Source organism: Myotis nattereri (assembly GCF_964212035.1).
Source record: "Myotis nattereri genome assembly, chromosome: 9".
NCBI classification, from domain to species: Eukaryota; Metazoa; Chordata; class Mammalia; order Chiroptera; family Vespertilionidae; genus Myotis; species Myotis nattereri.
Window position 1 is genome coordinate 23,385,756 of NC_138084.1, and position 72,089 is coordinate 23,457,844.

The following is a 72,089-nucleotide window of genomic DNA, read 5'->3' on the forward strand; positions in this document are numbered from 1 at the left end:
AGCAAAGACCTGGATACAGGGAGCGGAGTAGCTTTAGGGCCACTGAAGTAATCTATTGCAATCTGCCTTTCTAGACACAATTTTTACATCCTTCTCACATGCAAAATATGCTTAGCCCCATCACAGGAACCACAAAATTTTCACTCGGTTATTCATTAAACTCTACCAGGATCTTGTGATCTAATATATCAGGTTCATTTGTGACTTCTCTTGATCTGGAGACATTATCAAAAAAGATAAGTTATCTATCCTACACAAACCAACATACAAGAGTAAAACAGGTGCAAGATAAGAACAATAAACACTTCTATTTAAGGGAGAGAGAGACAGAGAGGCAGAGAGAGAGAGATAGAGAGAGATGAGATGGCAGCCATTGAAACACTACAATTCTAAAATCACACTCAAAGATGTCCTCCAATTCTCTTACTCTTGGGACAGGGAAAGTTTATCAGGCACTAGTGGACTCTCTGGGAATGACTCCCGTAATTGTTCTCTCACCAGAGCTCTCTCTGTCCATGCTCTGAACTCTGAAGCACCTTTTTTTTTGTAACCACACAGACATTTCATTTCTTTAATATGAACTTTTCTCATTTCCTTCCTTTTGATTCAAACTGGCCTCATCCAGCACCCTGACTCACCCACCTCTCTCTCCCACTCCCTTAATCATTAAGCCCTCAGGACAATATGATTCTGGTCAGCTTCAAGTAATCTTAGGAACATAGTCCCAGGTCTGTTGACCACTGATACAAGTTTCAAACCAGAGATTAACATCTAGGCTTCAGTTGATTTTTAGGTTCAGACCCAGAAAAATCAAATGACCCCAACAACCACACCCTTGCCGAATCAGACAGAATGATGCCATGGCTGACATCAGGAACAGATGCAAGGATCAACTACTCCCTACCCTAGCCCTAATCAATCAATAGAGACCATGATCTTAACTCCATCATGATTAATGACTTTTCCCCTTTATGTAACCCATCTCCCAGAAACCATGGTGGAGCCAGGTCTTTGAGTACAGCCTCACCTATGAATCTGGATTTGATGCCATTTCCTTAAAGAATAAACCTTACTCTCTTGGTTGTTAACTCCTGTTTATATTTAATTGGGCTTTTATGCATACAGATGAACAAACCCCTTTGGTTCAGTAACATTTCCCATCACATCCCCTTGGCTACTTATGGGGAGAGCTGTGAAAATATGATTTTTCTTGTGGCTGAGCAACTTCCTGCCTGTAAAAGCTGGGGTCCAATGATCTTCTTACATTTTGAACAGTCTCAGAATCTTTTAGTCCAGAATAGTAACAAATGTGGTAATTGAGTTCTTTAAAACCTTTAGTGGATTTTTTTTGTAGATAGCTCTACCAGAGTTGCCTAATAGCACTTTATATAATGACGAAAATATACTTTATCTGTACTATGTATACCAGTAAGCACGTGGCTATTGATTAGTTAAAACGTATTTAGTATGACTGTGAACTAAATATATAATTATAATAATTTTAATAGACACGTGTGGCTATTGGTTACCATGTAGGACAAAATGGCTAAGATTTAATTATGTATTTTGGGAACATTAGTTCTGTTGTGGGGTCATAGCCTTAATCCTCCTAAAAGCTTTTTGGTCCAACAAGAAGACTATAAAAGGTAATACTATAAATTTTTTTTTTTAGAGTTCTTATCAAAGATCCTTTCCCACTTTGACTATAGACCTATAGAATCTGTGTCATAACCTTTAGTTGTTCTTTGATTGGGGGCCTTATACATATCAGCTATACCCTGAAGATTTTATCTTCACCCTCAGGATTTACCAGAATTGAAGATTCTTTTGCTGTCTGGAGAAGGTGGAGATAAGAGCTGCTTTTATTTTCCAACCGAGCAGAATATGAACTCTATATTTCTTCTAAAGTTTGCTTATTATTTGCTCAATACTTTCCTAAGTTCATGTCTTACTTTTTGAAAAACACCATATCAAATACAAGTAAAAATCAAACAAACGGCAACAACAACAAAAAAACACCAGAATATACCTTCAACATTTTTCTAAGAGCTCTACTTGCCCAAGAACAAAAAATCATTAAAGTACATTCTTTAACTTCCCAGTTACTATAACCAACGGTTTTACTAATTTGGTAAAAAATGCTATTTTTCCTGTTGGAACTTGCTACAGTTTTAAATAACTGGCACATCAGCAAGATGATCAGTTTATGAGGAACTTGATGAAAATTGGTTAATTTGATTTCAATTGTGAAATGTGGATGTTGCATAAATGGGTAATTGTGTATAAAGGCTTGTTCTTGAACTTCTTTTTAAGAAAATACTCTTAGAACACAGACAATTATTTTATTCTTACCAGTGACCTTAATAAAAGCATTACAATTATGTTCATACAATCACTAGATGACATTAAATTGAGTATGGTTGCCTATAACACAGGATAAAAGAAAGACAATTCAATTGAACATGTGATTACTTAGAAAAATAGTCCATCAGAGAAAGAATAAAAGGCACTAGGGATAATTGTTAGCATTTGTACTGAAGGGCTTGAAGCCATCAGAGGAAGTCTGGTTAGACATAAGTATAGCATAAACGATGGGATTATCAAAGTGGTGACAAGCTGAAAGAGAACCAGTGCTGTTTGGTTGCTTCTTCATTATTATCAATTATTAATTGATTATAATAGATAATTAATGATAATAAGTAATAATATTGATGGCATAAATATAAGAGAGGAACTTCAAATAATAAAGCTGACTTGTAGACTAGCTTAGATTAGAGATGAAGTTAACAGGCAATACCATTACATTGGCATTCATATTTGATGTTGCCGCTTGCTTTCATTTATATTATAGCTGCCTATTCAGCTGGACAAGGAGGTTCTTAAGAGAATGAGCTGTATTATCTATTTTTTCACATATCTAAATATACTTATTTAGAGCCAAAGAATATAAGATACATAGTAAAGAAAGAGATGAGAACAAGATGCATCCTTTTTTTTTTTTAATATTATGAAAAGGAAAATAAAAAGATCAAGACTGCTTACCAAAAGCAGGGCTCTTTTCAGATTCCCATTAGTGTCTGCATGGGATTCAGCCAATGGAATATTTAATATTAATTTTATTTCTTAAGAGAGCTATGGATTTTTTTCATAGGGAAATAGTACAAGTGTGAATATGCTGCCTACATTTGGTACTTTTTTCCTGCAAGAAGGTATCTATTGCCAGTAAATGGCTGTCATGAGCTGCCTTCATTTCTGAGAAACAGGAGAGATGCCCTAGCCCAATGCCTTCATATTCTGGATGCTGCTGATCTAATGTCAAATCCAACGGGGGCCTTATTATTAACTCTCATCACGTTTGGTTTTCATTTATTTATGCTAATTTATTCCATGGCCTGTTGTTCATCTTTTCAAGATAGATTATTTCTAGTGACTGATAAGGGTTGGAAAACAGAGGAAGAAAAAAATCAGTTATCACATATGTCTTAGGCCACACAAAGTGGTGGCTAGGGAGAGCCATTATGTAGCAGTACAACACAGTGAGTGCTTGGCATAAGCACACTTTATGTTTCTTGATTTTACTATTCTCATGCAAGCCCAAAGATCCCTGACAGGTTATCAGTGATAATTTTTCCAAACATGTAAATTCAAATCATGGGCTCTGTGAAACTGGTAAGAAATAAAGAAAGTCATTTACTATGCTACTCACTCAGTGTTGAGCTATAGTATCTGTTTAAAAGGGCAAAAGAATGCATATTAATTCATTTATAAATAGAGGCTACCAAAAGTATTTATCTAACGAATATTTATTAAGAACCTGTGATGGGCTAAAAAGGATAGTTTTCCTAGCATGTACAAAACTGACATGATCTCTGGCATTCTATTATTAATAATAGCTGATATCTACTAAATGCTTACAACATGCCTGACGCCATTCTAAATATTTTGTTTATAAAAATTTATTTTATCTCCATAACTACTCAAGAAACAGGTGGCTCTTATCATCTCTATTTTAAAAATAAGGAAACTGAGGCCCAGAATAAATAATTTGCTCCAAATCACTCATCTACCGATCTAGGTAAAAGATAAAGTCAAAGAGATAATGCAGACCAAATAATGAGATGTAAACAACATTGTGAAGATTTGGGCTTTCATCTATTTCACAAAATGTCACTGCATTTTTAACAGGACATCATCCTAGCTGCTTTGATGAGTGTAGCCTGAACAGAAACAAGGGTGGAAAGAGACTTTTTGAGAAAATAAGTGAGATAATGTAGAATGGATTAAGCATAAAAGCAGTGAAGTTGGTGAATGGATGTCAGACTTGGGGCAAATTTTAAAGGTAGGCTCAAAAGCTTATTGATATTGGATGTGGAGTTTCGGAGGGTTATCAGGAAAAAATGGTCCAAGCAGATGGAGTTACTATTAACTGGATTAGAAGAACTGTGGGGGAAAAAACTAATAGTTTGGTTTTGGTCATGATAAAGTTGCAATGCCTGTTGGACATCTGCATTATGAATTAGCATTTGAATCTATGAGTCTGGAAGGTCAGGAAAGAGGCCTGAAGTATAGATTTAAATTTTGGAATCATCCTCATATGGATCATGAGCCTGGATGACATTAACAATTAAGCATGTTCAGATTTAAAAAAAAAAAAAAAAGGAGCCCAAAGATTGAGCCCAGAAAAGTTCACCTTAACAAAGTAAGGAAGATGCCCTAGTCAGTTTGGCACAGTGGATAGAGCATTGGCCTGCAGACCAAAGAGTCTCAGATATGATTCTGGTCAAGAGCACGTACCTTGGTTACAGGCTCCTCCCTGGCCCTGGCCCTGGCCCTGGACTGGTTGGAGCTCATACAGGAGGCAACCAATTAATGTATTTCTCTCATATCGATGTTTCTCTCTGTCTTTCCCTCTCTCTTCCACTTTCCCTTAAAAAAAAAAAATCAACGCAAAAATATCCTTGGAGGAGGATTAACCAAGAAGAAGAAAGGAAGGAAGGAAGGAAGGAAGGAAGGAAGGAAGGAAGGAAGGAAGGAAGGGAGGGAGGGAGGGAGGAAGGAAGGAAGGGAGGAAGGGAGGGAAGAAGGAAGGAAGGAAGGAAAGGAGGAAGGGAAGAAACCCAGAGCCTAAGCTCATTTTAAATATATGAGTTAGTGTTTATTTTGAAAGAAGTATAAGTAATGAAATTATTTGAAGATATTTAAGGGGATAAAATAAATTTATTTTTAGGGCTATGATATAATTCCCTCAAAAAAGCTGAGCAACTCATTATCAGGAAATACGAAGAATTAAATACCCCAAGAGAATCCAACAAAGAGGTTTCAAGACTTTCTTTCTATAACTCTACCAGTTGTATAACTCAACTCTTTGAGGACCAAACTTCCAAAAATCCTAAACTATGACTGGCTCAGGTTACCCAAAAGTGTCTATCCCTTCTCCAATCAGTAATAGCCAAGGCCATGTTGTAAAATCATGGTTATCAGCAAAATGCTGTCAGTTTCTAGAGAAGAATTATAAATTTGGTAAAAAATTCTTATAAAAGCACTTGAAAATATGTTTTGACATTCAGATATGTTGGTTTAGATATTTAAATATATTAGCAATTTTCAATGGTTATTATAATCATCTTTCCCATTACTAGTCCAAGGATAAACAATTCAGAGTTTGACTTAATGAGATTTCCCTAATGCCTGTCTCTTGACAATTCATAGCAACCCATCAATAACACTATGAAGCTAAATTTTAGTCCCTTAAATACATTATTTTATTAAGGTATGTAACTTATTGGACCCTCTTTCACTTAGATCTTTCATTAAATATATAAATCCCTTAGTTTTCTCAATTCCAAAGACAAAAGATTCTTGACTACCCAGACCCATTACAAATGAATAGGCAATATGAGAAAGAGGGAAATACTAGTGTAGGAAGCTAAAACTTAACTTTATTTCTGGTTCTGTCACTAGCCAACCATAAAACCCTTCTCAAAATATTTAACACTTTATATCTCATTTTTTCATCTCTATGGACAATATTGAATTTTCTCAGAAATGGCAAATTGTTTTATCTCATGCCAACTCCAGGTGATGCTATACTGAGAAGAGCTCTGAGGTCATATATAAGATCTGTTGGAAAGGCAGCATTAACTTGATCAGTTAATGAGCACTGCTGTGCATGTTGGAGGGATAAGACCTGATCTGGCAAGGTATTTTGCTAGGCACTTGCCATGCAGGAACTAGATGGTTTCATCATTTAAAATGCATTTATTGAGTATGTGCCAATGCCTGGCACTGCATCAGGCAAGGAGGAAAATACAGATGGATTAATCAGGTATGGTTCCTTATATGGGTCAAAGTCATTTTTTAGCAAGCATGGTAAGATTTTCTAAAGTTTATTCAAGCTCTAATGCTGTATGAATTTGCAATTTCTCTGCAGGTAAAATAGGTGGATATTGCAGATAAATTCTTTATTCCCTTACTTACTTACATTAACACTATCTCTAATATACACAGGGATAGCTACATAGAGACAGACAGCCTCGTGGCTGGGTGGTGGCTCTGTGGGCAGGAATGACAAGCAAAAATCACACTGCAAAACCAATCAAAGGAAGACAGAATTGCTTCCACAGCCTCATGGGGCAGACCTCAGCTCTGACTGCCCACACTACCAATGCAGTAACCCTAAAATTGCTGCCTTTCTACAATGTGTGTGGCTGCCATCAAACCAGACACTCTAGAATGGATTTTGCATAATTCCTGTTCCTGCACTACTAGTTTCTTATTTAAAGTTTAAAGTGGGCTTTTCTAAGGGTAGGTGGGAAGATCATAAATAGACTCTGCATTAGCTGCAAGGAAAATGGTATCTTCAGTTCCCATAATGGCCTCTGATTACCTGGGAGAATCCCAAATTTCCCTACCCCTTCCTCCTCAATCAATATTTTCCTGCCTGGCACTGTGCTCTCAGATATATATATATATATATATATATATATATATATATATATATATATATATATATTCAATTAAAGTGCTATTGTTTAGACATCAATTTCCTATAAAATTAGCATGAATCAGAATCCCAAATGTGATTTCTTAGATACAAAAAACAATTGAGTTTGTAAGTGTGTAATGCCCAAACTCTGATGTAGAGCAACTTTATCAGGGAAAGGTAGTGCCTTGTAGAATCTCTTGGCAGTCATCCAGCTGGACTTCCAGTAACACCTCTGTATCACCACATGCTAGAGAGCGTTTTCCTTTTTTCAGGCTTCAAAACTAGGAGGTGTCAGGTGTTGTTGAATGAAACCAGCTAGTGCCATTGACATACTTGCTATCTTGTAAATTGGAAACACACAATCACTTTGCCTACCAGAGAAACTTACCTGGTAAGCCATGAGAAGCAGTTTATTCCTTCTCAGTAGCATGATGTAGGTCCCCCTATGCAGTTTTCTTCTATTTGTCTCCTCTAAGTAGCTCAATGCCTGTTTTCTCTGCTTCCTATTTAGTCAGCAGTAATTGCCAGAATAATTTCTAAAGCACTGCATCAAGAGTATCCATCTCCAACACTGAAATTTTCCTGGGGCTCCATGTTCACCGGGTGAATTAGGTAAAACCTCCCAAAGTGGGATGTAAGGCCTCTTATAATCTGGCCTCTGTCATCATCTCAAAAGTACCTCCCTCCATTTCTCCCCATACTTTTCCTCCTGCACATCCTCACCGTTCTTCTCTTACCTGGAATTCCCTCTATGCTTCTGTTTAACTCTCAATCCTTCCACCTCCTGCCTACAAGAATCCTTTAAAAAGAACTTCCTTAGGCTTTCAACTAGAATTACTTTCTTCCTCTTTTACAAAAACATAGACCTATGTACTTTTTTTTCAAGTATTGTTCACATTCAATATTATTCTGTGTTAGTTTCAGGTGTACAACATAGTGGTTAGACAATCATATACTTTACAGAGTGGTCCCCCTGATATTTCAAGTATCCCCCTAACCCCTAAATAGCTATTATAATATTATATTATTTCCTCCCCATTGACCTCTTCCAGGCCACTCCCACACGCCCCTCCCACAGCACTCACCCCTAGTGTCTTTGTCCATTGGTAACACTTATATGCAGGCATACAAGTACTTTGGACGATCTCTTATGTACTTTTAAAAATTGTTCTGATTTACATAGACAAATGTGTGGATTTAGTTAAACTTAGTGAGTTTTGACCCAGGCCACTACCACCCTCATTGAAGCATAGATAGTTTCTACCATACCAGAACATATCCTCATGCCTCTTTCCAGCAAGAATCTCTGTCTCAGAGGTGACCATTGTTACGACTACTATCACAATGGCTTTGCCTACTATAAAACATCTTATAAATGAAATCCTACAGTATGTACTCTGTTGTGCCTGTTGTTGTTGGTTTTTTCCCACTCAGAATGACATTTTGAGATTCTTTTATGTGATTACTGGGTGCAACAATAGTTTGTTTCTTTTTATTGCTGAGTCCTATCCCATTGTGTGAATATAACGCAATATCTTCATTCTTTTTCTAATTCCAATGTTTCATGTATTTACTTGTCCACTACCTCAATCCATCAAAAAAATGAGTCATAACATCACTTATACCTTTCTTCTGAACCATTACAATGATCTTGGAATTGTCTTATTTCCTTTCTGTATTGCATTCTCTGTAGAAGAAAGGAAATAAGAAAAAAGAACATTTATTTCATTCCTGCTATATTCTCGGTGCTGTGCTAGGGTACTCATTTAATCCTCAGCACACCACAATGAGGTAGACATTATTGTATTTTACAAATAAGAAAACTGAGACTCTAAGGTACTAAGTGATCTGCCTTGGGTTAGACTTTAAGCCAAAGAAGCAGAATTTGGATACTCCTGTCATGCTTTAAACCCTGTGAAAAAATCCTGCTATTGTGCCTAGTTATTCATTGAAATGAGGGATACATTTTGTAAATGTCCTTGAAAAGATCCAGTAAGATGCATTAGAAAAGATAAATAATCAGTAAAGCAAAATTACACAGCAAACCCATGTGAAAAATTGTCTCACTAAACAGCACTACTCAGTTGGATGATGCGCTACAAAGTCATGGCCATCAGTATTCCCAGAACTGAGCAATCTTTGGGTGCTACTATTTATGTTATTGTTATTATAGTTATTTGCCAGATTCCATGTACTGAACCTTCCATGATTTCAAATCCTTCTTCAGCACCATCCTTTTGAGACACTTCTATAGAATACAGCAGAAATAATATGAATTTACATTTTGGAAATTTTGTACACATTTCACTTGCATTCACTTACTAATCTCTGTGAGCCTGCATAAATCACTTAACCTCTCTAAACCTAATAAACGAGAAAAGAAATAAACAAGATTATCTCAGATGAAAATAACATTAGAAGTAAAATTAAGAGGATGATGTGATTCATATTGAAAATGGGCAGGGGAACATCAGAACAGGTGGTCAGGAAAAGCCACATTTGAAAAGTGATGGTTGAGAATTAAATGATGAGCAAGTGTCCAGCTATGTGCAAATCTGGAGAGTGGGTCCTCTAGGCAGAGAGAAAATCAAGTACAGGAGTCATGAGGTGAGAATGAGATTCCATATTCAAGAAAAAGAAACACATGCCAACATGGTTGAAGAAGAGCATAAGAAGGAAGGAAGCTTTGAAAAGGAGTATAGATTTTAATTTTATTGGGATGAGACTTCATTGGAGCCTTTTAAAAGGAAAGTGACCTAATTTAATTTGCATATAAAATCTTTATGATTGCTTAGGTGGCAATGGATTTTTTTTAAATATATATATTTTTTAATATATTTTTTTTATTGATTTTTTACAGAGAGGCAGGGAGAGAGAGTTAGAAACATCAATGAGAGAAACATCAATCAGCTGCCAGCTGCACGCTCACCACTGGGGATGTGCCCGCAAACAAGGTACATGCCCTACACCGGAATCGAACCTGGGACCCTTGAGTCCGCAGGCCAGTGCTCTATCTATTGAGCCAAACCGGTTAGGGCTGGCAATGGATTTTAATGGGGCAAGTGCAAAGTCAGGAAAACCAGTTGGGAGCTTCTTACAGGATCCTAGCGATAAAGATCTATTTTGGATACAGGTGGTAGAGATCAGAAAAGTGGACTGAAGTATTTTAAAAACAGAATTTGTTGACAGATTAGATGTAGGTGTGATACAAAGGAAAAAGCCAATGAGATTCTTTTGTTTGGGGCTTGGATAACTAGGTGTTATCACTTGCTAAAATGGAGAAGACAAGAGGAGAAACCGGTTTATGTGGAGAGGGAAAGGAAGAGTTTGTTTTGACCATTCCCAGTGGAGATACCAAGTAAGTGGTTGGCTATGCATGTTTGTAACCAAGTAGACAAGCCAGAATAGGAAGTTTTTAAATTGGGACGGCAACTGCCCAGCAAATGATGGTTAAAACCACAAGGACAGATTAGATCACCTAGGAAACAGTGCAAAAGGCAAAGTAGAAGAACCTAGTGCTAAGCCAAGGGGGAACCCAATGGTTAAAGGTTGGATAGAAGAGGATATTGCAAAGGAATCAGAGAAGGTGCCGTCAGAAAGGCTCCTGCAAAACCAGAGAGTTGTGATAGCACAGTGATAAGAAAAAACAGTATTTGAAAGAGAATGGTGTGGTCACTATGTCAATGGGTGCCGAGAAACCCTACAGAACAGCTTAAAAATGGCATTGAATTTGGCAGGGTGATTGCTGGCTTTTCAAAAATGAGTCAGCAGGGTGCGGAAAGTGAAGAGGTAGGGAATGACGCCCAGGCAGAGTGCACTGAGAAGAGAATGGGACACGAGGAAGTGGAGATATGAATAATCTATACATTCTGATGTGAAGGAGAACAGAGAAATTGAGTAGGATCTAGCCCTAGCCGCTAGATTAGTGAAAATGTTTTTTTATTTGTTTATTTGCATGTTATTTGAGATAGGAGATAAATCCTATTGGTTGCTACTATTTATATTGTGATTATTATGTGAGAGGTTCCCTTCTAAATGCATTTTCTGATTTTACTTTCAATCCTCCCAAAATCCCTATGAGGTAAATAATATTATAATCCTCAGTTTATAAATGAGGGGAGACAGAGAGAGATGAAATAACGTGCTTCACCCAGCACTGAAATCAAGGCAGCCTAACTCAAGAGTTTAGAATTTTATTTACTTATCTTTTAAATTCTTTATTGTTTAAAGTATTACATATGAATCCTCCCCCCCATTAGCCTCTCCCCCCTTGTTCCCACGTCCCCCCGCCAGCACATGCCCTCGCCTCCCCCTATTGACTGTGTCCATGGGTTATGCTTATATGCATGCATACAAGTCCTTTGGTTGATCTCTCACCCACCGGCTCCTGCACACCCTGCCTCTGCTATGAATTGTCCCTCACTCTGCTAGTCTGCCCAACACATGTATTGTTATGCTGATGATATCAGCCAATTGCCAGAATAAGAGAATAACATGTCAGAAACCAAATCTTTAAGACAGCAAGATTGAAGAAACTCAAAAGCAAAATGGTACAGATAACGAAGGGTCTCCTCACATCACAGGCAAGGAGAGGGCATGGATCTGGATACTTTGGTGTGGGAATGTGAAAGCATTACTGGAGGCACATTTCCTTCTCACTAAACTATGAAGTGAGGTCTTCTAGATTTTTCCTACTAAACCATTAAGAAAAAGGAGTGCTTGTGTTTTGATCCTAGAGAAAAAATAGAAAACAAGGAGAACCCCAAAGAGAACCCCAAGGAAGCAGAGAAGGGTCGTTTTGGCAGGGTTGAGTGCCCCTTTGAGACTGATGATCATGAATTTAGAGTGAACTTGCTGCTTGTGTGTTGTTCTCCAGAGCTATATCTGCTTGGGGAAACACAAAAATGGTTGGGTTTATCTGGGTGAGGCTTAATCAGGCATGTAAGATAGAGAAAGACAAGAATACATAAGTTAGTAGTGTTAAGTGCCCCAGGGGCAGATGCTCATATGAAGTTTTGGGTCAAAGATGCTTATTCCAAATCAGCCCTTGTGAAAGCAAGAGAAAGGATTGAGGATTCAGCAGAGAGAGTGTTAATCTGAAATGTAGAAACAAGAAGAAATTTGGTCAACCTGGTAAGGAGCTCTGATACTGATATTTGCTACCAGGGCCCTAGCTACCTTTGATATACTTACTTGCCTTGCTCGGTCAATAGATAAGAACTGCCCCAGCATGGTGAGATTCCAGGTGAGGTGATTCTGCAGTTGGTGCCAAATCTGAAGGAGCTGAGAGCATGATCTGCCTAGTGATAGCACTCCCTACCCCGGTCAGCACGTCCTTCCAAAACAGGGGATCTGGACAGCTCATCTCTGCGTCTATTAGGGAGCACATGAGTGAAAGAAAGGGTAGCTACAATAATAAAGAATTCAAGGCCGATAAGGAGAGAAGCAGAGCTATGAGAGAGCGATTCCTTTTTCATATTATACAGAGCGTGGTGTGGAAGGAATGGTGTCAAAGGTATCAAATAGGTCTGAACAGTCCCAACTGAGACGTATTAAGCCCATCCTCAACATTAGTTTGAAAATAATCTCCAATTTCAATCTACAACCCTGAGGCAGTCTTAGACACTCAGACACACTTTTGCATATTACCACCTTCCGCACACACACGTTTGGTTTGTTATCCAAACCCCCACAGAAATACTCTGAAAATGGGATGTTCCCTTTATCATGAGAGGTGAGAGCTACTTAAGTTTAAGGAAGATATCACTTGCCTGGATGACTTAAATGTGATCTTGGAACTAATTAAAGGGACAAATGAGTTAGCCTCCTAAACAATCTCACGTTCTGGTGATATTTATGACTGCACTTGATGTTTGTGATTGTACACAAGTCTAAGGAAGTAGAATAAAGCATTAGTTTGAAGATGATTTAATTGTCAATTTGGACTCACACTTAGAGGGCAGAGTAAATCAGAATATAATATCAAGAAAGCCTTTCACTTCCCTGCCACAGAATAGTGGGTGATAGAATATCCATAATATCATGTCCTCGTCCTTACAAGGATTTCGGTCCCCTTGAAAGAGACTCCTGGTTAGAGACCTCATCTAATTTCTGCCAACTCTTCCCTCCACCTCACTACAAACATTGTGACTGTGTCCTCTAGTAACAAGAGGTATAATATGCTCCGGTACCCTCTTTATTTTCGGGAAATTACATGGCTGGAAGCAATAGCTTTGGTTGCTAACAAAAGACTGTTTCATCTTTGCAAGAGCTTTGCACTCAAGCAAAAAAGAATTATTGTAATGACAAATTTAACAGCCTGGGCTATTAGCAGCTAAGTTGAAACCAAGTCTTTACCCTAGTTACTATGTTTAGGCTTGAAAATGAAAATATCATTTCAAGATGGGATAGAAATGCTCACCAGGCTTCTCACACAGGAAAGAAACAGTTGCTGAAAAGAGTTGGAATTGGTTATAAATACAATGCAATTATTCTATTGAAAACATTGGCTAGAGGAGTATTTTCTAAAGATAGAAACCAAATAAGCTGGAACTACTTCAGTGAGATTTCTCCTCCCCTCCCCCCGCACCCATGCAGACTCCAACAACCCCCAACACACACACATACAACCAAATGGAAGAAATTTAATATTCTTAATCAATCAATTCCTGACAAGTATTTATCACTGAACACCTGCTCACTACTCAGAGATAGGAAGCATGCTAAATTAGGAGCTGGGATACTCCTGCTAGTAGCCACATTTGCGACCTTGAAGAAGCCCCACTTGAACTTCTTTTCTCACCTATATATTACAGTCCCTTTTGATCTAAAATTTTATAATACTCCCATTCGAATTAAAAAAAAAAGTCATCTCTGGTATTTCTGCATGTGAGTCTAATAGCTATATACACTTTGCAGAATGAGCAACGGGTCTATTCAGCCAAGGTGGGAAGAAAGTCAGGGAGACAGAGAACCAACAATTTGGGGTGTTTGCTTTGTGCCAGACATGACCCTCGGCGCTTTACAAACCTAGGTCTCCTCATCCTCTCTAAAACCCCCATGAGATTATATTCACTATCAGATGGACCAAAAAGAAAGGTCAGATTGTCAGAACACTAACCATGGACCCTACGAGAGCCCTGGAATCCCAGGCAGGGTCACGTTGATAGTATGATTCCAAGCCTCGCCTTATGTTCTTTGTCACACACACCAAACTTCCCCCTACTTGTAGAGTAAATTAAGCCATGAGAACTCCACAGGAGAAATTCATTTTTTTTCCGTTTTTGTCTTTCAAGATATCTCCTTTCATAATGAGACATTTCAAAATTGAAAATGTAGCATCTATTTGAGTCAGCCTGAGCTGGAATTACAACTCTCTGATAATTCCTTTAGGAAATCTGAGCCCCAGTGTCCTATCTGTATAGTGAAGAGAACAACACTGTCTTACATTTCTGTGAGAATTTAATGAGCTCACGTGTGTTAAGTACTCTCTTCTCTACCTCTTTTCTATGGCCAACACAGTAATTCTCTAACATAAATTAATTGCCAGCGCACAATATGGGAATATGATGTGAGGACAAATTCCCAGTCCCTGTGGACATAAAACAGAGGTTATGGAGAAAGCAGTCATGTAACATGAGCACTAACTTGTTACCATATCCCAACCTATGTGAGAAGTAATGCCCACCCACTAGTGAAGTGGCCTGCCTCTCCCAGCCTCCTTGTAGTTAGACTGAGGTAGTTAACTTGTCCTAACTTGTAGATCTTCTAGTTAGGTCCATTCCAACCGATAGGCCAGAAACAGAAGTGACTTGGTCACTTTGGACCAGGGCATTTAGAAGTAGGTGTGCGTGTTCCACATTTTCTCTTTCCCTATCAAGGCAGCCAGCTGTGAATAAGGCACCGACATAAGCCAGCAAGCAGAGCCTCTTTCAACCTCGGTCACTGAGTGACTGACTCTGAGGAGGAATGTTCCTTACCAGCGACATCAGCAATACAAGGTACCATGACCTGCTCTACCCTGACAATACCCTGATCCAACAACGGAAGCCTGTACAGGATGAAGAGGGGCAGAGATGAGGTTTTTCTGTCTGGATCGTCTAATCCCACCAGGAGAGTCTTCCTAGAAGGCGCTCTTGTTTCTGTTTTGGAAGATAAATAGTATGTTCACCAGGGAGCCCTGGGAGCCCTGGGAATGAAAGAAATAGGACTGTCTTTCATTCTAAACAGAGACAACAGCACAAGAAAAGGCACGCACTGTGAGTCTGCATGACACGGAGAATTGCAAGTAACAGTTATGTCTGAAGTATGGCTAAGTCTGTAGCTTAGTATTGTGAGGGGAGCCCCAGTGAGAAATTCCATCTCACAGATGTGTGTGTATTTCCAATCCCCTTGAGAGTAGAGGAGAAAGGAAGAGAAAACGCTGATAGGGATGAAGTCCCAATGAAGACATTCTACATCTATGTGATAGTTTTGCCTCAGGTTGGCCCTGATTAAAAACAGGAGAAAGTTCAATTTCATCACTGGTGTTTATCGGTGCTGATCCCAGGTAAACTTGCAACACCCATTCATCCCCACTCCAAGCGCTTTTCAAGCTAAAGCTGCCAATTATCCACGATGGCTTCCTAGTATGAAATGTCCATATTCCACTTGGGGCTCCCTTATCCCATAAAACTCATTTAATGCACGAGCTTAATTACGTAGAGATAGATCAAGGGCCTTAGAGGCGAAAGGCTAACGAGGGTATTAAATTCTGAACCACTTAACAGCTGCCCCATCGCTTGGCAGAACTGTATTTTAAAATAGTGTTGGAAATATATTTAAACTGAAATAAATAAAACATATTTTCCTGTAAATGATGCCAAGTCCTGCCAATTAAACTCAGATCTATTTATAAAAAAAAATCTTTAGCTCTCAACAAATCCTGGCTGCTTTTTCCCACTAAAAGCAATTCTGAGCATTCATGCTCGCACTTTTTCCCTGTATCATTATGCCGTGTTCCTCTTGTTAATATTTAAAGCTTCTGAAACTGTTTTTCCCATATGCTTTTGAACTAGAATGAAAAACTGAAGTTCTCCATTTTTATGAAGCCTTGTTTAAAAAAAAATAATCTCATGTGCTGCTTATTAAGGGAAGATATCACTAATATCCACAGGCATAAAGGCTTTTAACTAAATAACAAAAAAAGACTTGGTAGAAAGTCATTCATCTTTATCATATTGTACTAGTCCCCATGAAACTTGATGAATAATGATCAAACAATGATCATAATTTTTGAATATGATATGACAGGTGCTTTTCTAAGCACTTTACATATACATATTATTTTATTGTATTCTCACAACTACTGTACAACTATTTTTCACATAAAGACACTGAGTTTCAGTGATTAAAGACACTTGCCCAAGATTTCAGTATTTTAGGTACCTGAGCAAGAATTTATACCCACATCTGTCTGACATCAGTTGAAATCACTACACTATTCAACCTTTAAATTTTATAGGTGGTTTAACCAGATATGATATTTGAAAACACAAAACATATACAGTGTATTAGATTAGCTGTTGTAGATTCAATGAAAAATGACTACTCTATTATTTGAATCATAAGGCCCCATTTATGGGGTGAAATCATTAAGTAATAAAATCAGAACTATCTTCTCTGAGTAAGGAGACAGATACATTCATACGGGAGATTTTAAGGAGATTGAATGATGAGAGAGTGGGGATGCCAGCTGGAATTTAACGTATTGGGGCTCAGAAATGGCTGGGCATCTTTGGGAACTTGTTGGGAAAGCCCTAACCAAAGTTAATTTTCAGGAGCTGCTTCCTGAAAAGCAAGGCACAAAAAGGTGAGCCCAATAAAAATAACCCAGTTATCAAAGGAGGGAAGCAAATCTGACTATAACATAACTGCTTCTTAGATTTGTCTCCAAGCACAGCCCTCTCCTTAGACTCACTGCTCAGGCCTATTGAGAATGTGGTTGTGAAGTGGAAGACGGGATGTAGGTTCTGTGTAAAATATGACAGTCTTGTTTTACCTAAAATAAGTCCTGCCTCTTTTGAATCAACTCCCCACTGCAGCCCACAACTGTGATAAAGACACTTATCCCACTCACCTCCAGTTTTTAATACGTTATTCTCAGAATGAAGACATCAGCCCTTACTAAGGCATGCTCTGGCTTTTATAGATGTCTCATCCCCAGGTTGCACCATTCTCTTCCTGACTTTCTATACTGTAGTCATGTGAGATTTCTTCAGATCCTGAGACGCCCTAGGTTCCAGCTGCTGCAATCTTTGGACAGTTCCTTCTGCTGCTATCATCTACCATTTATTCCCACTCTACCCATCCCCACTTCACCTCATTTGCTTTTACTGATCCTTTAAATATCACAGTAGCCTCTTCCTTCCCTTTAGAGTTCTTTCCACAATTATACTTGTGTGTGTCATTATTGCAGTGGCTCTCAACCTTCTGGCCCTTTAAATACAGTTCCTCGTGTTGTGACCCAACCATAAAATTATTTTCGGCTGAAACTGGTTTGGCTCAGTGGATAGAGTGTAGGCCTGCAGACTGAAAGGTCCCAGGTTCGATTCCGGTCAAGGGCATGTACCTTGGTTGCAGGCACATCCCCAGTAGGGAGTGTGCAGGAGGTAGCTGATCGATGTCTCTCTCTCTCATCGATGTTTCTAACTCTATCTTTCTCCCTTCCTCTCTATAAAAAATCAATAAAATATATTTTTTTTAAAAAATTATTTTCATTGCTACTTCATAAACTGTAATTTTGCTACTGTTATGAATCGTAATGTAAATATCTGATATGCAGGATGGTCTTAGGCGACCCCTGTGAAAGGGTCATTCGACCGCCAAAGGGGTCGCGACCCACAGCTTGAGAACCACTGCATTACTGGAATTTATTTCAGTAGAGTCTGTTTCTTCTACTAACTAAGGTGGCTGTTTTTGCTCACTATTTCATACTCACACCAAGCATCTTGCCTTAATGAGTCAATGTTCCAAATGGACCTTGGTACTCAAGAAGCACTGCTTTAGAAACTTCTAACAAGATATACCACACTAGAATGAGAGATATTCCTCCGTCCTTCACAGGAGAAAACCATGCAGGCCAGTGCTCACTTTTTGTATACCACCAGAGCATGAGATGGTCAAGAGCAGGCTATGCCCTGCAGCCTCACACTGGAGAACTCTGCAGAAGCCAGAAGGTTCCTGGAAGTGTCTGGCAAATGCAGAGACATAGAAATGGGGCCTAGCAAGTGGAATATCAGAGGCACCAAACTGATGACACAGTTATTTTCCTGAACATATCTGAGACACCTTCTGAGAACTCCCACAATGGAACTCTCTAGGTTTTGAAATAAAGTAAAAAGATTGAGGTTCATCTATTTAATATTTCAAGAGGAGTGGGCATGTCACTTGCCCCATGAATCTAGCCCTATTAAAGGAAAAAAAGGCAGTCATTGCTGACTCATGGCCAGATTAGAGCGTAGGTGCTGGTTCTTTGCTCATAAATCACTTTATTTAGGGAAACTAGATGAAAATGTGCTTTAGAATTTCTACATTTAGCATTTGGTCCTATCTCTAGTTTTATTTCTTAATTACTATTCTATATTTGTTAATGTGCTTCATTACTCACTGAGCCTCGATATTTTGAATAATACGTTGCTGCTGATCTAGTTTATTGACATAATCCTAAACCTGTATATCTGTCTATGACTTGAAAACCACATTAGTTAATGTATCAACTTTGCAAGACTCTAAAGGTTTAGGATATCAGGTATATTACCCTAATTTTGCTTCTTAGATTAATGTAGTATGATTTCTCCCCATATTTCTTTTTCAAGCAACAATTTTGAATGTTCTTGGCTAAAGTTTGCTACTAAGGAGCCAGAGTGTGTGCTGGACCCCCAGGATTCCCCTTTGCTGAGATAACACAATGGGAGATGAAGGCCCCAACCCTTCTGTTCCTTTTCTTTGTCCTTTAAATTATTACCAACTTTTGTTGTTCATCTTTCAAAAGTGCTTTTGTGAGCCTTTCACATTGTGCTCATCTCTCCCCATGTCCTTAATCCCAGCAACTTCAGCTGGGCCTAAAAAATCTTGCTGGCTCATGTACCCAGAATGTTAATATAGTTCTAATATTCAGAGACTTGGTGACTCATGACCAATCCATTTACTTTCAGCTCTTGTTCCTTTAGTTGGAAACTGATGAATTAAAAACGCATTACATGTGAATTCTGGAGACAGTGACAACCTTCTGTTAGGTGACATAAAATCCCTCCGTGGTCTTATTTTTAGTGATGTTTCCAACCTTTTCTTCCTCCAGCCCACTTCCTTAATCCCCCAATTTTTGCCAGGACCTTTGCATTTTCTTATCACTCCTCTGAGTTATCTAATTCATCCCCATGAACCATCACTGAAATCTGTATTTTCTGTGTAGCTCTCATGAAAGAAAGCTCTGTAGGTTCCATACTGGGCATCCTCATCTGATGTGCCACAGAAATTCAAGTCAACACCTTTCAAGTTCAATCCATCATTCCCCAAACCACAACCAGCGTCTTTCCCACATTTGTTATTTTAGTGAGCATCACTAAGTCTGCCCAGTTCTCCAAGATTCTTTTTTCCCTCTCCTCAATTGACTTTAACATCCTGCCATTTTAACATTGTATCTTTTTCTTTCTTCCTTATCTCCATTTTTCTCCTGCTCCTTCCTATCTCCAGTCTTTTACCATCCCCCCATGAAAGTTTTATAAGATGCTCAAAAGATTTCTCCCCGAACCTATACATACTTTGTACAGTCCATTCTTCTTGATGCATTTGAAAAATTTTTTTCTAAAGTGAAAAGTATAATTATACCATTTCCTGTTTAAAATTCTTTTATAGCCTCTGAACACACTAAGGGAAAAAAAAAACAACAAACTCAAACACATTAACATAGCACTCAGTGCTCTTCCAGATCTGACCCTTGTCCAATAGCTTCCTCTATGTCCAATCCCCTCCATTCGAGATGGACTCCACCACTTTGAACAAATGTCATTTTTCTGAAAGCCCCATGCTCTCCCTTTGCACACAACATTTTCTTTGGTTCTAAAAAACATTCACTCCTTTTTTTGTCTAAGTCAGTTCTATTCAGTCCTCAAGATCTAGCTGTGCTATTGCTTTTTCCAGAAAGATTTTTCTGTTCCCCCGCACTTCCATCAGATTGGCTTATGTCTGTCTCTCTTCTACCATAGCAGCCAGCATAAGTTACAATATTTTATCACAAAATCATCTGGATATGTGTCTGAATTTAAATTATAGAACATTATCTACCAATGCAAATACTATGACTTAAATTGTCTTTAAGTCAAATCTTTCCCAATGACTTTGATAAAAGGTGTTAGTGCCTTCCTTCTAATTTATAAATTATCTGATGTCAGTTGCTTATTTTTTTAAGATTTTTTAGTTGATTTTTAGAGAGAGAAAGGGAGAGAGAAAACCACCAATGTGAGAGTGAGACATTGGGAATAAAACCGGCAAACTTTTGGTACATGGGACAACTCTCCAACCAACCGACCCACACCAGTCAGGACAAGTCAGTTGCTTATTACTGGAAATGGCTTTTGTCTGTTTTAGCAGTCCAACAACTTCCGGCTTTGTCCAGACTCTGTGTTCTACCCATGCTTTGGTGGTAGGTGGGAAAAATGGCTTCCTGAGTGTCTATGGAAAAAAAAATCTTCCCGGGCAGGGGCGCGCGGGAAATGACTCTGAGATCATCATTTGGTTCAGATCCATTTCATTCATGTGAAAACATGATTAAGCCCTGACCAGTTCGCTCAGTTAGTTAGAGCATCATCCGTACACCAAAACGTTGCAGATTCCATTATAGGTCAGGGCACATACCTAGGCTGTGGGTTTGATCCCCAGTTGGAGCACAACCAATCGATAGTTTATCTCTCTCTCTTTTTCTATCTCTCTCCTTTCTTTTCTAATTTCAATTTAAAAAACCCCACACATATCCTCCAGTGAGGATGAAGAAGAAAAAAATCACTTTTAATACTCCTTTTGGAATGCATGTATTAAAAAATAAGAATATCAGAGTTAGGATACATAGTGTATATAACACATTGCAGTTTAATGGGGATTTTCCCCCCTCTAGTGATACTGTGATCTAACATGATCCTATGGTACATGTGTTAAAGTTGTACAAACTTTTATTTATCATGAGAACAAAAATATTTTCAAGCGCCAATCATGTGATCCTAAGAAGAATTCTATTAGGCAGTGAGAGAATCTAAAATGATATCCTTTTAATGTCCAGCGTGTTTGACACCAACAATCACTAAATAAACCCAAAACAGACTGTGATTTTTAAAAATGGTATCTCAGTAACTTCTCTTTCAAAACATTTTTTTTTTTGGTCTGAGCTGTGAGGAAACCAAGTTCTGAAGGACACTAACATAATCAATTAATGAGCTAATAATTTTCCAAACCACCTATTTTTTTTTCCTGGAGATATTATATAACCAATTGAGAACAAATTCCCTTCCAAAATTATAGGTCACCTTAGATTTTTTTGTAAAAGGAAAGATAAATATTAAATATAATCTTTCATAGTCACAAAACAGAATGTGTACAGTTTTCTGTAGTCCATTGTCAAGACAGTAAAAGTGGGTAAAAATAAAAACGTTATCTACTTCCATTGAGTTTGGGCTTTAGAGTCAAGAAAAATGGATTTGAATCAGTGTTTTGCTACTTATTAGTTTTAAAACTAAAGAGGTTACTTAACTTCTGTGAATTTCATCTATGAAATGAAGATGACAGCTGCATATACAACCTTAAAATGCTTTCTGTCTTCAAGATTATTGGAAACTATGTATATAAAACACACAGCATAGTGCCTGGTATATATCAAATACTCATTAATGAATGCATGGCAGTATTCAGGGACAGAATTCTTTCAGGTGTCAGCTGTGTTGAAATATGACTGCTATTCTTTCTGCTACTGTAACATACCTTTCTAAATTACCACAGTTGCATGAACCATTTCTAAAGTGATTTTTTTTCTAAATACATCTGAACACACAAAAATGACTAAAGGTTTATAATTCCAAAACCATTCTGTATTCCCCTCCTCCAAGGAATTTAGGCATTTATACTGTATTTGCCCAAATAATGAAATTCTCATATCTCAATTTTTAGGCCAATCGTTAAGTAGGGTAGGTTAAAGCTAAATTGAAAAGCAAAGTTTATAATGCCTCCATTGATTTCCTGAGAACCCAGACAGTATAACCTCATTAAGGATGAAAATGAAATGCTTTGATCACATTGGTTCAGAAATGTTCTTTTACTACACACACACACACACACACACACACACACACACACACACGAGAAAAATAAGCATTTAGACAAAAAGGAGAGAAATTAAGGTCTACTAATCTCAATTGTGGCCTTCTATTCCAGCCATAAATTTTCTGTGACTTCTTCAAAAGATCAAGAAAGCTTAGAAACATTCATTATACAGTGGTATATGCATGTATTATCTGCTAAATATGTCAAATGCTAACATTTCACCGTATCTGTTCTCTCTCTCTCTCTCTCTCGTTAGGTTACAGGTAAGGACTCACCTTTTTATATTCTTTTCTTCCCAAGAATAACAATATTTTTGAAATAAATAAGATTATTTCATCCATTTACTCATTCAACAAATATTTAATAAATGCCTACTGTGTACTAGAAATTATTCCAGATATTTGGAATACATCAGTGAACTACAAAGTCAAAGACTGCTGACCTTCCACAGCTCATGTAGAGAAAGATGAGGCAGATTACAACCAACAAACATAATTCACTAATAAGTACATCTTATATTATGTGAGAGAGTGAGCAAGACTGTGAAAAAATGAAACAATGGAGCAGAATAAGAAAGATTGGGAACTGGGAGGGGAATTGTGAATTGAAAGGTGACATTAGAGCAAAGAGCAAAAATTTGAAAGAGTAAGGAAGTGAGCTTAATGGATATTTAGGTATAATACTTTCCTGGCAGAGGAAACAGGCAAAATAGAGACCTTAGAGGAATTTCCCGTTCATGATAACAACACAGGAGGCTCCTGAACTCACCTCCTGACATGGACACACAGAATCTACAGTTACACACAGAGCAATTTTCCCTGAATGAAATCCAGACACTAGCTGAGTGACTCCTACACATGAGGCAAACCCACATCACCCACATCAAAATGGTAAAGAAAGGCTGAGACACTCGCCATAATTCCCACCCCTACCCCCCAGCACTGCACCACACAATTAGGAGGGAACTCCCACCTCCTAGCTTCCCTGTCTGTGCATTCCCTGCAGAAGCAAAGGGTTCGCATCCCACATCAAGCTCCCCATCTTTTAAGACTCCCAGAGGAGGGGCAGGCCCCAGAACACCTAGCTTCGAAAGCCAACAGGGCTTGTGTCCAGGAGACCCAAAGACTGCGTAGCAAACAAAGAAAGAGTTCTTAAGGAGCTCACCAGGACTTGCTGTGGCTACCCCTTCAGAACTCAGAGCAGAAAGGGCAGGCAAAAATGCCCATATCTCTCTTCCCCGGGCCCCAAAGAGGCCTGTTTGCATACTGCCACTAGGGGGTCAGCTTCTAACTTAACAAGGGGCTAACTTGTGTCTAGGGCAGTGATGGCGAACCGATGACACACGTGTCAGAGGTGACACGCGAACTCATGTTTTTGGTTGATTTTTCTTTCTTAAATGGCATTTAAATATATAAAATAAATATCAAAAATATACGTCTTTGTTTTACTATGGTTGCAAGTATCAAAAAATTTCTATATGTGACACGGCACCAGAGTTAACTTAGGGTTTTTCAAAATCCTGACACGCAGAGCTCAAAAGGTTCTCCATCACTGGTCTAGGGGGTGACTGCAATCCTCCCCAGAGAACAAGAAAACCAGTAGACACCATTCCACCTTCTCACTTGAGCCCATTCCAAATTGACAATAACTCCCCAGGAAGGAGCTTGAACACTTGTCTGATGGTTGAGCTTCTGTGGGTGCTGCCCAAAGGATGAGTCCCAAACAAAGGGTCAAAGAAGAAATCAAACCAAATAAAAAAAAAACATATCTTCAGACAAATGGAAATGGAAATAAACATCAAAATGTATGAAATGCAGCACAAGTATTTCTAAGTGCAAAGTTTATAGTGATAAGCACTTATATTAAGAAAAAGAAAGTTTTCAAATAAAAACTCTAACCTTTCCCTACAAGGAACTTGGTAAAAAAGAACTAACTAAACCCAAAGTTAGGAGAATGCATGAAACAACAACCCTACGTTTGCAACAACATAGACAGAACTTGAGGGCATTGTACTAGTTAAATAAGCCAGACATAGACAAATGTTGCATAGTATCACTTATATGTGCAATCTAAAAAAAATTATATCAAATTCAGAAACAGACAATAGAAAGGTGGTTACAAGGGGCTGAGAGGTGAGGGACATAAGGAGAGGCTGGTATAAGGTACAAACTTTTAGCTCTAAAATGAATAAGGTCTGAGAATCTAATGTATAACGTAATACTATAATTGGTAACAAAGTGTAATATAATTGAAATTTGCTAAAAGAGAAGAACTTAAATGTCTTGAAGAACAAACAAAGAAAAAACCCAAAGGCAAATTTTACCTTGCATGTTTTGAGAACTGCGAACTAGGGCTGCAGCAAAGGGCGCAAAGGTTTTCAGTTAGAAAATGAAGTCGGAGAGATGATAGTTTAATCATATGCAAGCCTTTCAAGCCATTGCTAGGACTTACTCTTAGAGAAATGGGGAGCAACTGGAGGGTTCTGAGCGGAAATAGCACCTCATCTGATTTATGTTTTAAAAGGATCATTGTGACGTTAGGAATAGACTGAGAGATAGTGAGGGTGGAAGTGGGAAGACCAATTAGGAGGAAATTGAAATAATTAAGAGATGATAGTGTCTTAGCCAGTGAGGGGAGTAAAAGTTGCTGAATAATGAATACATTTACTAGTAGAAGGCATAGCTAAGAGATTTCCCTATAGAAAGGGGGTTGGATGTGAGGAAAGGAGGAAATAGAATGACTCGCAAGACACAGGCCCGAAAAACTAGAACTTTGTATATGTTCTCATGATTTTCAAATTTTACTTTTTCTAGCAATATGTGTTTTTTTTTAAATAACCTTCATTGTTTTATAGGATTTTAAAAAGGTTTATTAATGGAATTATATTTCTTTTTTTGCTTTACATTATATATTTTTTTATTTTTTGTTGTTGTTGTTGTTGTTGATTTAAGAGAGGAAGGGAGAGGGAGAGATAGAAACATCCATGAGAATCATTAATCAACTCCCTCCTGCAGGCCCCCTACTGGGGACCAAGCCTGCAACCCAGGCATGTGCCCTTAACCAGAATCAAACCCGGGACCCTTCAGTCCACAGGCCAATTCGCTGTCCACTGAGCCAAACCGGCTAGGGCTATGTTAATTTTTTTTAAATTTACCCACATTGATCTATGTAGCTCATTTATTAATATAACTGTTCTATGGTATTTCCCTGTATGACTACACCACACTTTTTACATAATTTTCCTATGAAGAGGTACTCTGGTTATATCTTCTTTTTCACTGTGACAAACACTGGCATCATATTGCTTGTATGTATCTCCTTGTGCATACATATAAGAGTGTGTCAAATAAGACATCAAAAATTGAAACTGCTATATATGCATATCTTACAGCTTCGTTGAGTAATTCCAAATTAATTTCCACATTCAATATACCACCATGTAAGGCAAGCATGTCAAACTCACGGCCCACACAAATATTTTTGTGGCCCAGCAAATATAACGGTATATAAGAAATGTTTTAATAAAAATTTTGTAACTTAACTTTTACAATATCCTGTTATACATAATTATTAATAACAAACTACAACGTTCACTAATGACTGATTACTACAATCGTGTTGGATGAATTTCCCTTATGTGCCTTATACACAGGCGCGCCATTTCTCTACACTAATACTAGCAGCAAATATTTTAGCAGCCAATTGCCTCGTCATTAGTCTTGGACTGACTTGCTGGTGTGTGCAACAGGAAATATTTCGCTTTTGGAGAACAAGAAAAATAGGTTTATTTGCATTAAGCTTATTAATTTGTTCAATTATTCACTGTCTGGTAAGTTAATGTTCAAGAAAAAATATTAATTTTTATTAAAATGTTCTATTACTTTATGTTAACGATTACTCATGGCCCTTTGTATTCAGCATGTCTCTATCAAAATAAACCTATGTTTCTATGAAAATTGAAGCTTTTGTGTTTTTGCGGCCTACATAAACTTAAAACTTGTTTATTTGGCCCGTGTTAGCCTTTGAGTTTGACATGCTTGATGTAAGAGTTCTCATTTTCCCACACACATACAAAAGCTTGATGTTTTCAGGTCTAATTTTTTGCCAATATTATAAGTGGAAAATATTTTAATGTGCATTTTTATAATTATTAGTGAGATTAACCATCTTTCATTTATATATGTATGTATGTATTTTATTGTGTTTTGAAGGGAGAAGGAGAAAGAGAAATATAAACATTGATGTGAGAGAGTATAATATTCATCAGCTGCCTCCTACCGGGAATCGAGCCTGCAACCTGCAACCATATGACCAGGGCTTAACCATCTTTTAATATATATGTGATTGTTTTAGGTTCCATCTTCTATAAATTTCAGGTTTTTATCTTTTGCCATTTTTTCTATTCTATTGTATTGGTTAATATTTTTCATATTGATTTCTGGAAACTCTTTAAATAATATATAAAACTGATATTCATAACAGTCTATGGCTTTCCAGATAAGGTTTTCATTTCAATGTGATTAAATTTATTGCTTTCTTTATTGTCATATTTTTTGTATAAGTATATGCACATATGTGTGTATATTTTAATAAGTATTTTCCTAATATAATGTCATAAAGGGGTTCTCTAATTTTTCTCTAAATTTATATATATTTCTTTTTCTGATTTAGGCCCTAAATCCTCACTCAAAATTTATTTTCATGTATGTTGTGATATAAATGTCTAATTTTATAGATTTTTTTAAAATATATTTTATTGATTTTTTACAGAGAGGAAGGGAGAGAGATAGAGAGTTAGAAACATCGATGAGAGAGAAACATCAATCAGCTGCCTCTTGCACATCTCCTACTGGGGATGTGCCCGCAACCCAGGTACATGCCCTTGACCGGAATCGAACCCGGGACCTTTCAGTCTGCAGGCCGATGCTCTATCCACTGAGCCAAACCGGTTTTGGCAAATTTTATATTTTATAATACGATCAAATTTAACCAACATTTTTTTGTTGAAAATCTCATTATTTCATTATTGATACATAGTACCTCCTGTCAAATATAAAATTCCCTCATCATTTAAGTGAAATTTTATACATGCAGGCTTTGCTTCTTTATCTTTTTCTCCATATTATGATTTTAAGATTTATCCACATTGTTAACTAAAGCAGTTGTGTGTGTTTTTGTCACTGTTCCATGGTTTTTTCATTTATGATTATACCACAGTGTATCTATCCATCCTATTTTGATGGGGTTTAATGTTTTTTCCAGTTTCTGTGTATTAGAAATAATGCTATGACTTTGAACTTTCTTATACATCCCCTATGTTGCACATATGTATATATTTACCTAAGAATAGAATTGCTAGGTTGTAAAATATACAAATATTCAACTTTATTGGCTGCTACCAATTTTTCAAAATGCTGATACTCCCCACAGCAGTGTATCAGAGATTCAGATTTTCCACATGTCATCAAAATAATATTGCTAAGAATTATTTTAAACACACCATTGAAAGAAATTAAAGATCAAAATAAAAGGAAAATATCCCATCTTCATGTATCAGAAGATTTAATATTGTTATGATAGCAATATTTCCAAAATTGATCTATAGAATCAATGCAACCTCCAGAACTTCAGTTAACTTTTTTGTAGAAAATGACAAGGTGATCCTAAAATTTCTATGAAAACTCAAGGAAGAAGAGACAAAACAATCTTGAAAAAGAACAACAAAATTGGAACATTCAAATGCTGTCAGTTCAAAGACTCAAAGAAGGCACTGATTTTAGTCTTTGCTCCTGTTATTTGAGCATTTATGATTTAATTTGCTATGCCCTGATTTCACTCCACGAATTATCATATTATAGTAAATGCAGTATATCACATGTGCTTACTAACTAGAAACGTATCGTTTAGAAGATGACAACCTATATATTATTTTGAAACTATGAATTTAAGATTTGCTGAAGACAAATTAGAATAATTAATCACATTATCATATGCCACTCAGATAGGCAAGAACAAGACTGCAATAAAAGGAAAGATGGGATCCAGTTACAAATTTGTAATTTAGGTGAAAATCAGATACCTGTTGAGCAACATTCAGATTTCAAACGTGACTCAGTATCATTTTACTCCCTTAATTGGACAACATCATTATAAAGTGTTAGTAAGCAGGCAAACTAGTATTTCTTTTTAAATATATATTTTATTGATTTTTTACAGAGAGGAAGGGAGAGAGATAGTTAGAAACATCGATGCGAGAGAAACATCGATTAGCTGCCTCCTGCACATCTCCTACTGGGGATGTGCCCGCAACCCAGGTACATGCCCTTGACCGGAATCGAACCTGGGACCCTTCAGTCCGCAGGCCGACGCTCTATCCACTGAGCCAAACCGGTTTCATCCAAACTAGTATTGAAGAAAATATATTGCCACTAGCAGCTTGGTTGTCTTTACGTCTAAAATATGGTACTCCAGGGAACACAATCATTGTTGCCCTTCATGAATCTAGTAAATTATCATATCTTATCTCATTTTTTTCATCTTTTCTTTCATGACTTTTAAATGTCTTTTCTTTCTTTTTCACCCGCCAAACATGTGACTAACATGCTGCAAGCAACTGATCAAGGCATTTTTCTCACCAGAATAATCAGTCCATAAATACTTCTGAACTCTTCACCTCCTTCGTTCATTATTAAGACCACTGCCAGATTTATACCAGAAAAAGCTATTTATCCCTCCTTGATTCTATAACATCCCATATAATGTATAATTTGTTATCTAGTGCAGTAATTTGAATATTTGTAGAGATATCTACAAGGGACTTTTTAATTGGACTTTAAACTTTCTGAAACTGGGATGGGACACTTACATTTTAAATATTCTTAAATAGTCTACTGCAGTGTACTGTGGATATTCTCAGAATACTTAATTTCTGTTGCCAAAGAATTCCAATCATGGGATTAAGATTAGACATATGGAACAATCAGAAGACAAAAATACTAATTTAAAACGTTCTTGTGGTATCAAGAATACATTTTGAGAGTTTAGTAAAGGAAACCCTCATAATAATATATTTGATCCTCTATGGATTAGTAGGATGGTGAAGAGAAAAACAGGAAGATACAGCAATAAAGAAAAGAGCATATCTAGGTGCTTCTCATTGGTGCATTAATGTTTTTATTGGGGAATAGTGAAAAGCATCACTGGATAAGGGCAAGTGAGTCTACTTTATAAAAGACCTTGGTATTTAAAATTATTACATTATGTGAAAGGTGTAAAAGTATCGCCTAGTTCTCCATGACAGAGCCACCCTCAATTTCCCACCAGAATATAGTCCTATACATTCATGGACTTTTATAAGGTTTTTAAATAGCCTATAACATTGAAATATGCTCATCAAAAATAGCTTGAAATGCAAGAAGAAAATAATTGGATCTCTGAAATAGAATTTAACATTGCTCTCTCCTCAATTACAAGAGAAACTATTTTAAAATATATATAAGGGCACAGAGAATTTAAATAATAAATTAACAATATTAAATCAAAGCATATGTATTGCATTTTGCACCGTAAAAATATAAAGTGCAGGATGTCAACCCGATGGCAAAATAGGAAGCCCCTGATTCTCCTTTCCCCAAGGAGCCACCTACTCAACAACACATGGACCGAATCCCTCTGAGAGATTCCCATAAACCAGTGAGGAGGTTCGTGCATCCCAGATGAGGACCAAATTAGCTGTATCCAAACTGGTAGAAAGATCCGGGCCACTCACTTACCACAGTCGCTCTCCTTGGCTCAGTGTGGCACCATCAGAAGACTTAAGAGTTCCTGGCTTCTCCCTGGGGAGGAAAGAAGACTGAAATATACTTTCAGGGAACGAGGCTGCCCAAGGGACTGATTCTGTTTTGCCTGAATCTAAGCACTAACAGGAAAAGATGTCAGCTTGGGAGCTGCCCAGAACAAAGGTGGCAATTTGGACTAGCCGCACACTTGCTAGCCAAAGTCCCTCCCCCCAGCTCAGCATATAATGAGCAGAAAGAAATCCTCAACTCCCAGCTTTTCCCTGAGGAGGGGAATGTGCCGGCTGTACCCATTGTTTTAGCTTTTCAGAGGGCAGTCCAAGGAACTGGTTTTCGTTTGCCTGTGAAGACAGCTAACGGGGCCCAGCATGCTCTAGGTGACTGGGGCCACAGAGAAGGAAAGAAAACTGGGAGGCTTGCTGCTGCTCCTCCCAGGGGTCCAGCACTCAAAGCAGTACCGCTCTGAGGCCTCTCCCTTGAAGAAAGGTCAAGAGCTGCATGCATGCACATAAGCATAACCAATGGACACACACGCTAGGGGGCTAGGGCATGTGCTGGGGGATGGGCGTGGCCAGCAGCCGTGGGCAAACTACGGCTGGATCCGGCCCCTTTGAGATGAATAAAACTATTGAAAAAAAAGACCGCACCCTTTTATGTAATGATGTTTACTTTGAATTTATATTAGTTCACACAAACACTCCATCCATGCTTTTGTTCCGGCCCTCCGGTCCAGTTTAAGAACCCATTGTGGCCCTCGAGTCAAAAAGTTTGCCCACCCCTGGGCCAGGGAGAGTTCAATGGGGGAAAAAGGAGACATAGTTGTGATACTATATGAAATACTTTGAACAATAAAACATCTTAAAAAATAAGGTCAAGAGTAAAACTTGTACCCAGTATCCCTGACTTCAAAAACATATTACAAAGCTCCAGTAATTAAAAGGCATGTATAGTACTGGCTTAAAAACGTACATATAGATCAATGAAACAGGAATAGGGACAAAGGACCTGAGCCAAAGTCATATAGCACACCCTGCGGGCTGCAACTGAGCTCTTGCCCTTGCTGAGAAATCCCACACTCTACCCACCTGGGCCAGGTCCCAGCCCAGGTCCACCGGGACATCCCTGACTGTGTTCAAAGGACAGACTATATCCTGGTAAAGGAGACTGGGTGAGGGAGCCATCTCCCCATCACTGCTACATGGGCTGGGTCAGAAACAGAAGCTGTCTTTGAAGGAAAACCGGCCAGGAACAGGCAGAGATGGTTTCCTAGACAACTTTTAGATAACCTCACAGCTTCCAGAAAACCAGCTGGACCTGTGTTCGAGTTGCTGCAGCTTTGGATCTTTACAGACGTCAGACTGGGACCCTGGGGTTCCCAGCCACAAGTCGCCTTGGCTACCTCAGGCTCTTTGGAAGGTTATAGATTTGCAGCCCTGCATGCACAGTTCACTCCCTTGTTTGGCTTCTGGCGATTTTTCCCAGGCTCCATGTTTGGGCCAAAACATATCCCTCACACCTGTCTGGGCCTCTGGTGAGGCGCTGCTGGGCTGTGACTCATAATGAGGGGGATGGAGGTGGAGTGAGGGGGGAGGGTTAGTCAAGAAGCCCACCAGCAATGGACCAAACTCCGTTTGAATGAGTCTTAGAGGAAAGATCTCCAGCCCGTGTGCACTCAGATGTTTCTCATCCTAGCACTCCCCTGCCACATGGTAGATTAAAAAAGAAACCAAACAGGATCTTTTGGCAAGGGGACAAGATACAAAGACTTCCATTCAATTCAATGTAATCCTCAAATCCCAGTCTTACAAATAGAGCTAATCATTTTCTTGCCTGATGCCTCCGTATCATTTAATATAATCATTAGTAGAATTGTTGAGTGACTTTAACGTGCCAGACACTGTGCTAAGAGCTTTATATACATTTTTGTATTTTGCTCTCATGACAATAATTTGAATCAGATTATATCACTTTATTTATTTTTAATATAGGAATCTGTGGTATGAATCCATAATCAAGACAGCAGCTTTCTTTATAGGGTCTCCTTCTTATAAAGGAAAACACCAGCAGAGGCGAGAGAAAGGCCACACACCTTTCTCAAGAGGTTCTGACATCAATAAGGAGGTCAGAGTGGAAGGCTATGAGAATAAATATTTTCTGGGCACCTACTAACTACCTTCTGGAAACAACAAGAAATAGCAAAAGTTTGGGGTGGGGTGATCAGTGTTAGAACTTCTATGGAGCAAGTTCCTCCTGATCAAGAGACATCAACCTTTAGATTGCTAATATTAATAAATCTTAAATCATGCCCAGGAGCTGTGGAGATAAAGAACATTCACTTTATATTAGAAAAATTATCAAAGACTATATTGCAAAAATAACTAGAAGGAAAAAAACACATTTCCCCCCTTCAGGTGATGGCAAGAAGACATTTGATAAAAAATTAAGCACCTTCTCCTGATTAAAACTCTTAGAAAGTTAAGAAAATAATATTTAGTTATAAACATAATATCATAAACTAATACTGATGAAACAGGAATTTTAGGGGTAAAATGGGACAGGTTTAGGAAATTTTAAAAATTTTGGAAATTAAGAGGACCATGGAGGAAGCACAGGGCTGCAGAGCAGCAGAAGGTATATTTCCATAGAATAGGGGAAGCTGAAAAGCTGCAACAGGTACATTTCCATAGAATGAGGGAGCTGGGAACAGCAAAATGTCTATATTTACAAAATAAAGGGAAGGAAGCCCTTCATCCAGAAGGAGAAGAAGAAAGCCCAGAGGGAATAGGAAAACAATAAGGAAGGAGGGGGAAAGAGACTCACATGTGTCCTATGATGTTCCACCTTTGAGCCCAGGAGTTACTATAGTAACCAGGCTAAGGGAATACTGACCTATCAGAGGGGATAGCAGAGCACCAGAATTTTAGCCTTTATAAACCATAGGGAAAAGGAACTCAGTAGGACCCTTTCCCCCTCCCTACTCGGTAGTCCATTCTGTGGGACTCTTTCCTTCTCCCCATGTGGGAGTCTGTACTTGTTCTTCAATAAATCTCCACCTTTGCTATATCACTTTCTGTCCGTGGGTTCATTCTGTGATTCCAGTGGACAAAGAATCCAGGTTTCAGTCCAAAAATTCCGCTTCACTGACATGATACGTAAGGACACACTGGAGTCATTCCTACTAACATCAAAAGCAAGACAATATAGCAGACTGTTTCCATTGCTAGTTCTTATTTTTCTGGAAGTCCTATCTAAATCTAATAAGATGTTAAAAAGAAAAGGGTAGTATAATTACCATAATGTGAAGAATATAAGATTATGTGCCTAGAAATGTCAAGAAAATAAACTGGAAATTTCAAGACTCAGTGAGAGTTGAGCTAATAAGACTATTTTAAAATGAACAAATATCTACATTTTTACACAAAACAATGGTAACCAGTTTAGAAATGCCAAAGAGAATCTTTTGAGTTAGAATAGCTGTAAAAATAAATGATCTGTAAAAATAAAAATAAAAGAAACATCACACAGAAGAAAACAGGGTGGAGCAAAAGTAGATTTACAGTTGTGAGTATGGGAAACAGAGTTTACTCTTGTATTATTATTTATTAATTATCGTATTATTTTCTGAAAGGACAAAGCAGAAACATACTCCCCTCACTCTCCCCTATCTTGCCTTGTAGGGCTGGGCCCTCAGCCCAAGCCCCCTCCTTTTCTGAGTGACCACAAGAATGCTGGTATTGACCTAACTTCCCCAACCACCACCTGAGTGGACCAATGAAGCTCCAGGAATGCAGCTAAGGTCCTGATAAGGCTATAGTGGGGGACGGCCCAAGCCTCAGAATGTGCTGGTCACTTCCTGACCTTAGTGCTGTAAGACCCTGATGAAAAACCCTGACCTAAATGACCAATCTCTGTAACCCATGTCACCCCCTAAGCCCACCCAAATAACCAGCCCTATATTACCTTTGTTCTCCTGGGACACGCTCTCTCGCCTTACCGCTGCGTCGGACAGAGGCTGGGAGCCAAGTATCTATGCTGTTCATGTAGATATGTAAGTTAACTACAATAATAGCAGTGCTTGGAATGCAAACCTAATGCAGCAAGTAAAAAACCATTTAAAGTAGGCAAGAATGTGGCCAGATGATAGTGATCATGAGAAAAGAGGGGTTGTATATTCAAATATTGTAAGTTTCAAAAGAGAAGGGAAGAAAGAATTGTGATAAGACAAATATGATGATTATTGTTCAATTTTTAAAAAAAGCACACGATTCTATTATTTCAAAGAACATAACAATATTTTAATAGGATGAACTTAAGAGGAAACACATTAGGATTACAGTTGAAAAATGAAGTCACCATGTGACCCTGAACAATTGTAAGTCTAAAGAGCGAGTCTGTCTTGTAATTCTGTTGGATTGGAAGTTTCTTGTGGAATGAGGGTAATTCTATTTGGACTTCATAACTTCTACAGTCTATACTGCAGTGCTAGGTTTCTTTCTGAAACAAAATGAAGAAAATCTGGCAACGCAAAGCCCCACACAGTTATAAAATCTGTGAGTCATCACAGCAGATATGCACAAAGTTATTTAGCACAGGTGTTTCTGAAGTTGGGACACATTTAGGGAGTTCGAAGTACCTATGGTTTTCAAACTCTTACTTCTCCCGGTGTGATTCTGTGCTAATGTTAGTACACAAAGATATAACATTAAATATGCCATATTTCTAGGTGACTCATTAGCTGCTAGGAATTTGTTACAGGAGAGCTAGAACTTTCAAACAGATCTACATTTATTTGGTAATTTCTATAATTATACTTATGTATTTAAAGAAAATTCCAGAGAATATGAAATTACATGGAAATCACATGAGTGGATAAATAGTTTATACACAACATATTATTTTGATATACTCCAATCACTGAAAGTAGAAACTCTTTTGTCTAAAATATATAACTATCTTTGCACTTAGGTGATACTGTAACTATTAACAGCCAAATCTAACTTCTTCTCTATACTGAAAGACCCTTGGTATAGAGACCATGCTTCATTCATTTCTATATTATTGTTTACTAAAACAGTGTCTTGCTATAGTAAGCATTCATTTAATTTTTTTAACTGAGTGGATGAATTAATCAAGTTGATAATTTAAAAGTTGTATTATTATGAAGCAATTACAAATCCTATCTAACAAAAAAGTAATATGCAAATTGACCATCACTCCAACACACAAGATGGCCACCCCCGTGTGGACCCAAGATGGCCGCCACAAGATGGCTGGCAGGGGAGGGCAGTTGTGGGAGAACAGGCCTGCAGGGAAGGGCAGTTGGGAGGGACCAGGCCTGAAAGGGACAGCAGTTGGAGGCAATCAGACCTGCGGGGGAGGGGGGACAGTTAGGGGTGACCGGGCTGGCAGAGGAGGGCAGTTGGGAGGGGGGATCAGGCCTGCAGGGGAGGGCAGTTGGGGGGACCAGGCCTGGAGGGGAAGGCAGTTGGGGGGACCAGGCCTGCAGGGGAGGGCAGTTGGGGGCAATTGGGCTGGCAGGGGAGCAGTTAGGCATTGATCAGGCTGGCAGGAAGAAGCAGTTAGGGGCAATCAGTCAAGCAGGCAGGCGAGCGGTTGGGAGCCAGCAGTCTTTGATTGTGAGAGGGATGTCCGACTGCCCGTTTAGGCCCGATCCCAATCCTGGGGTCCCAGATTGGAGACGGTGCAGGCTGGGCTGAGGGACACACACCCCCTGCACTAATTTCATGCACCAGGCCTCGAGTAATTCAATAAGAACCTTCAAGATGAACTATATTAACTATTCAATTTGCTAAAAAGTGGGAGTTTGATTAGAGAGTTTTATGGTTCCCACATCATTTTATTTTACAAATATGTAAAAATAATCATTTGGTTTGAACTCTAGTTTAGAAATTTCTATTATATACCATTTTCTTGCCTTCAAATCTCAGAGCAAGAGCAATATGTTGAAGGTATGTACTTAATTATTTTGTATCTACAAACTTTGTAGACTATCAGAATTCACTATTCTCCACATCACTTTTAGATGCAAAACACGTGAGGTAAAGATATAAATTGTAAGGAGATTTGAGTGTTTTTATGCTATATAAACCAAGAATTTTATGGAAGCAATTGTATCAAATTTTTGTAAATCTAAATTTTCTTCTATCACTTAATGAACTCTTCTTCAAAACATATTGCCAAAACAACACAAACACACACACATACACACACACGCACACACACATGCACACACGCACACACACAATGAAATACAGAATGAGTTAAATTAGAAAAAGAGTTATGTTTTTTTGTTGTTGGGTTTTTGGGGTTTTTTTTTGTTTTTTGGTACTTATAGCTCTCTGAATAAATTTGAGGTCCATATGCACAGAATGGAGTACTTGAGGTTAAAATTCAGTTCAGCTCAATAAACATTTATTCAGCACCCATATGGGACGGTTCTGTGTTGGCTACCATAGTCTGCAAAAATGCAAGTCCTCTTGGATCTCAAAGTCCACTGAGAAAATCAGGCATATGTATTACAATTAAAGCTAGTTAGTTAACATAAAATGCTCTATCTCTGTTACTATGGAAAGTTGTTTAATCTATAATCCTTGATTTCTTCATTTGTAATATAAGGGAAGTGATAGAATCTATTCCAGATATTGTTCTGAGAATATAATAAGATACTGTATATAGAACTTTTAGCCTTGGATATTAAAGTCACTCAACAATTCTATTACTAGTAATTACTTCAAATAGTCCAGAGAGAGGTATCATGGACAAGAAAATGATTAGCTCTGTTTGTAGGATTAGGGTTTAATAGTTTAATAATTAATGGAAGAAGTGATAAATTCATAAAATATGAAGCAATCACAGAGACCTAGGTACAAACATTGGTTTTACCACTTACTAGCTGTGAGGTTTTTCTGAGAATGTTATCTGACATGTAAAATAAAAATTATAACATATTAGAAGCCTGTTGCACGAAATTTGTGCACTGGGGGAGAGCAGGGGTTGTCCCTCAGCCCAGCCTGTACCCTCTCCAATCTAGGAACCCTCGAGGGATGTCCAACTGCCAGTTCAGGCCCGATCCCTGTGTAAACTGAGATTTACAAAAATTTGATACAATTGCTTCCACAGGGATCGGGCCGAAATGAGCATTTGGACATCCCTCTCACAATCCAGGACTGCTGGCTCCCAACCACTCACCTGCCTGCCTACCTGATTTCCCCTAACCTCTTCTGCCTGTCAGCCTGATCACCCCCTAACCACTCCCCTGCCAGCCTAATTGATGCCTAACTGCTCCCCTGCTGGCCTGATTGCCCCCAACTGCCCTCCCCTGCCATCCTGAACTCACCCCCAAGTGCCCTCCCCTGCCTGCCGGCCTGATCTCGCCCCTAACTGTCCTCCCCTGCCAGCCTGATCAGCCCTAATGGCCTCTGCCTTGGCCCTCACCAAGATGGCTTTGTCCGGAAGGAAGTCGGACATCTGGAAGATGGCCAGTCGACCTGGTCTATCTTTTATTATTATAGATAGATTGTATAGGATAGGATTGCTTAAATGGGGAGGGAGAGTCTTTTTCAGCAGGAGGAAATGGCTCTTGGCAGGAAAAAAAACCACAATCCCTATATCTGGACTGAAAGCCAGCCATATGCACTATACTGCCAAAGCGGTCCCAGATTAGGTTCTGATTGATCGGTTTTGATGCCAATCAGCATCAAAAGTTCCGCCTCCTAGGCAGCCATTGGCTCCTGGCACTTCACCCAGATTTGGTTCTGATTGGTCGGTTTCTATGCCAGTCAGCATCTCTGGGCCTATCTCTGGGCCTGATCAAAGAGGTGGGGCTGATCAGCAGCCTCAGGGAGGCCCAGATAGAAACAGAGGCACAGCTGCTGGTGAAGCCCAGAGAGAAAGAGAGAGGCAACAGCTGATCAACAGCTGTGACAGAGGCTGTGGATCAGACCGTGCCTCTCTCCAGGCCTGATCTGTAGCCCCCTCCGCAGTCAGTGCTGGGTTGCTGGCCAGCACTGGCTGGAGTCAGTGCTGGGTCAACACACAACCCAGCACTGACTTCCGGTGTTTGGTCGACCCTGCGGTTGTTAGGGGCCCTGGCTCTTTATATATATAGATATCTCATAGGGCTGTAGTGAGAATTAAATGAGACAATATATGTGAAAATATTGCCTGACACATAGCAAGCATTGACAAGAAGGAAAGAAGGGAGGCAGGGCAGGAGGAAGGGAGGGAGGAAAAGAATAAATAATTGCTGGAGTGTTGAATCAGTCATCTATAACTCTGCAGCAAATCACTGAAAAATGTAGTGACTTAAAGCATGTATTATTTCACCAGAAACTAGGTCACAGCCTAAATGGGTTCTCTAGTTCTGCTCACAAGCGAGAACAATTTATAGGTATTGACTGAGTCTGCGGTCCTCGCAAAGCCCAACCGGGGAAGGATCCACTTCCAAGATCACTCGCGTGGCTGTTGGCAGGATTTAGTTCTTCCCTGGATATTGGACTGAAAACCTCAGTTCCTTGATGGCTGATGGCTGTCAGCCACCCCTAGCTCCTTGCCAAGTGGGCTTCTCCCTAGGACAGCTCGCAACGTGACAACTTGCTTCATCAGAAAGAAGAGCCAGGAAAAGAGGCAGAGAGCGAGAACAAGATGGAAGTCACTGGCTTTCTAAACCTGACTTCATTACTTTTGCTGTATTGTATCCAGCCCACACACAAGGTAAGAGGAGGAGGAGGAGGAAATTACATAAGAACATAAGGATTGAATATCAGAACTCAGGGGTTATATGGGGAGCCAGTTTAGAGGTGCTAAGTACAGGTGTTCATACTGATGGAGGACATTCATAAATATAGAGGTTAGGTGCATAGATTATAGAAGCCATACTATCTGTATTCAATCATGTTCTATTCCTTACTAAATTATCATCCAGAACAAGTTATAACCTTTCTATTCTTCTGTAAAAGTAAAACAAAATAATTCCTACATCAGGAGTAGATAAATTAATACACGAAAAGCATTTCGACAGTTAACCTTTGTTGTTGTCATCATCATCTCAGTTGTCTTAATTGCAGAAAGTAAAGGCAACATGCACCAAGTTACAGAATAACAGAAAATAAAGGAGAAAAATTCTCAAGTTTCATGTAACACATCTCCCTGGAGCACCTTGGGAAGACCTGTGATCTAGATCAGATTGTTAGTTTGAAACAAGCCCCATAAATTGGGGCCTGTGTTATGTTCTGTTGCAACAGGAAGTCACATGGGGGCAAGGAGACAAAACTTCCCCACCGCCTAGTGCTGGAATGAGCTAGATGTCACCATCACTTTCCTGGTGATTCCTCTGCACCTGGACTTTTAATTAAATAAACCAAACCAGAATATGGATCCTCCCGACCTCTCCCTCAAAATAGAAAACCTAGAAATGTGGGAGAAGCAGTTGCAGTTTGTACAAATGGTAAAAGCTGTTTTTGCAGTGAATTTGATACATGTTTTATCACAGCAGAGAAATCGTGTTATTTCCAGGCCCTCTCCTTATTGCTAGTAAGCCTCACAGAATTACAACCAGTGAAATTCTTCCCTTTTCTCTTGGGTGGTAATGACTTTCCCAGAGGAAAGGGGATGTTCTCACTACATACTAATTCAAATATTTTAGCATGTTGTGGCATAACATTTTTAATTGTTTAATCAAAAAGGTGTCTTATATACTTAAAAATCTAGAGATAGATTTTGTGTTTGCTAGCAGGGACTTATATAGGTAAAGGGCTCTTCAGATGAAACAGCCCGATGCTCTCATTTTTAAAATGAGGTGAGGCCAGAGGACTAGGAAACACCCAATTAACACAATCATTGGCCTATAATGGAGAGTAGTGCACATACTTACAGTGATCATGTCAGTACTATGCCAGGTGCTTGGCCAGATCCTTCCTAGTTTTATCTCACTTAAATCTCACACCAATTATTATTACTATTATTATTATTATTATTATTATTATCATCCTCATTATGAAGAACCAAGATAGGAAATATTTATCCATTCTTTTTATTAATATATTTGAGCACTTTCTCTATGCCACTGTGTGAGGCATTAGATTTAGGGTATCAAGACAACAGACCTAGTTTCTGCCCTCAAAGAGTTTTTTTAGTGTAGGGATTAGGAAGGTAAATAAGCACATAAACCAATAAATATGCTCATTAAAATAGCAATAAGTAAAGAAAGAACCGAGAGAGCTGAGATTAAGACTAAGTGAGGGAAGGCAATCAACCTGAAATAGGTCTCTCTAAATAAATAGAAATACTGAGTCTGGAAAGATGGGAAGTAGATAGGAGAAGAGGTGTGGTGGGTGTTACCAAAGAGGAAATTTCTAGAAGGGACAAAGGACCTAAGACAGGAAAGAATCTGACTGTTCAAAGAACTGGGAAAAATGAAAAGTGGGTAAAAGGACCATAATCCTAAAAGTCTGAGAGTTCACAAAAGTCTACCTGAAAAGCTTAAGTGGTAACAGCAATCCTAACAACCATCTTCACCTTTGAAATTCACCATGGAGAGACACAGAGCCCTTTATGCTGTTTCCTCATGAACACAAATTCCTAACATCAAGAGGAAACCTTAACGTAGAAAGGGCATTCCTTCTACACATCTCCAAGGAAGACTGTAAGAGAGCTGGAAACAACAGCAGAACCACCTCCTATCCTCTCCCCGAGGCACTGCCTGCTGAAGGAAATGCTGGCTCCCCAAAATCCAAGCTGGAACAATTGCTTTATTTTTTTTTTCTGATGCTTCAGTGGCAGTTCTAGCTACAAGAGTCAGTCAGTCTTGTCTTAGGGTTGAAGAGAGGAGAAAATAAATAGTTCTTGACTATGGATTATATGCCTATGCTTATTTTCCTTGTAGCATACAAAGATATAGTTCTTATTTTATCTTGTTTTTAATCCTTACCTGAAGATATGTTTTTATTGCTTTGAGAGAGAGAAAAAAGAAGAGAGAGGAGGGTGGGGAGAAAGAGAGAGAGGAAAACATCAATGTGAGAGAGAAACATTGATTAGTTGCCTCCTGTACACCCCCCCAATCAGGAATTGAACCAGCAACCTATTGGTGTAAGGGACCATACTCCAACCAACTGAGCCACCTGACCAGGACAAAGATATAGGTCTTTTAAAATGTAGATCAGAGCTGAAACCGGTTTGGCTCAGTGGATAGAGCGTCGGCCTGCGGATTGAAAGGTCCCAGGTTCGATTCCGGTCAAGGGCATGTACCTGGGTTGTGGGCACATCCCCAGTGGGGGGTGTGCAGGAGGCAGCTGATCGATGTTTCTAACTCTCTATCTCTCTCCCTTCCTCTCTGTAAAAAATCAATAAAATATATTTTAAAAAAAATAAAATGTAGATCAGAAATATAAGGTCTTTTTTTAATTCAAATGCACAAAATTTTTTTTTAATATATTTTTCATTGATTTTTTACAGAGAGGAAGGAAGAGAGATAGAGAGTTAGAAACATCGATCAGCTGCCTCCTGCACACCCCCCACTGGGGATGTGCCCGCAACCCAAGTACATGCCCTTGACCGGAATCGAACCTGGGATCCTTCAGTCCGCAAGCCAACGCTCTATCCACTGAGCCAAACCGGCTTCGGCAAACTCACAAAAATTTAAATACATGCCTAATTTAGTCCAGATTATATTTTTTTTATATCTTCTCAATATAATTTGCATGTTCTGAGGTAAAATATGGGGTAGAGTGGCAGAGTTTGTAGGATGAATGGAGGAGGATTTCACTGCATATTATGATACACAAGTAGCCTTCAATTTAAAAGTTCCATAGTTGAGCACATTACCAAGAGCGGTTCAGTGACAGATGCTATTCCACCTAATTGGCTGACAGCTGGACACATTCTGATATATCCTGATCATTGGGGGTGAGTATACCTGAGCAGCCATAGATAAAATGTAGAGAAACTCTGTGCTCTAATTTAGCATTTAAATAAAGGCTCCCTAAATTGCAATCTGTAAGCAAAGGCAGATACAACAAATCTCTCAGGACAGCCTCTGGTGTAGGCAAACAATCTGGCACCGAATGAAAACACCCCCATACATCCCACATTTGTGTGCTGAGTCAAAATGCTAGAGGAGGATAAATTCCTGCCCAGCAGACTCTGGGGCTCCGGGTTTGCTTTCAGAGATCATTTTGTGAGGTGCTCACCCAATTCTCCTTTTCGACACTAATGGGCAGATTGCCTTACAAGTGCAAATCATTATCAAAATAGACCGGGGATTTGACAGTATCTTTCATCAGCAATTTCAAATGCACTAGCTGGATGCTGTGGTAAAATGAAGCAACCTGTTCCTACAAGCAGGTGAGCTGAGCTACAAGTGAGCTCCTGGAAAAGGCAAGCATAAATGAGGCCCACAGTTCTCTGAACTGAAGAAAGATCTCAATGCAGAAAGTTATTACTTTTCTCCATTCCCCCAAGCATTCTTAAAATTTAGATTTTTCCCCCTCTCCTTTCACTTCCTTGCTCATTTAAAAATAATGACAGAATAAGAGTGTTAGATTTAAATACCTCTTAAAAAGTTATGTAAGTAGTTGGCATTATAGAAATGCCCAATTGAACTTTTCAGGTAAAAATAATAATAATTTAAAAAGAACAGCTAACATTTCTGAACCCTATAATGTGCCAAGCCACTGTGCTATGGAATTTATGTATGAGTCTGGATAGAAAATGAAAGGTTTACTATAGTTTGAGAATTTGGGCTAATATTACACATGTACAGACCAGCACAAGGTGTCCCTCTGCATTCCGAGAGCAGAAGTAAGGGGGGATATTAAACAGTCACCCTAGGTGCCCTAGAAGCGGCTATACCAGCCCTTCAACCTTCCTCCTCTCACTTTGTCCAAGTCATATAGGGTCAGATGGAGGAGTTGCAGGTCTTGTGGTGAGTGTGTCTACTTCTTGTCCCTAGTGATGTACAGGAGGTATGTGGTTCTGTAATGCCCACAAGCCAAGAGACACCGAGTACAAAGATGAAAAACTCGCAGACATCTAAAATGCCTGGGAAAAGAAAAGGCAGACAACTTTCTTCAAAGCTGGATGTTTGATAACCTAGAATAACCCATAGACACAGCTCCGTCTTGAAAGTACAGTGTGGGAGAAACATCTTAATATCATGGCAGGTATTTTCTAGAAGGTTGTCCTAAATCCAGATTGCACCTGCTTTCCATCAGAAGATTCTGAGGGTGGAGGATGACTGGAGTGTAAGAGGAGAGGATGCAACAGAATGGTTGTGCACGTCCACGTTTGTCATGGAAAAGATGGAGTCTCTTTGGGCCAGATGGATTTCACAGAAGATAACAGCTTGAGCCACATTATTGAGGCTACTCAAGACAAAGGGATTTTATCATAGAGTGAACTACTAGGACAAGGGGCAGACTGGTGAGTAGATGTGACAGTCCAGCTGTAGAATGTACCATTTATATCAGCAGTTGTTCAGTGGGGAAGTCTATGGGGGGAATTCAACCAATGCACACATTTGTGCCTTACAAAACCATAAGCATTTAAACATTTGTCAAAATAGAGGAAATGGCAGATAGTATAATCCAAAAGAGAACTTCAAACAGGAAAAGAAAAATAAGACTGACTTTGACCATTTGTTTCCTCTTCTTAACCCCAGAGAAGTTGAAGGATGAAAAAGGAGGGAAATATTGAGTAAAGTAGAAAAATATTGAGGAATACCAAAGGAGAAATCATGCTATATCACCAATATAGATGAAATGGAATTGATCAGTGATCGCTCTAGGGTTCCTACTAAAATCTTTGTGATTCCCAAGTCTAGAGGAAACCTTCTTATAAATACATAAAATTTTATCTTTAAGACCAACATGAAATTCATTCTTATTAAGATGATGTAAAGCTATAAAGTCTTTTGTAAATATTGTTGGAATAAGGGGAGTACAATAGAGCATGTTTGAAGGAAACAGAAAAATAAAATAGTTTCCTGATTGAACCATACCATGTTCTGCCTGCTCAAGAAATCGGGCATGTTTATTTCCTACGACATCCCTGCTACATAGTGTTGAGGGTGATAAAGCAATTCATTCAAGATCACATGCTCTGTCAGTGATTGCTCTAGGGTTCACACTAAAATCCTTGTGATTCCCAAGTCTCTTCTCTCTTCATTACACAATGAAATCTGTAAAATAAATAAAACCTGAAATATCTAGAATTTAGGCTTATGGGAGCAAGTGATTAAGAGATTTATTAAGAAAAAGTAAACAAGGAAAATCATAAGGAGCTTATGCATCATGTAATAAGATTTTATTTTGTCCTCATCTTATTCTTTTAATAAAACAGGGATGGAGATTTGACAGGTGGACTGAGAATGGGGACAGGAAGAGAGACAGATTAGATGTGGTAGAAAGTGGGGGGACATTCCAAGAAGCATAGGCAGCAAAAGAGCAAGAGAGACATGTAGGATTCCCTCTCCACATGCTCTTCCCTTCTAACTGAAAGGCCATTCCCCCTACCTTCACTCATCACACCCCAAGTTCATATTTACAGTGAAGATTTTCTGACCTTGCCAATCAGAGTTAGGACTTCTCTCTCTGATTTCATAGTTCATAGGATTTTACTTTAAACCACATTGTTTTTCTTTAGTTTTATGTCCCCTTCTCTGTCTTCACTTCAGATCCTATTTAAACAGTAGTGACTATTATTCTATCTGTCTTTGAATAGGCTGTACGTAGCAGAGCATCTGACACATAGTGGACTTATGGAATATAACAATGGATGGGTTGGGATAGAGTAGGGGGAAGACATTGACTGTCAAACCTCGGAGGGAAGGCAGTGAGGAGGGGGTGGAGTATACCTGAGCAGGGGAGGAGATCAATCAAAGGACTTGTATGCATGCATATAAGCATTACCAATGGACACAGACACTAGAGGGGTGAGGGCATGTGCTGGGGAGTGGGAGTGGCCAAGGAGAGATCAATGGAGAAAAAAATAATATTGTAATAGCTATGCATGGGCTGGTGGAGGGGGTACTTGGAATATCAGGGGGACCACTCTGTAAAATATATTATTGTCACTACACACACACACACACACACACACACACACACACACACTAAAATAAAATGAAAAAATTACTGAGGCAATAAAATTCAGCTATGAGAAGCAAAATCTCCTTTAAGAAAGAATTCAAAACCAATGAACTCGCCCTGACTGGTTTGGCTCAGTGGATAGAGCGTTGGCCTGTGGACTCAAGAGTCCCAGGTTCGATTCCAGTCAAGGGCATGTACCTTGGTTGCGGGCACGTCCCCAGTGGGGAGTGTGCAGGAGGCAGCTGATCGATGTTTCTCTCTCATCAATGTTTCTAACTATCCCTCTCTCTTCCTCTCTGTAAAAAATCAACAAAATATAATAAAAAAAACCAATGAATTCAAAATATATTATAGACAGAGCAGATATGTTTTTTAAAAAGAGGTAGATGAGGTTTAGTTGGTTGATTTGTTGATAGGTTAATGTTTTCAAATCATAAAGTAACGGAGCACCTGCACACATTCTGAAGCATCGTTGATGTGGTCTTCTCGGTCAAGATAAATTTAAATTGAAAATACTCTGCATGTAAATATGTTAATTTATATGCAATTAAATGGTGTAACAGACAGAATAATGTCCTTTCCCAAAGATATTCATGACTTCATCCCCTAGACTTGTCAATATGTTATAGCAAGGGGGATAGGGGTGTGTGTGACTGAATTTGCAGATGGAATTAAGGTTGTTAATTAACTGGCCATAAAATAAAGAGTATCCTGAATTATCCACGTGTAACCAAGATAACCACAAGAGTCCTTTAAAGTGGAAGAGGATGGTAGAAAAGGAAGTCAAGGTCAGAGAAACTTGAAGGTGTTGTGCTGAGCACGTTGACTATTGAGGATGGGTCTAGGAATCAAGGAATACATACAGCCTCAAGCGAAAAGAGCAAAGAAACAAAATTTCCCCTAAAGCCTCCAGAAGGAAGCAGCCCTGATGACACCATGGTTTTGACTCAGTCCCATGTCAGACTTCTGACCTCTAGAACTGAAAGATAATAAATTTGTGTTGTTTTAAGCCAATTAGTAGTAATTTGGTACAGCAGCAATAAAAAACTAACAGATGTAAAGTCCACATCAATGTATTTGAACAGTAATGTTTGATAAGAAATCTAAAGACAAAGAAATAGTCATATCCTATATTACTGATTAATTTGCAAAGTTAATGATGTAGAAGAATCTGAAGCTTTAAAAAGTGTTTGTACTTCACGAGACTCTGTGTGTGTGTGTGTGTGTGTGTGTGTGTTCTCAATGATTGGGCATGGCCAATCCAGACTCCTCCTCTCTTCCTTATCTATAGCACTGAATCTGAACATGAGAAGCTAGTTATGCTGATTCCAGATAGTGGTGTCCTTTGCCTTGAGGTACATGCAGTCATGTATTCACTTGCTGTTTATGGATAATGCTTTCATTATCCCCAAGTCAAAATCTATATTTTTAACTGAACATCAAAGCCATTTTCTATGACTAGGATTTTTCTTTGTTTTTCTGTAGGAAACAATTCCTGGAATAATTGGAATCCATTGTATATATATAAATGGCCAGAGATGTCTACAAATTACATCATGCTTTATTACCATTTATATGAAGCTAAATGTATTGGCCTACTCCCCTGCCATTCTAAGGACATGTGTCCAATGAAACTTGAGGAAAAATAGCAAAATAGAGCATATCTTGATACAAGTACACAACTCGGTCCAGGCTCTCTTTTCCATATGAAAAGGGAAGCCTAGGGAAACTAAAGGGACATCATTGCTTCTGCCACAACATCTACGCACCTAATAAATGTTTCTATTTTTTCTGATTGCCTAATATCCAAACTATCCCAGCACAACAAGGATATCCTGACAAAAATCTGCTGAGAACACATGCACAAAAACATCTTTTATTCAGTATCTCATGGATGTCATTTTAAGCCCTCAGTGATATTTCTTATTGTCATTATAGGCCTCTGAGGACATTTGCTCTTACTCTAGACAGTAACCTGTAACATACTGTCATGGTTCAGGTTGGTTTGTGGTCCTGTTGGGAAGCCTTATTAATCATGTAGGTTCCAGAAATGACCTGAGCAATTATTTGTCCCATTCCTGTCTCTCACTTCCCACACATGGCCACTCTTTAATCCCAAAAACATCTAGAATGTGCAAGTTACAACTCTCCATCTTTTTCCACCAGTGAAAATGCATTATTTTATAATGTTAGTATCTTCTAACCCAGTGCCCACATTCATTCTATGTACAATAAATGGTGAACCCTCAGAGAGTACCTGTTCTAGAGTTTGTGGTAAGGGAACAGTTTTGTGACAGCTAAATCTATGAGAGCATTTTCTCTAATATGCCTCTGACCTTTACAGTGAGACAGGCATTTTGGTGGTAATGAAATCCTTAGTCTCTATTGGCAGGAAAAGCATCCACAAATGACAATTTTTATCACATAGTAAATTGTCCCAAATGCAACAAAGCTAGTAGTACTTTTGTCAAGTAGAAGTCTCAGATCTGAGCTTAAGCTGCCAATAAAACCTTTAAAAAAATCAAATAAATAAAGTAAAAACAGCAAAGCCATCCTTGGCACATACTTAGTTTTATGCCATCTCCTCTGAAGTGCAAATACTGAAAGATGCTTTATGCCAAAAGAAACTGCTCCCTTGCCATGAATGGAAGCTCAGCATAACAAATCCAGTTTCCTTCATAAGGGCCTCTATAAGTTTCCATGGAAAAGAAGTCCATATAGTAAATATATCTCTATCTTTGTCTCCCTCACGGCACTTTATACTGTAGTTATTTATATACATATCTTATCTCCCCTGCTAACCTTCACCTTTCTTTTTGGACTAAGAACCTACAGTGTCAGAAAAATAAGTTTGGGTAGTATGCATAAGAGACTCACTTTCAGCCAAAACCGGTTTGGCTCAGTGGATAGAGCGTTGGCCTGCGGACTGAGGGGTCCCAGGTTCGATTCCGGTCAGGGGCATGTACCTGGGTTGTGGGCATATCCCCGGTGGGGGATGTGCAGGAGGCAGCTGATCGATGATTCTCTCTCATCGATGTTTCTAGCTCTCTGTCTCTCTCCCGTCCTCTCTGTAAAAAGTCAATAAAATATATTAAAAAAAAAAAAAGAGAGAGAGACTCACTTTCAAGACTATGATGAACAATGTACTGAGCACTGAACCTTCGGGAAATCATTACGGCTTCTGAGCCTCACTTTGCCCTGTTTCTGTTATAGGTCACCTGAATCAGAATTGGGGGAGATAGCCCAGCCGGTGTGGCTCCGTGGTTGAGCTTCTACCTATAAACCAGGACATCACAGTTTGATTCCTGGTCAAGGCACATCCTCTGGATTGTAGGCTCAATCCTCAGTAGGGAGCATGCAGGACACAGCCAATTGATGATTATCTCTTATCATGGATGCTTCTATCTCTCTCTCTCCCTCTTCCTTCCTCTCTGAAATCAGTAAAAATATATTTTAAAAAATTGGGGGAGGTACTCTGGAGTCTCTTACCACTCGATGATTTGCATTCACTTTACATCAGAATATCTTGCCTTAACTTTTAATAGTTGGTGTATATAATACATACTCTGCTAATGCTACTGGACATAGGAGAAGACCCAGTAATAGCTTTTATATGGAATAATTCAACATCAATGAAAACCTGAATTCCTTAGTATTTTAGGGTTTATGGTGGTGGCCAAGGTGCCGAGTCTTAATGGAGTGAGTGTCAGAGTCTTAGAATCTGGGAACAAGTGTCTCTAATATAGCAGCAGACATCCCAGTGACAGGCCTTTAGCCCTCCTACTTCCAGTCATAATAGTGATAGGACACAGTTAAAACTTGGAGAAGACAAAGGAATGTTACAATGAGAGTTGTTCAAATTGTTCTTGCAGTTATTGTATGTATTTATGCTTTGTTCAAAATTGAATAAAGGGGAAACCTGAACTTAGTTCCTGTGGTTCAAGGGGAAACCTTAACTTAGTTCTTATGGTTCAACTGACTGATAATAAAACTGCTTTAGTCTCATAAGCCAGGGAGGACTGTGCCTTTACTACCTACCTTCTATTTCCCCAAAAGGCCCCTTTTCCTGGTATTGTCATCCATGTAAAATATGCATAAAAATATTTATGTACAGAGTTTTATTTTGTGCAGTAGTTGAACTAAGGTTTGATTAAAAAATATGGCTTATAAATTATTAAGTGCAAAATAAATTTATAAGAAAAGTTTTATATTTGTTCCTGTTTCTCTCATAGTGCTTCATATCTAAATAGTTCTTTGATATGTTGGGTAAATAAATGAACAGATATATACAAATGCTGTTTATTCTTTTCTTATAAAACTAGCATTTTCACACACCATAGCATTCATCATCATTTAATTACCTTAATTATCCATTCCTTGACCAGGATACCTAATTAGGTTAGGTTCTCTGTTTTAAATGTTGTCATAGCAACCTGAATTTTCCCTTTCTAGCACTTTACAGAAATCTAATGAATTACTTTGTTAAATTCATCAGTTTGATAATTAGCTTTCCTACTAGATTGTTAGTACCCTGAGTGCAAAAATCATGTTTACCTTGTTACGACTAATAAGGTCACAATATATTGTTAAATATTTATTGAATACATAAGTACATATACAATTTGATCCTGTGCAAAGTAGTAAAAAAGTAAATATGATATGTTGCTTTTATGTCTGTTTATGGATTTTATTAGTCTTTTAAGTCCAGTTAATGCATTTGCACTTAACAAGATGTTCTCCATGAAATCTTAGTAGCAGAAAAGTTAACCTCCTAGCATGGCACATACATCTTCATGAATATGTCCTCAACTAACTTCTTCAAACGTTGACTTCCATCAGCCCTCTAATTTGTTAGCCATGCTCGACAGACTATTGTTTATTCTTGAAATATTTCATACTGTTTTGTACTTTAGTAAATGATTTCAAATTCTTTGTGGAATGAGGAGTGTAAATAAACCAGTGAAGTTATTTAGAAAAATCCTTGATGCCCTTGCTAGGTGTTTTCCTCTGTTTCCCACCCTCCTTCTCTTTATTAACCTCAAACGTCTAGCTCCAATACCCTCTTCTCTGTGGAAGCTGTGCCCAGTATTTAGCCCCCATCGCCCTGGAAAACCATGCAGAATGAATCCGCACTTTCCATATTTCCATGGCACTAAGATGCTTCTATATCTTATCGCATCATAGTATGTTTCTCTCTCTCTCTCTCTCTCTCTCTCTCTCTCTCTCTCTCTCTCTCAGAAGCCCATCAAACAGGAATTTTTTCATCCACCACCATAGTACACACAGGACCTAGCACAGTTTGGCATATAACCAATACTTAGTAAATTATTGGGGCACCGTCATCCATCCAGTACTAGAACCAGACACTTCTATGGTTAAGGCCTCCTTTTTCCTTATCCCCATCTGCTTCAGCAAATCCCATCATTCTTCCTCCAGAACAGGCCTTTAGTCTTTCCTCCCCTCTGCATCCTGCCTCCATCCTGATGCAGGCAAACATTGCCTCTCACAGAAAATACTGCAATTGTCTCTTTATTAGTCTCTCCATGCCCACTTCTGCCTCTTCCAACCCGTTCTCCGCACAGCAGCCCATTCACTTTCCTGAATGACACCTCTTTACTTCACTTAGAATAAAGTAAAATTCTTTGCATAACCCGACCCTTCCGTTCTGCTCCAATATCCTCAGTGCTCACTGAAGTCCGGTGGCACTGGCTTTCTGTTGGCTCCTAGGATAGGTCAACTTTTTCTCTCTGAATGACTTTTCCCCTTTTGTTCACTCTGCTGGAGTGTCTCTTCCCCTGGCTATTTGCATCTTTAGATTCTTCTCATCCATCACATACTAACTAAAGGTCATCTGAGAGAGGAATTCCTGACCACACCACCTAAATCAGATCCCCCTGTTAAGAACATGAACTCTGGAGCAAACCAAGCAAAGTTTAAGTCTCAGGTCTGCCACTGACTCCATGGGAAACACTGAACGATTTTTAAATCTGTCAGCCCCTTAGTTTCCTCATGAATATGCTAATAGAAATATTGTAAGAAAGATGTATTGATTTACTTCAAATGCTTAGAAATTCACTTACACTGCCTGAAACAGTACAGTTTAATACTTTTGTTGGAAAAAAAGCACGGCATATTATAAGTACTCAGTGATTATTAACTATTATTATTTATCATCATGTTCTATGTGCTTAAAAACATTCATAGCCTATGATTATTAGATTTGATTACTATTAGCATTTATCACGACCTATATGGTGTTCTCTCTTACTGAATTGGTCAAACTGGACAGAGCATTTTCTTCTTTGTGTTTCTACTGGACATGCCCAAACTTGGTTCACAGTACCTATATGACTTGATAGTATTTCTTTCCTCATTTAGACCAAGGCATCTTGCAGCCTTATGCATCACAGAGGTTTTATAAACATTTGTGGAATAAAAGACTAAGCCAATGAACTCTGATATAAGGAACATTCTAGCATAGGCTTCTGTTTTAGTGACATGTTGCTGAGTAGCAATATTACCACAAATTTATCAGTTCAAAAGACATACTTCCATCTAGAACAGCGGTTCTCAACCTGTGGGTCGCGACCCCTTTGGGGGTCGAACGACCCTTTCACAGGGGTCGCCTAAGACCATCAGAAAACACATATATAATTACATATTATTTTTGTGATTAATCACTATGCTTTAATTATGTTCAATTTGTAACAATGAAAAGACATCCTGCATATCAGATATTTACATTACGATTCATAACAGTAGCAACATTACAGTTACGAAGTAGCAATGAAAATAATTTTATGGTTGCGGGTCACCACAACATGAGGAACTATATTAAAGGGTCTCAGCATTAGGAAGGTTGAGAATAACTGATCTAGACGTTTCTTTGGGTCAGGACCTCAGGCAGAGCTTATCTGGGTCTTCTGCTTTGGGGGCTCACAAAGCAGCAATCAAGGAACCAGTCAGGTTGGTGTTTACTCTGAGGCTCAAATAGGAAAGATCTGATCCCAAGTTCATAGGATTGTTAGCAGAATTGCATTCCTTGCAGGCTGTCGGATGGGCTACCTCAAGGTTTTTGCTGGATGTCAGCTAAAAGCTGACTTAAATCCCTTGTCATGGGACCCTCTCCATTGGGCAGCTCAGAGCATGACAGCTTGCTTCTTCAAAGCCAGCAAGAAACAACAAAAATGTCTCCTCAAGATGGACATTACAATCTTCTGTAATGTAATCATGCTCACTCACACAACCATATACATCCCTTCCCCTTTGCCATAGTCTATTGGTTAGAAGCAAGTCATGTCCTGCACACACTCAAGAGAAAGGATTATACAAGGATGTGGACTCCGGGAGGTAGGAAACATGGGACCACCTGCAGACTGTCTATCACAGCCTCCCTCGGCAAGGAACATCATGGGACAGAGGAGGCAATTCTGGAGTCTGAATAATCCAACCTAATGAATCTAAATCCAGTCAAAACAGAGATATCCCCAAAACAAACAAGTTAAGAGTTTTATACGCTGCTCATATTTGTGCAGATAATCGTGCTTAATTTAGATACAAACATAATGCAGTTTTCATTTCTTAGTGTGATTGGGGACATTATTATTATGTAATCATGGTTTTCTTCATATAGTTCTCTATTAATTTATGATTATTTCATATAAATTTTACATTTACTATTCATAATTATGTTTTCAATTTAATTTCTAGTTCCAGGAGTAGAGCTATAAGCATGTGCTTTTCTCCCTTAAATAGTGAGTTTTTTACAGAGAGTACTAACCAAGTTCATATCCAAGAAAAAGAATTATTTGGCTCCTCCTTAATGAGTCCAAAGAGTTCAGAAGTGGCCTGGCATTTTAGTGATGGACCACCAAGACACGAGAAACTCACACCCCTTGTAAATATGCAGGTACATGCTAGTCCCGATCATTCCTTTCAAGCAAAACGTTTGTACCTACATGCAAACTGCTGTGTGATAAGCTGCAACTGCCAGTTTTTTTAATACTCAAGTCCAAGGACTTTTAATAAATTCAGGAAAGAATCGGATGACTAAATAAAGCAAACTTTTGCTAAGATGAGGTATTTTCTTAGGAGAGTAGATTTCAGATTCAGGACTTTGAAAAAGATATTTGTCCCCAGGATTCTCTTAGCAAGGCAAGCACCAAGTTAAATATCCCTCCAGGTATTATCGAAAATAGAAATAAACCCCAAATAGTTCCAAAAGATTGTAGTTCGGAGTATATTCTGAGGATGACCAACACCAGATAAAGTGTGTGTGATACAGGATGTCCTAAAAAATGTATATGCACTTTGAATGATTACAAAGTCAGTGCTTATTAACATACAGTTCATTTTTAAAATTTAAAGGCTTCTACAGAAATGAATAATTTTTGGGGTCTGTTTTCAAATTGATGACTGTTCTGGTCCAGGCACTGCTGATAACTCAATGCAATGGAATCACAAACATCAAGAATCATTTTGCTCTGTATTTGTGCGCCCTCAATTCATCGACTGTTGCTGGTTTTGTACCATAAACTTTATCTTTTATGTGTCCCCATAAAAAAAGTCTAGTGGCACTCTAGGATAAACTTTTCTTTATTCAAAGTTTAGTCTGCCTTCACCCATTATTTCAAATCAGTTGAATCTGAAAAGGAATGAAAATTAAATGAGTTGTCAGCTGTTAAAGTTTGTATACATTTTGGGGGGACACCCTAAATACACTTATGCATATGCTTACTGGTAATTTAAAAATCTTGATTCCATCTAGATATACCATGTTAAAATTAATAAACTTTTTCATGATGTGGAAGCCACTTTAAACATTCACAGATTTCCTCCCTTAGTTCCCTGGATATTTGAGTGATGTTTACATAAAAAATGTGTACTTGAAACTGCGCTGGGCTTAGAAAAAGAAGGCCTGGATTTGACTTCCAACTCTTCCACAAAGTAGTATTCTGATTTTTCAAACTCCTCTGAAAGGTAGAGAGAAATGATTGAACTTGGTAAACCTCAAAGGCCATTTTTCGCACTAGAAGGCCATGGATACATTTTCTATCGAAAATGATCTCGGAAGTACAGCACACTCATCTTTTGAAATATGTAAATATTTATGAGACTTCACAAGGTGTCCCACACACATTTAAAAACTATTTATTTGATGAATTCCATGACTCATACTTGCAGTAACAAAACGGTAATAAAAAATCTTTTTACTTACTTATTTACGTTTACTTTTTTTTCCCCCAAGTACATTTTCCTTCCCGGATACTGGCTAACCCTTCAAATAAAGTATCCTAAAAGGAGTTTTCCTTATAATCAGCTCAGAAACACTTTTGGCTTTGTATTCTTTGGAGCAGAGCTGACGTGGATTATTATGTTTTGTTTTCCTCTCCGCAAGGCCATTCCAGTAGAATTCAGCAGAGAGTAACCAGGGATGCTCATGTGAGTGGGTGCTGCCTTGGCCTTCCTATTGTGGAATATCAAAATATGCTCTATTCTTAGGAATAAAGACAGCTTAGAAATAAAGGTGCACAAAAGGCTTCTTATTAATGTATTAAAAATCATTCTACTTCATCTCCTAAAAATTAAAAACAGCCTTTTTTCATGTACTTGTCATCTGCTTCAGAACCTAAAGCCAAATAGCAGAACTTGACACAGAGCCAGAGAAAATTAGTCCTACTAATTGAATGACCTTTGACATACAGAAGAAGAGCAGTGTTTGATGCTCAATTTATAAACGAGAAAATTATATGCACCACCTGTGAGGAGACATGACCTGATTCCTATTCTAAGGTGACTTTGATTGTATATTTCCAAACAAAATAAAAACCACTAATTGATACACAGCAAAATCGCTCTTGCCTCAAATAAATAGCATGACTAGCAAGTGCGACTTAAAAATACTGAAATGCTCTACCCTCAAGGTAAATATGAAAGATTAAGTAATTTTGAGAAAATGAGTACCATTTCCTAAGAACATTGACTTCACAGGGTCTAAATAAAATATAATAAGTCCTTATATTTAGGGTGGTCAAACACCTTATTTTGAACCTCTTAAGAGCACACCACTTTTCACCCCAAATGTGCCTATGTTTGAGTGCCAGAGAATAGGACCAGCATATTTATAGATGTCAAGGTTACAAAACACTCTCAGGCATTGATTAGAATACTTCTGTTTTCATGAACTATTATTAATTTTCCCATTGTCAATCTTTAAATAGAGTAGCACAGATTGTCAAAATTATTCATCCAGGTACCCACAGGGAGAACCTACTCATGAATATGGAAATGGAAGATTACTATTGTGGGTCCAACCCGAGATCTTCCTGGTCCAGGATTGTTCCTGTCATTGATGCTGAGGCACAAGTTGCAAACTGGCAGCCCGTGGGCTAAAAAAATCCCATACTTTTTGTGAGGCTGTGAGCATTTTAAAAATGGCAGAGTTCATATAAAAATATAAAGTTTCAGCTTTTCTTGAAAAAGCCAAATATCTGGCAACATTGACCCAAATTCCCACAGGGCAATAATAGGCAGGACCTACATAGCAGCTGCTGCCTGTGTACAAGGTGGTTTCTGGCATATGACAGTCCCTTGTCATTATCCCACACCCAAGCTTCTCCATTCATTAAATTACCTGTCGCTCCCATGGGCAATTGATTTTGCTACTTTGGGGTTAGAAAATGAGAGTAATCGTTGCCACAGTATTTGCCTCCTAGTCTAATATTCCAGTTTTTCTTCCTATGTTTACCAGGCTTTAGACCTTTTAATGGCTTCTCTTTATTTTATTTTTAATGGTTTTCCTCTAAAGGAAAGGGGGTGTTCTTTAGGCCTTTATTTAATGTCAGTTTATTCTCCTCACTTTCCCTAGAGAAACCTAATCACCCCTTATGGCCTCAATTTCTTGTGGATATGTATGTACATCACAGACTTATCTGTTCCCTTCTGATCTCCAGGACAATATATTCAACTGTATACATGCCATTTCCATTGTAATATCCTATAGGTACACAAACAGAATAGGTCTAAAAAGTCATTATCCTTTTTTATAAAGCCTGTATTTTTTTCCCAGAATTTCCCATTTTAGTGACTACATTATATTCTACCTAAAATAAATTTCCTTTACTTCACTTTTCATGTTCATGTGAATCTACAACCATATATTTATTTTTCCATTTCCAGTCAAGCCTATTTATATTTTTCTTTTTTTAAAATTTAATTTTATTTTCTTAATCAATACCCTTACTACTTGTCAATTGGATTACTGAACTAGTATTTTACATAGCTGTTTCCCCTGTATGTAATCTTTTTACCATCTAATCCAGCCTTGACATTCCACCAGATTGACATTTTTTCCCAAATCACAGATATGATGGTTTTATTCCTCAACTTGATTCACTGAATTCAGAATGAAAGTCAATTTCTCTATAGTTAGCCTCATAGCCTATCTTGCCATATAAAATAGTTCCCTGGGATGATTAGGCCCCAGAAGCTATGAATATGTACCTTGCATGGCAAAAGGAACTTTGCCAATGTGATAAAGGAAGACTATCTTTGCCTTTGATTGTGATATGGTCTCTTCCCTTCTCCACAGAGACAACTGCTACCTTCCCTTGAAGTCTCAGCTCAAAAGCACCTACAGGTAGCCCTACCACTTTGCCCATTTTGAGTGAGGTGTTATTTTCTATACTAGAGGCTCGGTGCATGAAATTGTGCATGGGTTGGGTCTGGCCAGCCCACCCGGGTCAGGGCCAATTGGGTGGGACCAGCTTGGGGGAGAGGTCGCCTCCTGGTTGAACTCCCAGTGGAACTCCTGGTGGAGGGGACAATTTGCATATTAGCCTTTGATTATATAGGATATTTCTGCAGCAGAATGCATATAATTATCATTGTATACTCTGAGGTTTGCTTGTTTAGATATGACTTTCCAACTGGACTCTAAAGGTCTTAGAAGACAAGAATGGTATCTTTTTCATATTTGCACTTAAAATATTTACCACAGTCCTTGGCACATAGTAAGGACTCAATACTGATAAATATTTTTGCAGGATTAATTAGTAGCCATTTTAATATTAAATGTTAAGTATAATGGTCTTTGAAAATTGATGAATCCTAAATGACTATGCTATTTAATGAAGTCAACTAGCCTGTTTTCTGAAAATTCTAGCTTATTGAGCACTCTCTTTTTGAAAAATTTTCTAAAATATTTTATTTTACATTTTAGGAGTGGAGTGATACCTTTGCTAATGTAATAAGATTTGCCAATAACATTGATGGGCCCCCTCTATATGCCATTTCATAGACATAAACCTTATAACCACTCTCAGCTCTTGTCTTTTAGCTAAATAGCCCTAACTAGTTTATGTTCACCTGTGCAAGCTGATCTATGATCTTAGTTGGTTGTTGACTCTGGCCTTAGAGTGATTATAACACCTTTATCCTTGGACTGTGAACTTTATCTAATGGACTTTTTTCTTTATCCAAAATATAAAATAATAAACTTATGTAGGCTGCAGTAAAAACTGCTTTGTGTTTTCACTGCTTTGTAAAATAAAAACATAAAATATGAGAATAGGGATGTGGTCATCTGAGTACATTTTTCACAAAAAATGCTTTGAAAAACGTTGCTCAATTTTGATTCAGCCATAAACTTTAACAAATGTTTATTCTTCTCCTTAATTAAAGTTATTATCATGGTTTTCCTTTAACCTTATAATATTTATAATCAAGCATTTGTTGTCTTGGGTCTCTTACTATATTTAGATAACAACTATATCCTAAGTAGGCATGTTTCTGCCAATAAAATTGATAATTAACAAACATCAGATCTCATAGTAGCCTTGGTGAGCAAGTATGTGAGTGGAAGGAGAGAAAGATGAAAGGGTGTCAAGAGATTTGTCCAAATTTTCCATCTGTTATTTAAATTGATGCTATTTAGCTTTTCAAGATAACATGAAGTAACTATCTCTTAATCCAAGCCTGGTATTGTAGGCTGACTAACCTACGTTGCTCCAAAATGTCCATATTCTAATCCCCAGAAACTATGAATATGTACCTTGCATGGCAAAAGGAACTTTGCAGATGTGATAAAAGAAGACTATCTTTGATTATCCAGGAGGTCCCAGTATAATTACAAGGATCTTTATAAGAAGGAGGCAGGGGGGTCAGACAGAGTGAAGACCATGTGACAATGAAAGCAAAGGTCTGAGTGATACACTTTGAATATGTAGGAAAGGGAAAAAAGTCCAGGAAGGCAGCTGATCTCTAGCAGGTGGAAAAGGCCAGGAAACAGATTCTCCCATTGAGCCTCCAGAAGGGGCCAGCCTGCAGATACTGTCTTGATCCTAGTGAAATTAATTTCAGACTTCTGTCCTCTGGAGTTTTAAGAGAAATAAATTTGTGTTGTGTTAAGCCACTAATTTTGGGGTAATATTTGCAACAACAGTAAACAAATTAATATAGCCTCCTTTTCCTTAAGAAGTGCATTGAAATAAAACTTGTCTAACTTGAAATTTGGTATAAAAATATAGCCCAGCCAGCATGGCTCAGTGGTTGAACATTGACCTATGAACCAGGAGTTCAGGGTTCGATTCCTGGTCAGGGCACATGCCTGGGTTGTGGGCTCAATCCCCAGTAGGGAGGCAGCCAATCAGTGATTCTCTTTCATCATTGATGTTTCTATCTCTCTCTCCCTCCCTCTCTGAAATCAATATCTAATAAAAGAGAAACATGCAAATTGACCGTACCTCCGCTACACCCACAAGCCATGCCCACCAGCCAATCAGGAGTGAATATGCAAATTAACCCAACTAAGATGGCGGTGGCCGTGGAGCTGGAATGACCAGGAGGCTTAGGTTGCCCCTGGCAATGGAGGAAGTCAAGCTTCCTGCCTGCCCTGCCAGCCCTGAGCTCTGCTCAAGGCTACAAAGTTTCAATTATAGAAGATAAATAAATCACAGATACCTGCTTCCAGCCCACGGCTGTGGCCAGCCTGAAAATGTCCATCAGCCCCTCACCCAGGCTGGCCGGCACCCCAGTGGCGACCCCCACCCTGAAGGGGGCATGGCCAGCCTGAAAATGGCCTTCAGCCTCTCACCCAGGCTGGCCAGGCACCCAAGTGGGACCCCCACCATGATCCGGGACACCCTTCAGGGCAAAACAGTCAGCCCCCACCCATGCACCAGGCCTCTATCCTATATAGTAAAAGGGTAATATGCAAATTGACCCTAACAGCAGAACGACTAGGAATGTCTGGTCACTATGACACACACTGACCACCAGGGGGCAGACGATCAATACAGGAAATACAGGAGCTTCCCCCAGTGGTCAGTGTGCTCCCACAGGGGAAGCTCTGCTCAGCCACAAGCCAGGTTGACAGCTAACAGTACAGCGGTGGTGGTTGGAGCCTCTCCCGCCTCCTCAGCAGCACTAAGGATGTCTGACTGCAGCTTAGGCTTGCTTCCCGCTGGCAAGTGAACATCCCCAAGGGCTCCCAGGCTGCCAGAGGGATGTCTGACTGCCAGCTTAGGCCCGATCTCCCAGGGAGCGGGCCTAAGCCAGCAGGTGGACATCCCCCAAGGGGTCCCAGACTGCGACAGGGCACAGGCCGGGCTGAAGGACCCCCCGAGTGCACAAATTTTTGTGCACCCAGCCTCTAATATATATATATATATATATATATATATATATATATATATATATAGTATATACTACTTAGAATGATACTATGATCTTATTTTAATTAAATGTGACTTAACTAAAGTGTCATTGAGTGGATAATAACATAGGTGACGTATGATAATATAGCAATTCAAAGCAATATCATGTAGAATATATAGATATATTTTGAAGTGAAAATTGGTGTGTTCTATGCTTGGCTTCACCACTTACTAGATTAATGACATTGTGGAAGTTATTTGCTTTCTGTAAGCCTCAATTTTTTTCATGTATAAAACTGAAACATTAATTGCCTTCTAGTAATGTTGCAGGAATTAAGTTATAATGAGAGTTTAAATATACATAGTACATTTTATGCGTCAAAGAGTTTTTTAAGCACTTTCTATCTATGAACTTAATATTTATAAAACTCTATCAAGTAGCTGCTATTATTATTCCTATTTTACAGAAAAATACACTGAGGTATTTAGTAACTTGTCCAAGGTCACACAACTAGTAATTGGCACAGAGAGGATTCTAAACGAGAGTCTGGTACCATATTCCATGCTATTAACCACTGAATTAACCCTAGCCCTGTGCCCGTAGAGCATAACTAGCTCCATTATTAAAGCTCCTTGTGTCTGAACTTAAGAGTTATTTATTTATTTTTTTACTTAAACTCAGATTAAGGAAAATATTTCCAGAATGACAGAGGTCTTTGAATAATATCTGCTAAATTAAGTTCTAAGGTCCTTACAGGTTCAATGAGTCTATGCGATGCCTGCCGTGAGTCCCCAAAGGAAGTGAGTGGTCAAAATTCTTGCACTAAGAAGACAAAATGAAACTCCTGTGTGTCCAGATGTTTTGATGAACTGACCACTTCTACCTCTTCAAGACTATTGAATCTGTAATTAAACTACCCAGGAGAAACAGTTTTTAATAAAGATTATTAAAAAATATTATTGTTTCCAAAGATAAAAATGATTGTCATTGAAAAAAAATGCTTGGTCAAGAATTCATTCCAACTTGTCGCTTCTGGAAATGTATTTATTATAACACAAATGAAAGGTTTCACTTCAGTATAATTGTGCAAGGAAAAATACAACTACCCTTAAAAGGTCTTAATAGGATTTTTAACATTTTAATTTTATTTTCAAAGGAACTCAGAGAGTATTTCTAAAGAAAGCCATAAAATGTTTCCCATTCTACCCATGGCATTTGCATTTTCAGAGTGGCACTTTATTTAGCCCTCGGTGTTTGTATTAATTTTCAGTGCTATGAGCAAGCATGTCAGTGTATATTAACACCTGATCTATAAAGGGAACGCTGCGGCCTTGCTCAATGTATTAGTCACCGCACCTTGGGAATGCTATTGTGCCTCTGCGGTTGGCTTCAATGCGGAAGGATGTGCATGCTTTGGTTCCTAATGAAACATGCATATAATCAAATTTCTCAACAAGAACCCTGAATCTTCAACAACTTTTCCCAAGCTCAGAAGGATTTTTCAGGGTATATTCTGATTCTTTTTGTTATTTTTGATTTTTAACCACCAGTGGCCTGTGATATCACTTCCAAAATAGACTGCTGGAAAGAGAATTATAATGTCAAGGAGAGAGGTCTTTCCTAAAAGTTTTTTATGTTTAGCACCTTTATCTAGACCTTCAAACCTGACATTTCCTAAGATTTCAGTTTCACAAATCAGAACTTAAAACTTCAGTTGCGTTTATTTGCCTCTCTCACCTCCCAAGTTGTAAGTTACTACTGAGGGTAAATACTGTTCCATATTTATCTTTGTAGCCTAAGCACTAAGTACAGAAGGTAGTAGCACCATAAAGTCACTCAACAAACATGATCAGACTGAAATGAAGAAGCCAGTATATTAGTCATTGGTTTATATTTTTCCAGCCTGATAAATGTTCAGATGTTTCCAGCCTAAATATATTCGTAAGTTTTTCTCAACACTGACATCTTTTGGGTTCATTCAGCTCCTTCTCTTTTTCTTTTTACTATCAAATTCCTGAAAAGAGTAGTCAGTATTTTTTGTTCTCTTTTCTTCAAAATGTGTTCAACACTTAGCTCCTGCCAACTGTTTCCACCTCTTATTTTTTACTAAATTTTTTTACCAAAGTTTATTTTTTTAAAATACATTTTATTGATTTTTTTACAGAGGAAAAGGGAGAGGAATAGAGAGCTAGAAACATCGATGAGAGAGAAACACTGATCAGCTGCCTCCTGCACACCCCTTATTGGGGATGTGCCCCCAACCAAGGTACATGCCCTTGACCGGAATTGAACCTGGGACCCTTCAGTGCACAGGCCGACGCTCTATCCACTGAGCCAAACCAGTTAGGGTCCAAAGTTTATTAATGACCTCTTGGTTACAATTTGATCATTTCCACTTCTGAATAATCACTTTTTAGCATTTTAAACTGTTAGGCACACACATTTCTCTTGGAACTATTTCCTCTTGATTCTTGACAACCTTGGGCATGGCTGTATCATTGACTGCAATGAATGTTTCAGAATATGTATATAATTCTGAATTATTAGTTCATAAATTTCTTCAACAAACATTGAAAACATATTTTTCCAGGTGCTACGCTAGGTGGTGAGAATACAGAGATGAGTAAAACATGGTCTCCTCACCACAGTGGGCAACCACATTAGCATATACAACATATTGAAAAAAGTGGCTAAGGAGTATCACTGACTGGTACTTGGTGTGTTTGTGTAAGTAAGTCCTAGGTTTAGTGGATGACCATTTGTAACACAATACTGCTAAGGGACTCATATTTCCCAACATGACATTGGTTCAGCCCAGATAAGTTTAAATATACTATTTCTGTTTATTTGTTTTATATGAACATTAAATTCTCATACCAGTGAAATAAAGAGGTGGGTTGGAAACAGATTTGAGTGGGAAGGGGAAGGCACTCATTAATTGTGAAGACCACTCTAAACATCTATCTATCTATCATCTATCTATCTATCTATCTATCTATCTATCTATCTATCTACTCTCTTCCTATCTATCATCTGTCATCTATCTATCCATCATGTAGCTATCCCTTCTTGGGGATAATGTCTTCCTTCACAAAGTTCTGAATATAAAGAATTTCAAAACTTCCTTCTACTATTCTTTCATTTTCTTCACCTTTGTATCAAATAGATATGCTGTCTCCACTGGGTTATTAGATTCTGTAGATGAGTTCACTTAAAAATGTATCAAAAGGCCAAAACCGGTTTGGCTCAGTGGATGGAGCGTCGGCCTGCGGACTGAAAGGTCCCAGGTTCGATTCCGGTCAAGGGCATGTACCTGGGTTGCGGACACATCCCCAGTAGGAGATGTGCAGGAGGCAGCTAATCGATGTTTCTCTCTCATCGATGTTTCTGACTCTCTCTCTCTCTCTCCCTTCCTCTCTGTAAAAAATCAATAAAATATATTTTTAAGCCAAAACCGGTTTGGCTCAGTGGATAGAGCGTCGGCCTGCGGACTGAAAGGTCCCAGGTTCGATTCCGGTCAAGGGCATGTACCTGGGTTGCGGGCACATCCCCAGTAGGAGATGTGCTGGAGGCAGCTGATCGATGTTTCTCTCTCATCGATGTTTCTAACTCTCTATCTCTCTCCCTTCCTCTCTGTAAAAAATCAATAAAATATATTTAAAAAAATATATATTTTTAAAAAATGTATCAAAAGACAGGAATTTAAATATATCATAAACTTTATTTATATATCCTCAGTCTATTAATGTAGTAGCTCATATTCTAGATGGAAGATGGACATATTGGTATTTTATCTTCTTTGCACACTTGTCTGTGTATGAATTTATTTATCTACCTTTACTATTAGATGTCTTGAATTAAAACAAAAATGAATATTATATAGTAATTAACATTTGCAGGTTAATTTTTGATTGGTGCTGGCAATGACAATGATGGTTAACCCTAAAACAAAGCCTCATAAATTTTTATTATATATCATCTCATTTGTTCACTTCTTCCATAAAAACTGCCCAATTACTTTGTTTCCAAGTGTTATTTCTCTCCTGTGACTTCATAGCACAGAATGTTTATAACTCATCAGTAACAACCATCTTTATTCAGTTTACTTCAAACCAGGATATTCAAAACAATCATTCTTTGTCAGTTTTAAGTAATGGAGTTTGCTAGGCATTGTGGGGAATGTGGATTGATCAATTAAGAAGTAAAGTGGCATATTTATAAAAATTTAATAAGATATATTATAAATATGCTATAAAATATACAAAAGAAACACTCAACAAGAAGGACACAGAGGAATCAAAATATAAAATACAGTCACTGTACATACAATATTTCAATTGCCTGAGAGCTTTAGTCCATGCAGTCATAAGTAATTGGTTCATTTGAAATTTGGACTGGCTAAAATTTATGATATCTAAGACTACTCAGATGCTGTCCCTTTTTAAGGGGTACTTTTTGAATACCTAGCTAAGTTCGCACCAAATATAGCTGACCTTATAAGCAGCCAGTTCACAGGCTGGCAAGGGTCTTCTAAATGATTGGGAATATAGTGCCACTTAAATTATAGCTGCTAAAGGAGCTAATTGAAACTTTTATAAGTGGCTGATAGAAATACTAAGACAAATAGAAAAAGGAGAGAGTAGGTGATGGGTCAAATTAGTCAGGTTCTTTGCAGGAGTCCTGCAGAAGAGAAGGTGCTGAGATAGCCTACCCCCCAGGGCTGTTTTGTATCCTAACTGACTTTCTAGTTCCCAAACCACTTTCTAGTCCCCTTCTATGGCAAGGGTGGGGAACCTTTTTTCTTCCAAGGGCCATTTATAACATCATTTGCTTAATATAATTCACTTAATATAAATTTGTGTTGCTATGAAAAAAGCTCCTAGATTTATTGAATTTCAAGTCCCACCTGCGGTTGCCTTGACAGGGTCAGACTAAATGATTTCTCAGGTCTTATACAGCCCACAGCCCGATGTTCCCCACCCTTGTTCTATAGCATGGCTATTTCTTTCTTTTATAAAAAATGTTTTTTTTATTGATTTCAGAGAGGAAGAGAAAGGGAGAGAGAGAGATAGGAACATCAATGATGAGAGAGAATTATTGACTGGCTGCCTCCTGCACACCCCCCACTAGGGATTGAGCCTGCAACCCAGACATATGCCCCAACCTGGAATCAGACTGTGACCTCCTGATTCATAGGTAAATGCTCAACCACTGAGCAATGCTAGCTGGGGCACATGGCATGGCTATTTCTAGATTCCTCTAGGCATGATCCTCTGGGAGACTCTTCTGCTTTTATTTCCACATGCATATAATGAAAAAGCCTCTAGCATTTTAGGTTTAACAAGTGATTTGGTTTCTTGACTTAAAGGATCTAACACACACAAACAGATATACACATATACACAGACATGCACTCATACATTAAAATGTACACACCCAGTCCTACACCAATTACTTAATCCAAAGAATAACAATTAGAAAATTCACAAGTATCCTATCTAATAAAAGAGAAACATGGTAATTAGCCGTACATCCGCTACCCTTCCCATTGGCTAATCAGGGCGATATGCAAATTAACTACCAGCCAAGATGGCGGCCGGCAGCCAGGCAGCTTGAAGTGAACATGAGGCTTGCTTGCTTCAGTAACTGGAGGACTCCAACGTTCCCTGCCTGCCGCTGCAGGCCTCTGAGCTTGCAGTTTGAAACATTGTTACAAATATAGAAGCTAAACAAAACCCCAGAAACCTGCTTTCAGCCAGCCGGGATCTCAGAGCTGGAGTTGAAACAGTTTTCTGATTATAGAACCGAAACAAACCAGATACCTGCTTTCAGCAGCGGAGGCCTAAGAGCTAGAGGCAAGCCTCAGAGCTAAAGCTGGACCAAAATAAAAAAAAAAGAAAAAAAGGAGTGGTTGGATGCTTCAGTCACCAGCCAGCCTGAAAACAGTCCTCAGCCCTTCACCTAGACTGGCCAGGCACCCCAGTGGGGACCCCCACCCTGAAGGGTGTGTGACCAGCTGCAAACAGCCATCATCCCCTCATCCAGGCTGGCCCAGGCACCCTAGTAGGGACTCCCACCCTGATCCAGGACACCCTTCAGGGAAAACCAGCCAGCCCCACCCATGCATCAGGCCTCTATCCTATATAGTAAAAGGGTAATATGCCTCCCAGCACCGGGTAAGTGGAGCCGCGAGGCCTCCCAGCACCGGGATCAGCATGACAGGGGGCAGCGCCCAAACCCCCTGACCACCCTGCGGCTCTGTGTGTGACAGGGGGCAGGGCCACAATCCCCCTATCTGCCCTGCTCTGTTCGTGACAGGGGAAGGTGCCCCAACCCCCTGAGCAGCCCTGCTCTGTGCCTGATAGGGGGGAGCTCCCCAACCCCCTGATCGCCCTGCGGCTCTGTGTGTGACAGGGTGCTGCACCCCAACACTCTGATCGGCTCTGCTCTGTGTGTGACAGAGTGCGGCGCCCCAACACCCCGCCCATGGGCCCTGCTCTGTATGTGATGGGGTAGAGCCATAACCTCCCCATCGGCCCTGCCCTGAGTGTGAGAGTGGTGGCGCCCCAAACCCCTGATCAGCCCTGCTCTGTGGGTGATAGAGGGTGGCGCCCCAAACCCCCTCCACTGGCCCTGCTCTGTGCATGACAGGGGGTGACGCCACAATCTCCCCATGGACCCTGCCTTGAGTGTGACAGGGGGCAGTGCCCCAACCCCCCAATCGGCCCTACCCAGAGCATGACTGAGGGTGGCATCACAACCTCCCGATCCGCCCTGCTCTGTGCATGACAGGGGGCGGCGCCCCAACTCCCCAATCGGCCCTGCTCTGAGCCCGACCAGGGGCTGCACCTAGGGATTGGGCCTGCCCTCTGCCACCCGGGAGCAGGCCTAAGCCAGCAGGTCGTTATCTCCAAAGGGGTCGCAGACTGTGAAAGGGCACAGGCTGGGCTGAGGGACCCCCATCCCCCCAAGTGCACAAATTTTTGTGCACCGGGCCTCTAGTATATATATATATATACATATATATATATATCTATATATCTATATGTATCTATATATGTATATATAGACAGAGATAGATAGATATAGATATAGATATAGATATAGATATAGATATAGATATAGATATAGATATATAGATATGGCTAATATGCTAAGTATCTGACCATCCGACTGGTCATTATGACGCTCACTGACCACCAGGGGTCAGACACTCAATGCAGGAGCTGCCAAGCTGCACTGACTTGGCAGCAGCGGTTCTCAGGTGATGCACTCCAAAACCAGAGAGGAGAGAGAGCCCAATTCCTTGCGTGGCTGCACAATTCCACCTTTGTCCATGAGTTATGTTGTTGCTGGGGCACTGTTGGCCCTGAATTTGGTTTACTTCACACTTGCATTTTCATTCCACACCCTGTACCACAGCAACTTTGCAGAGTGCCCTCTCACACCCTGGGACCACTCAGGGGATGTCAGAAAGCTGGTTTTGGCTTGATCCCTGCAGGCCAGGCCAAGGGACCCAACTTGCCAGAGTGACCCCGCTCACTCTGCAGATGCCAGAGACAGATGGCGGGAGGTTGGCTCCAGGGCATATCCAGCCCATCTCACTCAGTCCTGCAGCCACCTTCTAATTAATTTCCTTTCAATGTGCACGAATCTGTGCACTGGGCCACTGGTAGCATATAAGAAGACAGAAAAACATTTTAAAAAGACATAACCACTAAAAAAAATGTTATTACATGATACTAAATGTAAAGAACATACCTCTCCCTGTGGTATAACCATAGACATTTACAACCACATTTTTAATCACCAAGGAAAATGTAACTTATGGTTATTTGTATGGTTACAAGGAATGGAGAAGTATCTGTATACTACTTCAGCTAGAATGCCATCAAACTATCATAAAATTGATAATACTCTAGTACTTAAAATAATAAACAGTGCTTACAATTTTAGAGTATATCCCCTAAATTTTCCAGGAAAAAAGGTTTTAATGTATTCCCTTGGAAATTATCTTATAATATCATTTTGAATGTTTGCTCATCTCTTATGTATTCAGTGGGCACTATTTATACCTTCGCTCTCTGAAATGGATTTTGAGCTCTGTGGACAGGAACTATTTTATATATTTGCATCATTCCTCTTGAGGAGAAAGTATAGCAACATTTTTTAAATATTCTCTTACAGAGATATAAAACCATAAAATACTTATTTAAAGCACGCAGCTCTGAAATACACTCTAGCTCAAATATAACAGAAAATACTTTTTAATCATTGGATTATGCCTGTTCATTGTCAGTGACATGGAGATGAGACTGGGAAATAGAACATCATTAAGTCAATGATTTAGATGAGGGATAATAATTTGCATTTGCAGTGCAGAGCACATTTCATTCATGAAGAGGATGAGTAACTAGATTTGTTTTCCTTCTCCATAAATTACTAGAATTCAAGTGGCATAGTAATTACGAGTGGACTGATTGCTTTCCATGTTTGTAGCCTTGATTTTCAGAGCTACTTACAGCATTTAATCTAGAACTTATGCAAGCTCCCCAATTTTGTTTTCAATGATGCTTTCCATGCTTTGAAAAATCCAACTTTCAATCAATTGTACAGTAAAGGTATCACCTAGGTGGCTTGTTTATGTGTAGTTTAGACTAGACTTTTGAGGGCCTGGGTGTTTAAAATATCACCCAAAGAGGACCTTATTAGGTAAGGTCCTCTCTACCTTCTTAGTATACAATAGGGAATGGGTGAAATTAGAATATGAAAAGAGACAGGAACTGGGTCATCCATAGATAGGCAACCCCTTTTATAATCCAAAAGCATTTTCCAAAAGCAATTAGAACATTTCTAAATTTTGAAGAAAAATCAAATGTGTTGATTTTTCAAGGTAGTTGGATGCTTAAAAGATATTTGTGGACCTCTGCCAGTTTCCCTCTGTATATTTTAGCAAAACTTCAGTTTGTATACCAAATGTTGCAAACATTTTTGGATTTGGGGTTCTCTAGGGTCAATCAGATAGCATTATAAAACATATAATCAAAAGTGGCATAAAGTGAGGTTCACCCACAGAAGGATATAATCATTGCTTGATGCTCTTTTTTCTCAAAATATTTCTTAGCATCTCTGAAAAATAAAGAGCAGCAATGGGAAGATTTGTTTAAATTTCCACTGGACTTCCTTCACTATAATGTTACTTTCACATATGTTATTCAATATATTATGATTGAAAAATACATTAATACAGAAACAATTGTTTTACTAACATAGAGCATCTTGCCAGGAGCATTTCTCATTGTTTTCTTTCTCTATCTCCAAATATATTACACATAATTGATCCCTTTTACAGAAATAGTATTTTCATCTCTGAAGTCTGAGATAGTTATTTTAATAGCTCTGTGATCTGCTGATATCAGTTAAAGTCTTGATTAAAAAATAAATCTAAAGATGAAGATCTAAACTTGAATTTTTAAAAATCAGTGCAAGATAATTTATTCTCTTAACTTCATATTTAAAAAATGCATGTTTTACATTTCTCTATCTTTTAAGCTTCAATGAAGAAAGAGTAATACTTAGTCTGGGAGAACAATATTTAAAAATAAAATTCATGGCAATAAGACAATAGCTTGAATTAAGCAGCATTAACATTACTAAATGGTGATGATTATATGTTAGTTTTTAAAATGTGTCATACGTAAGAAATCACCCAAAACAAAATTAGAGAAAGTGAAACTGCAATTTTTCTCTTTAATAAAACTAAAACAAATTTGTAATTCCCAATATATTTTTATGTAAAAAAAAGGTTGTTCCTGGCCGGTGTGGCTCAGTGGTTGAGTGTCGACCTATGAACTAGGAGGTCATGGTTGGATTACCAGTCAGGGCACATACCCAGGTTGTGGGCTTGATCCCCAGTGGGGTTGTGTAGGAGGCAGCCAATCAATGATTCTCTCTCATTATTGATGTTTCTATTTCTCCCTCTCCCTTCCTCTTTGAAATCAATTAAATATATATATTTTAAAGGTTTGCAAATACAATGAAGATCAAACAGGCAAGAAAACTACCTGTGGCTGCAGATTTCAGGGGGGCAGGGGGAAGTTATCAGAACACAAATCTCCAAAGTAGATGACATATTATGAAGGGACAAAACAGATGAGCCTCATTTTACACAGCAGGAATGAAATTTACCAGTTGGCACTGAAATCCCCACGAAACCTCATTTGGCTAAAAACCTAAAGCATAAGGACGTGGCCTGAAAGAGAACTCACAGCTACTCTTACTATATACCCAAAATAGTGTCCATAAAGCGGAGGACAGAAACTCCAAGAGCACAGCTAACAATACCTTTGGACGTAGGTGAAATAAAAGCTTAAAGAATGCACTCCTGCTCTGTCATGGAGAAATTTGAGAAACAACAGCATGGAGAGATGCTTATATCCTCTTGTGGGTGAAACCTTCACTTACACCACTTTTACATATATGTTTATAATGCCATCTGACTGACCCCAGAGAACCCCAAATCCAAAAGATTGTCAATTTTTGAAATACAAAGTTAAGTTTGGGTGAAATATACATTACATCTGATACCACACTAGTACAAAGGTTCATAGGAGACTACCATGTACAATTATATGTCAACAAGTTGAATAAACTGGAAGAAATACATAAATTTCTTAAAACATACCACCTGCCAAGATTGAATCATAAATAAATAGAAAATCTGAACAGACAAATAATGAGTAAAGAGGTTAAATCGTAATCAAAGACCTCCCAACAAAGAAAAGTCCAGGACCAGATGGCTACATTCGTGAAGTTTACCAAACATTTAAAGGAAAATTAATGCCCACCCTTCTCAAAATCTCCCCAAATCTTTATATTTCTTCAGTTGCCCTGCTACCAAAGCCAGATAAGGACACTGCAAGAAAATAAAACCAAAGCCAAAATATCTGTGAACATAGATTTCAAATTCTCTACAAAATACAATACTATATTGTATAACTGAAAATTGCTGAGAGTAGAACTTCAATGTTCTCACCACAACAATAAAAAAAACATGGTAATTACATGAAATGAAGAAAGTGGTATCTAATCTTATTGTGGTATTCATTTCGCAATATATATCAAAACATCACTTTGTCCACCTTAAACTTAACAATGTTATATGTCAATTATCTATCTATATAATAAAAGCCCAGCGACTATTACAGCAGAACGACTAGAACGACCGGTCAACCAGTCGATATGATGCGCACTGACCACCAGGGGCCAGATGTTCAATGCAGGAGGAGGGGGAGGGGGCGCAGTGAGGCCTGGAAGTGCACACTATGGCCCAGAGATCACAGCCTGGCTCCGCCACCCTGGGAAGAACGACTCCAGGAAGGAAAGGCCTCCCCAGGCCCTGCCCAGCCTGGCTGGCACACTGCAGGCTCGTGAGGACTCACCAGTGACATGCAGGAAGCAAAGCCCCTCCAACTCCAAAGCCAGTTGCACCAACAGCTGCTCCCTGTCCAGTTCCATGGTGGAAACATGGAGCCGCCTCAGCTCCAACTTCCAGCTTCTGGCTTCCTGCCCACCCCTTCATATACTATGTGCACTTGGGGGCATGGTTTTGGCTTCCCTGGCCAATAGCACTGCAGCACAGCCAGAGAGTGGCAGGACACAGTCTCTAGGGCTGGCTGGGCATTGGTTTGGCTGCTGACTGACATCCATGTGCAGTTACACTGTGTGTTTACATTTGTAGGGAAGCAGGGCAGCCCACTCCTGCCGCTGGCCTCACCTTCTAGGCTAAGAAAGGCCTGATAATCTCCATGTTTCTCCTCCCATCTGGAATCAAAACCTCTTGGGGATGAATGATCCCAGCGATGGCCCCAACACACGCTCAGTATCACTGTCACAGGCATTCCCGTCATTACAGCCCATTCCTCAGCCGCAGTGCCCTGCTCCACCCACTGCCACTCCTCACCTGTCACCCCCTGAGGACCACCTTATGTTATCCTATTTGAAATGTGAGCAAGATCTCAAATGCCCCCCTGTCAATAGCTCCCTTGCCCTACTCTTCTTCCTCTAAAAACCTTGCATTTTAAAAATATATATTTGTTTGATTTCGGAGAGGGAAATAGAAACATCAGTGATGATAGAGAATTATTGATTGGCTGCCTCCTGCATATTCCAAACTGGGGATTGAAACCTCCCCCAGCCCCCCCC